General features: G+C 42.7%; 7 non-coding genes and 1 pseudogene across 7 annotated transcripts; 3 read left to right on the forward strand and 5 right to left on the reverse strand.

The window, feature by feature from the left end:
- Positions 1-3,729: 3,729 nt before the first annotated feature.
- On the forward strand, positions 3,730-3,917 carry LOC140285465 (U2 spliceosomal RNA). The gene has a single exon (XR_011910501.1). It is a non-coding gene; the product is annotated as a U2 spliceosomal RNA (small nuclear RNA).
- Positions 3,918-17,440: 13,523 nt separating this feature from the next.
- On the reverse strand, positions 17,441-17,631 carry LOC140285455 (U2 spliceosomal RNA). The gene has a single exon (XR_011910492.1). It is a non-coding gene; the product is annotated as a U2 spliceosomal RNA (small nuclear RNA).
- An 11,269-nt stretch (positions 17,632-28,900) lies between these two features.
- LOC140285451 (U2 spliceosomal RNA) lies at positions 28,901-29,091 on the forward strand. The gene has a single exon (XR_011910488.1). It is a non-coding gene; the product is annotated as a U2 spliceosomal RNA (small nuclear RNA).
- A 5,188-nt stretch (positions 29,092-34,279) lies between these two features.
- LOC140285389 (U2 spliceosomal RNA) lies at positions 34,280-34,470 on the reverse strand. Its single transcript, XR_011910453.1, has one exon. It is a non-coding gene; the product is annotated as a U2 spliceosomal RNA (small nuclear RNA).
- Positions 34,471-44,637: 10,167 nt separating this feature from the next.
- LOC140285411 (U2 spliceosomal RNA) lies at positions 44,638-44,782 on the forward strand (annotated as a pseudogene).
- A 4,653-nt stretch (positions 44,783-49,435) lies between these two features.
- Positions 49,436-49,623, reverse strand: LOC140285460 (U2 spliceosomal RNA). Its single transcript, XR_011910497.1, has one exon. It is a non-coding gene; the product is annotated as a U2 spliceosomal RNA (small nuclear RNA).
- Positions 49,624-49,898: 275 nt separating this feature from the next.
- LOC140285424 (U5 spliceosomal RNA) lies at positions 49,899-50,012 on the reverse strand. The gene has a single exon (XR_011910464.1). It is a non-coding gene; the product is annotated as a U5 spliceosomal RNA (small nuclear RNA).
- A 411-nt stretch (positions 50,013-50,423) lies between these two features.
- Positions 50,424-50,613, reverse strand: LOC140285442 (U2 spliceosomal RNA). The gene has a single exon (XR_011910480.1). It is a non-coding gene; the product is annotated as a U2 spliceosomal RNA (small nuclear RNA).
- Between the last annotated feature and the right edge of the window lie 21,476 nt (positions 50,614-72,089).

Consider the following 72,089-nt stretch of genomic DNA (forward strand, 5'->3'; position numbering starts at 1 on the left):
ATAATTTATCGCAATTTTCTCATCTCTGTTTGAACGTACACCCAGGTAAATATTCCTGTAGTCTTCTCATACCGACTATGGACCCATTCATTGTTTAACTTCACTGTTTTGCAAATCCTAATTGAATATTACACATTGACATTGAACTTTACTGGATAAGCAGGTCTTCATTGCATTCAGCAGCCTATATGTGAGCATTTATTTGTAAGCTGTTCTTCTTTGCATTTATCAGCAGCAAGCAATTCTTCACTGCACATGCATATGTAAATAGTAAAACAATTCCAATGTGTTAGCGAAACCTTCTATATCACAGTGGTTTCTAAGATCTATTTTAAGTTCTTTGCCATCAGTGAGATGACATTGTTTACAAAGTGTGTCAAATTATCACTGAAGATCTTTTCAGGAATTTCAAATCTAGAAATGAGTTATTTTACGCGTGATTTTGCTACTGAGAGTGCATCTGCTTGTGCACATGGAAATATTTCAGACCATTTGGTAAAAACCTCTGTTGTCACTGAGCAGAATCGTTTCCCTTAACATTAATTTAGTTCAATGAAATCTACAAAATAATGAAATAATGAAATCCAAACAAATATGTTGAAAAAGATACACTGGCTTAGGGAATTATCTTCGTTTTGGTCTTAGATTGCCCTGTGGAATGTATTTTGCACATATTTGACCTGCTAGACAAAACTTTATTCATTTATTTATTCTAAAAAAATGTTTTTAATAATTAGTAAAACCATATGCTGTAAAAACCTGGTTCATTATTGCTTCCATCCCTCCTGTTGAGACATGACATGGTCCGTGGCTCAATACTGCAGCATATTTAAACAAATTCTTTGGCAGTATGGTTTTCCTTCCGGTCATTCATACGAGTCTATTGTAGATGGCAATTGAATAACATCTAATAATGCTAAAATATTTGTAGTTTATACATTTAGCTGTGGATGTCAACATACCTGTTTTCCCAATGCTGTGTTAACACATGTACAGTTGAGAAGGCATACTGACTGTCAGTGTAAACGTTAACAACCTTTTTGTTATTTAATTTACAAGCTTCAGTTAAAGCTACCAATTCGACTGCTTGAACAGAGTAATTTTTTGGTAGTGGTTGTTTTAAGAAAACTTCAGTTTCTGTTACTACTGCAAATCCTGTAGCATTTGTGCCATCAGGGTTTTTTTCCTTGATCTGTTGAATAAATATAGTTATTTCTGCATTTTCATAACGTATATCAGTTAAGTCTGGCCTGGGTAAAACACTGATGGTTATTTCTGGCTTTCCATCTGTGGGGTAGGTAGCAGTGTGGATGGATTAAGTGTAGCACATCTCTCGACAACAAGGTGTGGCTGTGAAAGAAGAACTGTTATGTAGGAGAGATGTCTGGTAAAGATATTTTGTTAAGTAACCATATCACAGCCACTGCATGAGGTACCTTAAGTGTTAATGGGTGAAATAACACCATTATTGTTGATGCCTGCACTGCCAATGGCTTCTGGCCATTGATTCAAAAGTACGATCTTGTCCCTGTTTCCCCCTTTCAGTGGACACTTGCCCCTAATTACCGCAATTCAGCAGGGGGTCTTTCATTAGGAGTACTGGACTCCCCCGTGCACGGTTTCAGCTCCGACCCTGGAAAGCGGAAAAAACGTTGAGATCTGGTTTGAGGACCCAATTGTTGAGAAAAGTCTCTCAATGAGACTCAGAGTTGCTGGAGTCAGTTAATGCAAATGTTTAATCTTGCAGCAAGTTCAAGAATGTGTGTGTGTATGGGTGTATGTGTGCGAACGTGTGTGAGTTTGTGTGTGTGAGAGTTTAAAGAACCTGTAATCCACAGGCAGGCCTTAACTAGTATGGCACGGGTCCAGCCTGTCTCATCTTTTTTGGAAGGTCCAGCGCTCGGCCGTAACCCTTCTGTCTGTTTGGACTCTCACATACATTCGGTTAATCATAGAAAAACGAGAACAAAACTTTTTAGCCCCTTAAATTCATAAAACAGACATGGTGCAGTTATTTCCATTCTAGAAAATAAGAGTAATCACCACCATTTCTATAAATTCTGGATATTCTAACAATCTGAATCTTTTTTAAATGTTCGATGAAGCCCTTTGCTGTTCTGTTTAGAGACTCAGCTGATCATAAACCAAGTTTTGCTCTTGAACCAAGCTTCTAAACTCTTCACCTTTTTCATTTCTCAGTTAGTATTCACTTTAAAACTGATTAAAAGAAAAATTAAATGAATGCCTATCAACAAATGTGGGATCTAAACTCTAGTGCTTCCTCTAAAATAATTTCCTTTCTCAATTCAGAAATGTGTGTGTTTAAGTCACAACTCCCGTGACACCAAAACGGCTTTCTTTTCTCTCTTTTCTCTACACTCTGCACTGTGAGCACACACACCAAATCAGAAAGGCTTTTTTCTCTCTTTTCTACATTATGGACTGTGGGGACACAAAACCGCTCTCTCTTTTTTTTTTTTTGATTGTGTGCCAGGGCGTTGTCTCACGTATTAGATTATGCTTAAGATACGAATGGGTTTATCAGTCACATCAGAATCCATACATACTGATCCTCCCGTAATAAAATGGTCGGATCTTATCAAACACACTTTGTTTCTTGTGACAAGTCAGCGAAACAGCGTATACACGTCAAGACACTGAATCAAGTTTGCCACAAGAACTCATAAGTTTGGCAGTATTGCTCTGCCGTCAGCAATCATACACCCATTTTATTTTCATGAGACATGTGCAGGCACCTGTTCATCTACTGTTCTATCACTATGAATTAGTTTATCTATTATCAATAAGGATACTTCTACAACTACTATCAAAGATGTCCGGACTTCTTATGTTGTCAGTTGCTATATATGAATAAGTGGGTTGCTACTGAAAAGCATTAGGCATGTCACACAGCCCAAACATATAACATTTCAGGACACACCACACAGTTAACAACCACAGTGAAGCGTGTCAAAGCCCAAACATGTAACATTCAACAGGACACTTACACAACACATTCAAATCAAACAGTCAGACAACATACAAGAACCTATACCCCAGCCGGCATTGCTCCCTGCCTATTTTCCTACAACTCACTATGTGTGCGCACACCTTTATTCACAAACTCTTCAACTTATACTCTTTTACCGAAGCTGCTACAGCTCGATTGGCCAAATACCCTTAGATCCTATTTCGGTGAATTTGACATCTGCCTTGCATGTAACAGATTAGCGGTTTAGCAGTTTTAATTTAGTTTGAGTGAAGGAATTCATTTTATAGCAAAATCCAAAATCGTAAAGAAGAAAGAAGAAAGTAAGCTTATTCTCGGATTCCTGAAACTTTAGATTTGCTCTTTCTTTTACTGCAAAGTACAACGTTGAGCAGCACTAATGAGTTGTTTCTATTTTTGGCAGGCTTTACCTTTGTGGATGAAGCCCTTTCTGTCTGTGCAAAAGAAATCTTGTTACTGTGCAGAGTGACTTCTCTGAGTAGAGTCGTCTTACTTGTTGCGACTGTGCCGATGTTCAAAGCTGGAGTGCAAAGTTGTTGCTTGAATGGTGCTCGCTGGAGCATGCGGTAGTGTAAAGTTATACCATTTAAAAGGGTTGAAGAGTGCTCAGTGCAGCGGGTGGGTGGAGGTGCAAAGTGACACTATGGCCATAAAAAGAACACCGCTACAAGTGCGCATTGTGCCAGGAAGGGCCCTCGGACGTGAACCAGTGGACAGATATCGCTTCTCGGCCTTTTGGCTAAGATCAAGTGTAGTATCTGTTTTTATCAGTTTAATATGTGATATGTCTATGCAAGGACTACATATTAAATGGATTTTTATAAATAGGATTTGAAAAAGGAACTTGCTCCGTTCACTCCAAGCATCGACCCGGTACTGCAGTGCCGCTGGGAACGGTGCGCTCTCCTCTGCTCTTGTGAAAAAGCAAACAGCGGTGCAGGATGGAAGTTTCTTTTAGTCTGCTGAGAAAAGAGAGTGAATGCGAAGTAGACTTTAACACGGCTCTGGGAGCGAGCCGAGTGCGGGCTAACCAGGAGAATTGCTTGAAAGAAACGCGAACCGAATGAGCGGTCAGAACAAAGCCTCAATACGGTGTTCCTGTGGTGTTTTTATAAAAAAAAAGGTGTGAATGCCCCATAGAAAACTAAAAGGTGGAGCGGAAGTGTTCGGCTGCAAGAAGGTGTGAATGTCCGACTATATTTGGTGAAAAGCAGGTGAAGCAAGGTCTGAATGCCCAACCTTACATCATCAAAAGCGAGATCAGAGGTTTTTGGCTGCAAGAAGGCGATAGTTTGCCAAAAGCGGGTAAGGTGCGAATGACCGACTAAATATCAACAAAAGTGAGGGCGGAGGTCTTCGGATGCAAGTGGGTGTGAATATCCCATCATACAAGTATGGTGGAGAGGAAGCTGTGAATGGCCGACCATAGTTTGCAAAAAGCGGGTGAGAAAAGGTGCGAATGTCCAACCATACATGATCAAAACAGGGAGCGGAGGTGTTTGGCTGCGACAAGGTGTGAATGTCCACCCATAATTAATGAAAAGCGGGCAACAAGTAGGTTCGAATGCCCAACCATACATCATCAAAAGCAGGAGTGGATGTGTTCGGCTACAAGAAGGTTTGTATGTCTGAGCATAGTTTGTAAAAAGCGGGTAAGAAAAGGTTCGAATGCCCGAACAAACACCATCAAAAGAGGGAGCGGAGGTGTTCCGCTGTAAGACTGTGTGAATGTCCGACCATATTTGGTAAAAAGTGGGTATGAAAAGGTTCGAATGCCCAAATTCGGCTGCAAAAAACTGTGTTCGGCTGCAAAAAGGTGTGAATGTTTGACTAAAGTTTGTAAAAAGCGGGTAAGACAAGGTGCGAATGCCTGACAATGTATGATCAAAAGCGGGAGCGGAGGTGTTCAGCTGCAAGAAGGTCTAAATGTCCATCATTAATTGCTAGAAAACATGAAAGAAAATTTTCGAAAATCAATCCGCACATGATCATAAGTGGGAGAGGAGGTGTTCAGCTGCAAGAAGGTGTGAATGTCCTACCATAATTGCTGAAAAATGTGTTAGAAACGGTAAGAATGCCGGACCATACATCATCAAAAGCTAGAGAGGTGGTGTTCGGCTGCAAGTAGGTGTGAATGTCTGACTAAAGTTCAAATATATTAACAAAAGCGGGAGGAGAGGTCTTCGGATGAGTGGTTGAGAATTTCCGACCATAATCTATAAAATGCGGTGAAAAAAAAGGTGTGATAGAAACCTAAAAGGTGGAGCGGAAGTGTTCGGCTGCAAGAAGGTGTGAATGTCCATCTATAGTTGGTGAAAAGCAGGAAAAGCAAGGTCTGAATGCCCAATCTTACATCATCAAAAGTGAGATCAGAGGTATTTGGCGGCAAGAAAACGGGTAAGGTGTGAATGACCGACTAAATATCAACAAAAGTGGGGGCGGAGATCTTCGGATGCAAGTGGGTGTGAATATCCCACCATACAAGTATGGTGTAGAGGAAGCTGTGAATGACCGACCATAGTTTGCAAAAATAGGGTGAGAAAAGGTGCGAATGTCCAACCATACATGATCAAAACAGGGAGCGGAGGTGTTTGGCTGCGACAAGGTGTGAATGTCCACCCATAATTAATGAAAAGCGGGCAACAAGTAGGTTCGAATGCCCAACCATACATCAACAAAAGCAGGAGTGGATGTGTTTGGCTACAAGAAGGTTTGAATGTCCGAGCATAGTTTGTAAAAAGCGGGTAAGAAAAGGTGCGAATGCCCGACAAAGTATGATCAAAAGAGGGAGTGGAGGTTTTCGGCTACAAGGTTTGAATGTCCGACCATAGTTTGTAAAAAGCGGGTAAGAAAAGGTGCGAATGCCCGAATATATACCATCAAAAGAGGAAGCGGAGGTGTTCGGCTGCAAGAAGGTGTGAACATCCGACCAAAGTTTGTAAAAAGCAGTTAAGAAAAGGTTCGAATATCCAACCAAACATAATCAAAAGTGGGAGCAGAGCTGTTCGACTGCAAGTAGGTGTGAATGTCCACCAATAATTCCTGAAAAATGGGTAACAAAAGGTGCGAATGCCCAACCATACATCATCAAAAGAAGAAGTGGATGTGTTCTGCTACAAGAAGGTTTGAATGTCCGACCATAGTTTGTAAAAAGTGGGTAAGAAAAACTTCGAATGCCCGAACATACACCATCAAAAGAGGGAGCGGAGGTGTTCCGCTGTAAGATGCTGCGAATGTCCGACCATAGTTGGTAAAAAGCGGGTAAGAAAAGGTTAAAAAACCCGACTGTACACAATCAATAGCGGGAGCGGAGTTGTTCGGCTACAAGAAGGTGTGAAAGTCCGACCATGGTTTGTAAAACGCGGGTAAGACAAGGTGCGAATACCCGACAATGTATGATCAAAAGAGGGAGCGGAGTTGTTCGGCTGCAAGGTCTGAATTTCCAACCATAATTTGTAAACACCGTTGAAGAAATGCCTCGAAAGCCCGACTATACACCATCAAAAGCGGGAGCGGAGGTGTTCAGCTGCAAGAAGGTCTGAATGTCCACCAATAATTACTGAAAAATGGGTAAGAAAAGGTGTGAATGCCCAACTATACATCATCAAAAGCAGAAGTGGAAGTGTTCGGCCACAACAAGGTTTGAATGTCCGACCATAGTTTGTAAAAGGCGGGTAAGAAAAGGTTCGAATGACCGAACATACACAATCAAAAGAGGGAGCGGAGGTGTTTCGCTGCAAGAAGGTGTGAATGTCCGACCATAGTTGGTAAAAAGCGGGTAAGAAAAGGTTAAAATACCCGACTCTACACAATCAATAGCGGGAGCGGAGTTGTTCGGCTAAAAGAAGGTGTGAAAGTCCGACCATGGTTTGTAAAAAGCGGGTAAGAAAAGGTTCGAATGCCAAAATATACACCATCAAAAGCGGAAGCCGAGGTGTTCAGCTGCAAGTAGGTGTGAATGTCAGATCATAATTTGCAAAAAGCTGATGAGAAAGGTGTGAATGACCGACAATACTTGCTGAAAAATGTGTTAGAAAAGGTAAGAATGCCGGACCAGTCATCATCAAAAGCAGGAGACGAGGTGTTCGGCTGCAAGAAGCTGTGAATGTCCAGCCATAATTACTCAAAAATGGGTAAGAAAAGGTAGTATTGCCAGACCATAAATGATCAAAACAGGGAGCGGAGGTGTTCCGCTGTAAGAAGGTGTGAATGTCCGACCATAATTGGTAAAAAGCGGGTAAGAAAACGTTAAAATACCCGACTGTACACAATCAATAGCGGGAGCGGAGTTGTTTGGCTACTAAAAGGTGTGAAAGTCCGACCATGGTTTGTAAAAAGCGGGTAAGAAAAGGTGCGAATGCCGGACAATGTATGATCAAAAGAGGGAACGGAGGTTTTCGGCTGCAAGAAGGTCTAAATGTCCAACCATAATTTGTAAAAACCGGGGAAGAAAAGGCTCGAAAGCCCAACTATACACCATCAAAAGCGGGAGCAGAGGTGTTCAGCTGCAAGAAGGTCTGAATGTCCATCAATAATTGCTAGAAAACATGAAAGAAAATTTTTTGAATATCAAACCGCACACAATCATATGCGGGAGAGGAGGTGTTCAGCTACAAGAAGGTGTGAATGTCCACCCATAATTCCTGAAAAATGGATAAAAAAAGGTGCGAATGCCCAACCATACAACATCAAAAGCAGGTGTGAATGTCAGATCATAATTTAAAAACCTGATGATAAATGGTGAGAATGCCCGACTATACACCATCAAATGCGGGAGCGGAGGTGTTCAGCTGTGAGTAGATGTGAATGTCCGACCATACTTGCTGAAAAATATGACAAAGCAGTTTTCACTTGGTTTGAGTGAAGGAATTCATTTTATATCAAAATCCGAAATTGTGTAGAACTCGTGGAAATAAGTTTATTCTCGGATTCCTAAAGGTTTAGTGTTGTTCTTTGGTATACTGCAAAGTAATACTTTCTATTTTGTTGAAACCGATTCAGACATGGATAAATATGAAGGACAAAGCAGTTTTAACTTGGTTTGAGTGAAGGAATTCATTTTATATCAAAATCCTAAATTGTGTAGAACTGGTGAAAAGAAGCTTATTCTCGGATTACTAAAGGTTTAGTGTTGTTCTTTGGTATACTGCAAAGTAATACTTTCTTTTTTGTTGAAACCTATTCAGACATGGATAAATATTAAGGACAAAGCAGTTTTAACTTGGTTTGATTGAAGGAATTCATTTTATATCAAAATCCGGAATTGTGTAGAACTCGTGAAAAGAAGCTTATTATCGGATTCATGAAAAAAATTAGTGTTGTTCTTTCCTATCCTGCAAAGTACTACGTTCTTTTTTGTTTAAAGCTATTTAGACATGGGTAAATATGAAGGACAAAGCAGTTTTAACTTGGTTTAAGTGAAGGAATTCATTTTATATCAAAATCCGAAATTGTGTAGAACTGGTGACAAGAAGCTTATTCTCGGATTCCTAAAGGTTTAGTGTTGTTCTTTGGTATACTGCAAAGTAATACTTTCTTTTTTGTTGAAACCTATTCAGACATGGATAAATATGAAGGACAAAGCAGTTTTAACTTGGTTTGAGTGAAGGAATTCATTTTATATCAAAATCCGAAATTGTGTAGAACTCGTCAATCGACGCATATTCTCGGATTCCTGAAAAGGTTTAGAGTTGTTCTTTCCTATCCTGCAAAGCACATCGTTCTTTTTTTGTTTAAAGCTATTTAGACATGGATAAATATGAAGGACAAAGCAGTTTTAACTTGGTTTGAGTGAAGGAATTCATTTTATATCAAAATCCGAAATTGTGTAGAACTCGTGAAAATAAGATTATTCTCGGATTCCTAAAGGTTTAGTGTTGTTATTTCCTATCCTGCAAAGTACAACGTTCTTTTTTTCTTTAAAGCTATTATGACATGGATAAATATGAAGGACAAAGCAGTTTTAACTTGGTTTGAGTGATGGAATTCATTTTATATCAAAATCCAGAGTTGTGCATTATGGCAGCAGAATTGTAGTCTGCATACCTTTTATGCCAAACAGATTTGCCTTGCCAAGGGAAGTTTTATAAATGTTTATTGTTTATGTTTAAAATATATAAACTAGCAGAATAATTAATTCATCCGCCTGGTCCCTCCCACCCCGGAGAGGGCAGCCAGAGACTGGCTGCAATAGGCATCCCCGCAACCTGGGACCCAACACAGGGCAGGAGGGCCTTATGTCCACCAGGCTCAGGGCCTGCAGTCACCATATTCCGGGAGCTACTGTACCCACAGAAGGAACTGCTTTGTCCTTCATATTTATCCATGTCTAAATAGCTTTAAACAAAAAAAAGAACGTTGTACTTTGCAGGATAGGAAAGAACAACTCTAAACCTTTTCAGGAATCCGAGAATAAGCGTCGATTGACGAGTTCTACACAATTTCGGATTTTGATATAAAATGAATTCCTTCACTCAAACCAAGTTAAAACTGCTTTGTCCTTCATATTCATCTATGTCTGAATCGGTTTCAACAAAATAGAAAGTATTACTTTGCAGTATACCAAAGAATAACATTAAACCTTTAGGAATCAAAGAATAAACTTATTTCCACGAGTTCTACACAATTTCGGATTTTGATATAAAATGAATTCCTTCACTCAAACCATTTTTCAGCAATTATTGTCGGTCATTCTCACCATTTCTCATCAGGTTTTTGCAAATTATGATCTGACATTCACACCGGCTTTTGATGATGTATGGTTGGGCATTCGAACCTTTTCTTACCCGCTTTTTACAAACTATGCTCGGACATTCAAACCTTCTTGTAGCCGAACACATCCAGTCCTGCTTTTGATGATGTATGGTTGGGCATTCGCACCATTTTTTTTACCCATTTTTGAGGAATTATTGGTGGACATTCACACCTTCTTGCAGCTGAACACCTCCGTTCCCACTTATGATCATGTGCGGTTTGATATTCGAAAATTTTCTTTCATGTTTTCTAGCAATTATTGATGGACATTCAGACCTTCTTGCAGCTGAACCCCTCTGCACCCGCTTTTGATGGTGTATAGTCGGGCTTTCGAGCCTTTTCTTCCCCGGTTTTTACAAATTATGGTTGGACATTCAGAACTTCTTTTAGCCGAAAACCTCCGCTCCCTCTTTTGATCATACATTGTCGGGCATTCGCACCTTTTCTTACCCGCTATTTACAAAACATGGTCGGACTTTCACACCTTCTTGTAGCCGAACACATTCGCTCCCGCTATTGATTGTGTACAGTCGGGTATTTTAACCTTTTCTTACCCGCTTTTTACCAACTATGGTCGGACATTCACACCTTCTTATGGCGGAACACCTCCGCTCCCTCTTTTGATGGTGTATGTTCGGGCATTCGAACCTTTTCTTACCCGCTTTTTACAAACTATGTTCGGACATTCAAACCTTCTTGTAGCCGAACACATCCAGTCCTGCTTTTGATGATGTATGTTGGGCATTCGCACCTTTTTTTTTTACCCATTTTTGAGGAATTATGGGTGGACATTCACACCTTGTTGCAGCTGAACACCTCCTCTCCCACTTATGATCATGTGCGGTTGGATATTCGAAAAAATTTTTTCATGTTTTCTAGCAATTATTGATGGACATTCAGACCTTCTTGCAGCTGAACCCCTCTGCACCCGCTTTTGATGGTGTATAGTCGGGCTTCCGAGCCTTTTCTTCCCCGGTTTTTACAAATTACGGTTGGACATTTAGACCTTCTTGCAGCCGAAAACCTCTGTTTCCTCTTTTGATCATACATTGTCCGGCATTCACACCTTTTCTTACCCGCTTTTTACAAACCATGGTCGGACTTTCACACCTTTTAGTAGCCAAACAACTCCGCTACCGCTATTGGTTGTGTACAGTCGGGTATTTTAACCTTTTCTTACCCGCTTTTTACCAATTATGGTCGGACATTCACACCTTCTTTCAGCGGAACACCTCCGCTCCCTGTTTTGATCATTTATGGTCTGGCAAAACTACCTTTTCTTACCCGTTTTTCAGTAATTATGGCTGGACATTCACAGCTTCTTGCAGCCGAACACCTCTTCTCCCGCTTTTGATGATGAATGGTCCGGCATTCTTACCTTTTCTAACACATTTTTCAGCAATTATTGTCGGTCATTCACACCTTTCTCATCAGCGTTTTGCAAATTATGATCTGACATTCACACGTACTTGCAGCCGAACACCTCGGCTTCCGCTTTTGATGGTGTATATTTTGGCATTCGAACCTTTTCTTACCCGCTTTTTACAAACCATGGTCGGACTTTCACACCTTCTTTTAGCCGAACAACTCCGCTCTCGCTATTGATTGTGTAGAGTTGGGTATTTTAACCTTTTCTTACCCGCTTTTTACAAACTATGGTCGGACATTCACACCTTCTTACAGCGGAACACCTCCGCTCCCTCTTTTGATGGTGTATGTTCTGGCATTCGAACCTTTTCTTACCCACTTTTTACAAACTATGCTCGGACATTCACACCTTCTTGCAGCGAAACACCTCCACTCCCTCTTTTGATTGTGTATGTTCGGGCATTCGAACCTTTTCTTACCCGCCTTTTACAAACTATGGTCGGACATTCAAACCTTCTTATGGCCGAACACATCCACTTCTGCTTTTGATGATGTATAGTTGGTCATTCACACCTTTTCTTACCCATTTTTCAGTAATTATTGATGGACATTCAGACCTTCTTGCAGCTGAACACCTCCGCTCCCGCTTTTGATGGTGTATAGTCGGGCTTTCGAGGCTTTTCTTCAACAGTGTTTACAAATTATGGTTGGAAATTCAGACCTTGCAGCCGAACACCTCCGCTCCCTCTTTTGATCATACATTGTCGGGCATTCGCACCTTGTCTTACCCGCGTTTTACAAACCATGGTCGGACTTTCACACCTTCTTGTAGCCGAACAACTCCGCTCCCGCTATTGATTGTGTACAGTCGGGTATTTTAACCTTTTCTTACCCGCTTTTTACCAATTATGGTCGGACATTCACACCGTCTTACAGCGGAACACCTCCACTCCCTCTTTTGATGGTGTATGTTCGGGCATTCAAACTTTTTCTTACCCACTTTTTACAAACTATGGTCGGACATTCAAACCTTCTTGTAGCAGAACACCACCACTTCTTCTTTTGATGATGTATGGTTGGGCATTCGCACCTTTTCTTACCCATTTTTCAGGAATTATGGGTGGACATTCAAACCTACTTGCAGTCGAACAGCTCTGCTCCCACTTTTGATTATGTTTGGTTGGATATTCGAACCTTTTCTTAACTGCTTTTTACAAACTTTGGTCGGACGTTCACACCTTCTTGCAGCTGAACACCTCCGCTTCCGCTTTTGATGGTATATATTCGGGCATTCGAACCTTTTCTTACCCGCTTTTTACCAACTATGGTCGGACATTCACACCATCTTACAGCGGAACACCTCTTCTCCCGCTTTTGATGATGAATGGTCCGGCATTCTTACCTTTTCTAACACATTTTTCAGCAATTATTGTCGGTCATTCACACCTTTCTCATCAGCTTTTTGCAAATTATGATCTGACATTCACACCTACTTGCAGCCGAACACCTCGGATTCCGCTTTTGATGGTGTATATTTTGGCATTCGAACCTTTTCTTACCCGCTTTTTACAAACCATGGTCGGACTTTCACACCTTCTTTTAGCCGAACAACTCCGCTCCCGCTATTGATTGTGTAGAGTCGGGTATTTTAACCTTTTCTTACCCGCTTTTTACCAATTATGCTCGGACATTCACACCGTCTTACAGCGGAACACCTCCGCTCCCTCTTTTGATGGTGTATGTTCGGGCATTCGAACTTTTTCTTACCCACTTTTTACAAACTATGTTCGGACATTCAAACCTTCTTGTAGCAGAACACATCCATTTCTTCTTTTGATAATGTATGGTTGGATATTCGCACCTTTTCTTACCCATTTTTCAGGAATTATGGGTGGACATTCACACCTACTTGCAGTCGAACAGCTCTCCTCCCACTTTTGATTATGTTTGGTTGGATATTCGAACCTTTTCTTAACTGCTTTTTACAAACTTTGGTCGGACGTTCACACCTTCTTGCAGCCGAACACCTCCGCTTCCGCTTTTGATGGTATATATTCGGGCATTCGAACCTTTTCTTACCCGCTTTTTACCAACTATGGTCGGACATTCGCACCATCTTACAGCGAAACACCTCCGCTCCCTCTTTTGATGGTGTATGTTCGGGCATTCGCACCTTTTCTTACCCGCTTTTTACAAACTATGCTCGGACATTCAAACCTTCTTGTAGCCAAACACATCCACTCCTGCTTTTGTTGATGTATGTTTGGGCATTCGAACCTACTTGTTGCCCGCTTTTCATTAATTATGGGTGGACATTCACACCTTGTCGCAGCCAAACACCTCCGCTCCCTGTTTTGATCATGTATGGTTGGACATTCGCACCTTTTCTCACCCGCTTTTTGCAAACTATGGTCGGCCATTCACAGCTTCCTCTCCACCATACTTGTATGGTGGGATATTCACACCCACTTGCATCCGAAGACCTCCGCCCCCACTTTTGTTGATATTTAGTCGGTCATTCACACCTTACCCGTTTTCTTGCAGCCAAACACCTCTGATCTCGCTTTTGATGATGTAAGATTGGGCAATAAGACCTTGCTTTTCCTGCTTTTCACCAACTATAGACGGACATTCACACCTTCTTGCAGCCGAACACTTCCGCTCCACCTTTTAGGTTTCTATCACACCTTTTTTTTCACCGCATTTTATAGATTATAGTTGAAAATTCTCAACCACTCATCCGAAGACCTCTCCTCCCGCTTTTGTTAATATATTTCAACTTTAGTCAGACACTCACACCTACTTGCAACCGAACACCACCTCTCTAGCTTTTGATGATGTATGGTCCGGCATTCTTACCGTTTCTAACACATTTTTCAGCAATTATGGTAGGACATTCACACCTTCTTGCAGCTGAACACCTCCTCTCCCACTTATGATCATGTGCGGATTGATTTTCGAAAATTTTCTTTCATGTTTTCTAGCAATTAATGATGGACATTTAGACCTTCTTGCAGCTGAACACCTCTTCTTCCGCTTTTGATCATACATTGTCAGGCATTCGCACCTTGTCTTACCCGCTTTTTACAAACTTTAGTCAAACATTCACACCTTTTTGCAGCCGAACACAGTTTTTTGCAGCCGAATTTGGGCATTCGAACCTTTTCATACCCACTTTTTACCAAATATGGTCGGACATTCACACCGTCTTACAGCGGAACACCTCCGCTCCCTCTTTTGATGGTGTATGTTCGGGCATTCGAACCTTTTCTTACCCGCTTTTTACCAACTATGGTCGGACATTCGCACCATCTTACAGCGAAACACCTCCGCTCCCTCTTTTGATGGTGTATGTTCGGGCATTCGCACCTTTTCTTACCCGCATTTTACAAACTATGCTCGGACATTCAAACCTTCTTGTAGCCAAACACATCCACTCCTGCTTTTGTTGATGTATGTTTGGGCATTCGAACCTACTTGTTGCCCGCTTTTCATTAATTATGGGTGGACATTCACACCTTGTCGCAGCCAAACACCTCCGCTCCCTGTTTTGATCATGTATGGTTGGACATTCGCACCTTTTCTCACCCGCTTTTTGCAAACTATGGTCGGCCATTCACAGCTTCCTCTCCACCATACTTGTATGGTGGGATATTCACACCCACTTGCATCCGAAGACCTCCGCCCCCACTTTTGTTGATATTTAGTCGGTCATTCACACCTTACCCGTTTTCTTGCAGCCAAACACCTCTGATCTCGCTTTTGATGATGTAAGATTGGGCAATAAGACCTTGCTTTTCCTGCTTTTCACCAACTATAGACGGACATTCACACCTTCTTGCAGCCGAACACTTCCGCTCCACCTTTTAGGTTTCTATCACACCTTTTTTTTCACCGCATTTTATAGATTATAGTTGAAAATTCTCAACCACTCATCCGAAGACCTCTCCTCCCGCTTTTGTTAATATATTTCAACTTTAGTCAGACACTCACACCTACTTGCAACCGAACACCACCTCTCTAGCTTTTGATGATGTATGGTCCGGCATTCTTACCGTTTCTAACACATTTTTCAGCAATTATGGTAGGACATTCACACCTTCTTGCAGCTGAACACCTCCTCTCCCACTTATGATCATGTGCGGATTGATTTTCGAAAATTTTCTTTCATGTTTTCTAGCAATTAATGATGGACATTTAGACCTTCTTGCAGCTGAACACCTCTTCTTCCGCTTTTGATCATACATTGTCAGGCATTCGCACCTTGTCTTACCCGCTTTTTACAAACTTTAGTCAAACATTCACACCTTTTTGCAGCCGAACACAGTTTTTTGCAGCCGAATTTGGGCATTCGATCCTTTTCATACCCACTTTTTACCAAATATGGTCGGACATTCACACCGTCTTACAGCGGAACACCTCCGCTCCCTCTTTTGATGGTGTATGTTCGGGTATTCGAACCTTTTCTTACCCGCTTTTTACAAACTATGCTCGGACATTCAAACCTTCTTGTAGCCGAACACATCCACTCCTGCTTTTGATGATGTATGGTTGGGCATTCGAACCTACTTGTTGCCCGCTTTTCATTAATTATGGGTGGACATTCACACCTTGTCGCAGCCAAACACCTCCGCTCCCTGTTTTGATCATGTATGGTTGGACATTCGCACCTTTTCTCACCCGCTTTTTGCAAACTATGGTCGGCCATTCACAGCTTCCTCTCCACCATACTTGTATGGTGGGATACTCACACCCACTTGCATCCGAAGACTTCCGCCCCCACTTTTGTTGATATTTAGTCGGTCATTCACACCTTACCCGTTTTCTTGCAGCCAAACACCTCTGATCTCGCTTTTGATGATGTAAGATTGGGCAATAAGACCTTGCTTTTCCTGCTTTTCACCAACTATAGACGGACATTCACACCTTCTTGCAGCCGAACACTTCCGCTCCACCTTTTAGGTTTCTATCACACCTTTTTTTTCACCGCATTTTATAGATTATAGTTGAAAATTCTCAACCACTCATCCGAAGACCTCTCCTCCCGCTTTTGTTAATATATTTCAACTTTAGTCAGACACTCACACCTACTTGCAACCGAACACCACCTCTCTAGCTTTTGATGATGTATGGTCCGGCATTCTTACCGTTTCTAACACATTTTTCAGCAATTATGGTAGGACATTCACACCTTCTTGCAGCTGAACACCTCCTCTCCCACTTATGATCATGTGCGGATTGATTTTCGAAAATTTTCTTTCATGTTTTCTAGCAATTAATGATGGACATTTAGACCTTCTTGCAGCTGAACACCTCTTCTTCCGCTTTTGATCATACATTGTCAGGCATTCGCACCTTGTCTTAACCGCTTTTTACAAACTTTAGTCAAACATTCCCACCTTTTTGCAGCCGAACACAGTTTTTTGCAGCCGAATTTGGGCATTCGAACCTTTTCATACCCACTTTTTACCAAATATGGTCGGACATTCACACCGTCTTACAGCGGAACACCTCCGCTCCCTCTTTTGATGGTGTATGTTCGGGCATTCGAACCTTTTCTTACCCGCTTATTACAAACTATGCTCGGACATTCAAACCTTCTTGTAGCCGAACACATCCACTCCTGCTTTTGATGATGTATGGTTGGGCATTCGAACCTACTTGTTGCCCGCTTTTCATTAATTATGGGTGGACATTCACACCTTGTCGCAGCCAAACACCTCCGCTCCCTGTTTTGATCATGTATGGTTGGACATTCGCACCTTTTCTCACCCGCTTTTTGCAAACTATGGTCGGCCATTCACAGCTTCCTCTCCACCATACTTGTATGGTGGGATATTCACACCCACTTGCATCCGAAGACCTCCGCCCCCACTTTTGTTGATATTTAGTCGGTCATTCGCACCTTACCCGCTTTTGGCAAACTATGGCCTTCTTGCAGCCAAAAACCTCTGATCTCGCTTTTGATGATGTAAGGTTGGGCATTCAGACCTTGCTTCACCTGCTTTTCACCAAATATAGTCGGACATTCACACCTTCTTGCAGCCGAACACTTCCGCTCCACCTTTTAGTTTTCTATGGGGCATTCACACCTTTTTTTTTATAAAAACACCACAGGAACACCGTATTGAGGCTTTGTTCTGACCGCTCATTCGGTGTCGCATTTCTTTCAAGCAATTCTCCCGGTTAGCCCGCACACGGCTCGCTCCCAGAGCCGTGTTAAAGTCTGCTTCGCATTCACTCTCTTTTCTCAGCAGATTAAAAGAAACTTCCATCCTGCACCGCTGTTTGCTTTTTCACAAGAGCAGAGGAGAGCGCACCGTTCCCAGCGGCACTGCAGTACCGGGTCGATGCTTGGAGTGAACGGAGCAAGCTCCTTTTTCAACTCCTATTGATACAAATCCATTTAATATGTAGTCCTTGCATAGAGGACACATCAGACATTAAACTGATAAGTACAGATACTACACTTGATCTTAGCCAAAAGGCCGAGAAGCGATAACTGTCCACTGGTTTACGTTCGAGGGCCCTTCCTGGCACAATGCGCACTTGTAGCGGTGTTCTTTTTATGGCCATAGTGTCACTTTGCACCTCCGCCCACCCGCTGCACTGAGCACTCTTCAGCCCTTTTAAATGGTATAACTTTACACTACCGCACGCTTCAGCGAGCACCATTCAAGCAACAACTTTGCACTCCAGCTTCGAACATCGGCACAGTCGCAACAAGTAAGGCGACTCTACTCAGAGAAGTCACTCTGCACAGTAACAAGATTTCTTTTGCACAGACAGAAAGGGCTTCATCCGCAAAGGTAAAGCCTGCCAAAAATAGAAACAACTCATTAGTGCTGCTCAACGTTGTACTTTGCAGTAAAAGAAAGAGCAAATCTAAAGTTTCAAGAATCCGAGAATAAGCTTACTTCCATGAGTTCTTCACGATTTTGGATTTTGCTATAAAATGAATTCCTTCACTCAAACTAAATTTAAACTGCTAAACCGCTAATCTGTTACATGCAAGGCAGATGTCAAATTCACCGAAATAGGATCTAAGGGTATTTGGCCAATCGAGCTGTAGCAGCTTCGGTAAAAGAGTATAAGTTGAAGAGTTTGTGAATAAAGGTGTGCGCACACATAGTGAGTTGTAGGAAAATAGGCAGGGAGCAATGCCGGCTGGGGTATAGGTTCTTGTATGTTGTCTGACTGTTTGATTTGAATGTGTTGTGTAAGTGTCCTGTTGAATGTTACATGTTTGGGCTTTGACATGCTTCACTGTGGTTATTAACTGTGTGGTGTGTCCTGAAATGTTATATGTTTGGGCTGTGTGACATGCTTAATGCTTTTCAGTAGCAACCCACTTATTCATATATAGCAACTGACAACATAAGAAGTCCGGACATACTTTGATAGTAGTTGTAGAAGTATCCTTATTGATAATAGATAAACTAATTCATAGTGATAGAACAGTAGATGAACAGGTGCCTGCACATGTCTCATGAAAATAAAATGGGTGTATGATTGCTGACGGCAGAGCAATACTGCCAAACTTATGAGTTCTTGTGGCAAACTTGATTCAGTGTCTTGACGTGTATACGCTGTTTGGCTGACTTGTCACAAGAAACAAAGTGTGTTTGATAAGATCCGACCATTTTATTACGGGAGGATCAGTATGTATGGATTCTGATGTGACTGATAAACCCATTCGTATCTTAAGCATAATCTAATACGTGAGACAACGCCCTGGCACACAATCAAAAAAAAAAAAGAGAGAGCGGTTTTGTGTCCCCACAGTCCATAATGTAGAAAAGGGAGAAAAAAGCCTTTCTGATTTGTTGTGTGTGCTCACAGTGCAGAGTGTAGAGAAAAGAGAGAAAAGAAAGCCGTTTTGGTGTCACGGGTGTTGTGACTTACACACACACATTTCTGAATTGAGAAAGGAAATTATTTTAGAGGAAGCACTAGAGTTTAGATCCCACATTTGTTGATAGGCATTCATTTAATTTTTCTTTTAATCAGTTTTAAAGTGAATACTAACTGAGAAATGAAAAAGGTGAAGAGTTTAGAAGCTTGGTTCAAGAGCAAAACTTGGTTTATGATCAGCTGAGTCTCTAAACAGAACAGCAAAGGGCTTCATCGAACATTTAAAAAAGATTCAGATTGTTAGAATATCCAGAATTTATAGGAATGGTGGTGATTACTCTTATTTTCTAGAATGGAAATAACTGCACCATGTCTGTTTTATGAATTTAAGGGGCTAAAAAGTTTTGTTCTCGTTTTTCTATGATTAACCGAATGTATGTGAGAGTCCAAACAGACAGAAGGGTTACGGCCGAGCGCTGAACCTTCCAAAAAAGATGAGACAGGCTGGACCCGTGCCATACTAGTTAAGACCTGCCTGTGGATAACAGGTTCTTTAAACTCTCACACACACAAACTCACACACGTTCGCACACATACACCCATACACACACACATTCTTGAACTTGCTGCACTAGAATTGTAGTCTGAATACCTTTATGCCAAACAGATTTGCTTTGCCAAGGGAAGTTTTATAAATGTTTATTGTTTATGTTTACAATATATATACTAGCAGAATAATTAATTCATCCTCCTTGTCCCTCCCACCTCAGAGAGGGCAGCCAGAGACTGGCTGCAATAGGCATCCCCGCTACCTGGGACCCAACACAGGGCAGGAGGGCCTGATGTCCACCAGGCTCGGGGCCTGCAGTCACCATATTCCGGGAGCTACTGTACCCCCAGAAGGAACCCATCCCGCCCCACCCCACTCAACCCAACCCCACCCCGGAGGACCTCTACAAAAACAAACAAACAACAACAAAAATCAAACAAACAAACAAACAAATCACCCGGTTACACCAGTCGCAGCAGCCCGGGCCTGAGACCCACCATCACCCAGGCCCCCCCCAACTGGGGAAAAGCACACCCCCATACAGACCCCCTCCTCCTCACCGCACGCCCCAACACCCTAAAAAAAACAACCACCTGCGGACACCTTGGAGTTCCCAGAGCAACAAGGCCGGCACCAGGACCTGCACCAACCCACGCATACTGTGGCATGTCCAGGGCAACCCAGACCCCCCAGGCACAGGCAGGGCCCCGCCCCGGGCGCAAGGCAGCGGCAAGCCACCAGGTCCAGGCCCAGCTCCACCACCCACGCCAGAGCGGCCCGGTCACCCGGTACAGAGCCAGCAGCCACCACCCCAAGGCCCCTAAGGGACCCCGCCCCACACCGCAAGACAGCCCCAACCGCAAGCCCCTAAAACTGCCCTCCAAGCCCGACACACAGTCCCCCCCAGCAATGACCAACCCGGTCCCCACGACCCGAGAGACCACCAGACGCCCGAAGCCACACAGCCCCCCCCAGCACACACCCAACCGCCCAGAGCGATTTCTAAACTGGTTAATACACAGATTGTTCTTCGCTTTCCAGTTCATGAGAATAGTTTTCTTTGCTATACATAACACTGTGAGGATCATGTGTGCTAAGCTAAATTCCACGTTGATGTTGTCTAAGTCACCCAGTATGCACAGTGTGGGGCATGCAGGAATGCTACACTTTAGCCATGTTGACAGGTCCGCACAGACTTCAAGCCAGAACTTCTGGACAGGCGCACAAAACCACAAAGCATGTGCATAATCATCAGGTGTGTTATCTGTGCAATGTGAGCAGATGTTTGAGTGTGTTAGACCCATCCTGAACATCCTTTGTCCTGTATAGTGTGTTCTATGAAGAATTTTGTATTGTATGAGCTGTAAATTAGGATTTTGAGTCATTCTGAAGGTGTTCAAACATATTTGTGGCCAGAAGCTATGACTAGAACTGATGGATAAATCTGCCTCCCATTTTGAGGACGGTAGAGACATTGTGTCATCTATCTTAGACAATAATTTATATATTTTTGATAGTAGTTTTGGGGTGCAGATGCTTAGAAATTCTGCTACCCTAATCGGGAGTTGTAAGTCTGGTTGGTGGAGGATATATTTCTTTGTTATTATAGACTTAAGTTGTTGATATTCTAGGAATTTATTGCTGCCTATCTCATGTTGTGATATGAGCTCATCAAATGAAATAAAATGTCCATTTTGGATTATATGTTCCAGATGTTTGATTCCTTTGATCTTCCATAGAGTAAAGTTTAGCATTTTTTTGTTTTGCAGGATGTCAGGATTGTTCCAGATGGGTGTAAGCTTACACGGGACAAGTGAAGACTTTGTTATTTTAAGAAATTCCCACCAGGCTGTCAGAGAGGTGCTGATGTTAATGCTTTTGAAACATTTGTGATTTTTTACGTTTTGACTAATAAGTGGCAGGTCAGAGATTTCCAGATTATCACACAATGCTTGTTCTATATTTATCCATGTTCATCTATTGGGCTAGGTTTAAACCATTTTGATATATACCGTAACCTATTGGCTAAGGAATAGTGCTGAAAATTAGGTAAATCTAATCCACCACTGTCCTTGGTCTTCTGTAGGGTTTTTAAACTAATACGTGGTGGTTTGTTTTTCCACAGAAATTTGGAGATGCATGAATCTAGTGACTTAAACCAAGTAGAAGGTTGGTTTTATGGGGATCATTGAGAACAAACAGTTAACTTTTGGTAGTATCATCATTTTAATGGTTGTAACACTCCCCATAAGTGATATAGGTAAGGACTTCCAACGAGAGAGATTGTCCTCTACTGTCTTTAATAATTGCACATAAATTAGCTTTGTTAGCTCTGAGAGCCTGGAGGAAATGTTTATGCCTAAATATCTAATATTTCCTGACTGTAAAGTGATCGCAGGTATATTCTGGACCCTACAGTTAATGGGCAGAACTGTGGTCTTAGACCAATTGATAGAGTAGTCAAAAAGTGCTGAGAATTTATTTATGAGTGTGATCGTGTGAGTGAGAGACGTTTGTGAGTTCTGAAGGAAAAGTAATACATCATCAGCATAAAGACTTATTTTATGCTCAATATTTTGGGGTTGGATGTCTTTAATATTTCTATCTTGTCTGATAGCAGCTGCTAAAGGTTTGATGAAAATAGCAAAAAGTGAGGGAGAAAGTGAGCAACCCTGTCTTGTACTTCTCTGCAGACTGAAGCTTGGAGAAGTTTGATCATTTGTCCTGACACTTGCATTTGGGGAGTCAGTTATTTTCTTGTGAGGAGATAAGAGGCTTTAATAATAATATCTTGCAAGAGAGAACAACACAGTACAGAATACAGAGTTGCTCTGACCACTGAAGCAAAAACACACAGTTATATTGCCCGCTCATCACGTCATCTGTTTTTGGGTATAATTGATTGTTCTTCTAACTTTCCTCCCCAACCATCAGTTGAGGTTACCCAGACACACTCGTAAATACCAGCCTAACCCTGTCCCCCCTAAAGTGCACCTATCTCATTATAACAAGCCCACCATTGTAAAGAGGAATTTAAGAAAACAGGGCAGGGTGGTACCTTGCAGCTCGGTCATTTGCAGGTTATACACAGTAACACTCAATACAAAGCATATAAGAATTATTTTCCATTACATTCCTCCCTTTTGATTATAATAATACCATTATATTAATCAACCCAAAAGAAACAAGGAAAATAATAACTTTATCTGTAAAACATCAGCCTGCATTTGCACACAACGTGAGTTTAAAATGCAGGCATCATAGTAATAAAGGGTCCAATGATAAACAATCAAAACATGAACAATTAAACATGATTATCTTCATCCCTCTCTAAGTCAGCGTCACTAGAGGAAAAATATTGAAAGCAAGAAAGTTATTTGAGTAATTTGGTCTTTTTCACACTGTTGTTTAGATGGACTACATAAAAGGATGTCATCCACATACTGCAAAAGAGCAGAGCCTGTGGTTGATTGAAGTTAATCCAGACTAGCTTTGAGGGCAGCATTGTAAATAGTGGGACTTTCACAGTACCCCTGGCATAACCGGGTAAAAGTCCAAGATCTCCCTTCAAACTAAAAAGCAAACCAAAATGGGCTATCAGGGTGCACTGGCGACAAGTCAACCACTGAGAAAAACTGTGCATCTGATGTAATTTGAGACAAAATAGTGTGTGGGTTGGGCACAGTAGGAGCATGTGGCTGAACTGCAGCATTCACCGCTTGGAGGTCCTGTACAAAACGCCATTCATCTGGCTGGCCAGCATCTTTAATCTTTTTAACAGGAAACAATGGAGTAAGCACAGGTGAATTTTCAAAAGGAACAATAACGCTTGTTTTCTGAAAAGATTGAAAAACAGGTTTAATCCCTTTAATTGCTTCAGGCTTAAAAGGGTATTGTTTTTTACATCGACAAAAGTCTGATTTAGGGGTGACAATTACTGGTTCACAGCCTTTTATCAACCCCACATCATATTTGCTCTTAGCCCAAAGATCATTGGGCACTTCAGCCAACATGGGTATCGAAGACAAATCTGTTTCAGATAAAAAACATGCTTCAAAATGTGATTCTGTGGTAGGAATTAAGTCCACAGTTCTTTGACAATGCATTGTACTCAAAAATATTTTTTTGTATGCTGACAATCGTTCAGAAAACATCAAATTTGGATCAGCAGGTGAAACAGTCCACTCCATTTCTTTCTGACATGTAGCAACAAACTCTCCCACACCTTGTCACTGCCAGTGTGCACGTTTGGCCAAGGAAATGTGAGGGCGAGTACCACAAACATTAAAAAAATCGAAGTGCTCTGGAGTGAGCGACACAGCCAATAAAGTAGGCGCACATATTTTTTCACTTCTTCTCATAGTCATTGTCAGGCCCCAAAGAAATGTGTGATGTGCAGTGCAAATCAGCAGGTTGCATGAAATCAGAAAGGGGTGAAACTAACGCTTTTGCTTCTTCCACTAGTTGTTGTGAAAAAGGAGAGCTGGGAAGTTTCCACTCATAAGCATATGTAAGTGCCGATGAATCAAACTGCACTGCTGTGAAAACTTTGTCAGGCTGTAACATAACCTTAACACCCTCTGGTGTAGAAGTTAAAATAATGCCTAATTTACACATGAGATCACAGCCCATCAGGTTAATGGGACACAACTCTGATAACAAAAATGAGTGTTTGAAGGAGAGCTCATCGGGAGTGACAACACGCAATGGGCATTGTCATTTTCTCCTTCACAACCTGGCCTGATGCAGACATACAGTAAACGTGGTTTCCACTTAACTTTGGAGGACAATCAAACTCCCCTGACGTCACTACTGATGAACATAAGTTCCTATATTCTGAGAGAAATATCTTTGCTCTAGGACGGAAATAGCATGCAAAACTTTACTACGTGAATCACAGTCGGCAAGCGTTGCTTCACTACACAGAGCAGGAAAAATGTGTGAGTGTGTTTGTGTTATCACCCATTAGTGGAGGCTCCGCTGCCGCGTGACGTCCAGAACCTGCCTCCCACCCTCAGTCAGCCTTTTGCCCAATTTCATCACTTTTTAGCTGTGGACAGTCCTTCTTCCAGTGTCCAGTCTGGCCACAGTAAAAACAAATATTCGGATCATAGCTCTGGCGTGGCCCATTTCGACCTCCTCTCCCACACGTCCACGTCTTCGGCCTCGTCCTCTGTTTACACCAACTGCGTAATACATGGTCATGGTTGCCAAATGCAGCTCCTTTTCACACTTGTCCCTTTTGGTTGTCTTACGCGTCTCAACTTGGTTCTGAGCATGGCGAGCATATCGGCGAACGTCAGCCAAACGAGGACCCTCACACCATCCCACGTAAATGTTCTTTACTTCAGTGGCGACATCTATATAATATTGTCTGGGTCCCGTTAAAACATGTATTTTTCCCATCTAATTCCTTGTTTGCTTTAAAACAAGTATTCCCCATTTTCTATCCCTTCAGTAGCCAACCAGTTTGTATGGAGTACACTGGAGCAACTTGACTGATCAGTAAAACACTGCTTTTGTTGTCACCGCAAGGCTTCCCCCGTCGGTTGTTTCACTGAGACACTACTGAGTAACTACAACTCAACACAGTTTATACACATAACATTCATATACATACTAACAAACAAACAAACAATAATTTATCGCAATTTTCTCATCTCTGTTTGAACGTACACCCAGGTAAATATTCCTGTAGTCTTCTCATACCGACTATGGACCCATTCATTGTTTAACTTCACTGTTTTGCAAATCCTAATTGAATATTACACATTGACATTGAACTTTACTGGATAAGCAGGTCTTCATTGCATTCAGCAGCCTATATGTGAGCATCTATGTGTAAGCTGTTCTTCTTTGCATTTATCAGCAGCAAGCAATTCTTCACTGCACATGCATATGTAAATAGTAAAACAATTCCAATGTGTTAGCGAAACCTTCTATATCACAGTGGTTTCTAAGGTCTATTTTAAGTTATTTGCCATCAGTGAGATGACATTGTTTACAAAGTGTGTCAAATTATCACTGAAGATCTTTTCAGGAATTTCAAATCTAGAAATTAGTTATTTTACGCGTGATTTTGCTACAGAGAGTGCATCTGCTTGTGCACATGGAAATATTTCAGACCATTTGGTAAAAACCTCTGTTGTCACTGAGCAGAATCGTTTCCCTTAACATTTATTTAGTTCAATGAAATCTACACAATAATGAAATAATGAAATCCAAACAAATATGTTGAAAAAGATACACTGGCTTAGGGAATTATCTTCGTTTTGGTCTTAGATTGCCCTGTGGAATGTATTTTGCACATATTTGACCTGCTAGACAAAACTTTATTCATTTATTTATTCTAAAAAAAAAAATTCAATAATTAGTAAAACCATATGCTGTAAAAACCTTGTTCATTATTGCTTCAATCCCTCCTGTTGAGACATGACATGGTCCGTGGCTCAATACTGCAGCATATTTAAACAAATTCTTTGGCAGTATGGTTTTCCTTCCGGTCATTCATACGAGTCTATTGTAGATGGCAATTGAATAACATCTAATAATGCTAAAATATTTGTAGTTTATACATTTAGCTGTGGATGTCTACATACCTGTTTTTCCAATGCTGTGTTAACACATGTACAGTTGAGAAGGCATACTGACTGTCAGTGTAAACGTTAACAACCTTTTTGTTATTTAATTTACAAGCTTCAGTTAAAGCTACCAATTCGAGTAATTTTTTGGTAGTGGTTGTTTTAAGAAAACTTCAGTTTCTGTTACTACTGCAAATCCTGTAGCATTTGTGCCATCAGGGTTTTTTGCTTGACCTGTTGAATAAATATAGTTATTTCTGCATTTTCATAACGTATATCAGTTAAGTCTGGCCTGGGTAAAACACTGATGGTTATTTCTGACATGCAATCATGAGGCTTTCCATCTGTGGGGTAGGTAGCAGTGTGGATGGATTAAGTGTAGCACATCTCTCGACAACAAGGTGTGGCTGTGAAAGAAGAACTGTTATGTAGGAGAGATGTCTGGTAAAGATATTTTGTTAAGTAACCATATCACAGCCACTGCATGAGGTACCTTAAGTGTTAATGGGTGAAATAACACCATTATTGTTGATGCCTGCACTGCCAATGGCTTCTGGCCATTGATTCAAAAGTACGATCTCGTCCCTTTTTCCCCTTTCAGTGGACACTGGCCCCTAATTACCGCAATTCAGCAGGGGGTCTTTCATTAGGAGTACTGGACTCCCCCGTGCACGGTTTCAGCTCCGACCCTGGACAGCGGAAAAAACGTTGAGATCTGGTTTGAGGACCCAATTGTTGAGAAAAGTCTCTCAATGAGACTCAGAGTTGCTGGAGTCAGTTAATGCAAATGTTTAATCTTGCAGCAAGTTCAAGAATGTGTGTGTGTATGGGTGTATGTGTGCGAACGTGTGTGAGTTTGTGTGTGTGAGAGTTTAAATAACCTGTAATCCACAGGCAGGCCTTAACTAGTATGGCACGGGTCCAGCCTGTCTCATCTTTTTTGGAAGGTCCAGCGCTCGGCCGTAACCCTTCTGTCTGTTTGGACTCTCACATACATTCGGTTAATCATAGAAAAACGAGAACAAAACTTTTTAGCCCCTTAAATTCATAAAACAGACATGGTGCAGTTATTTCCATTCTAGAAAATAAGAGTAATCACCACCATTCCTATAAATTCTGGATATTCTAACAATCTGAATCTTTTTTAAATGTTCGATAAAGCCCTTTGCTGTTCTGTTTAGAGACTCAGCTGATCATAAACCAAGTTTTGCTCTTGAACCAAGCTTCTAAACTCTTCACCTTTTTCATTTCTCAGTTAGTATTCACTTTAAAACTGATTAAAAGAAAAATTAAATGAATGCCTATCAACAAATGTGGGATCTAAACTCTAGTGCTTCCTCTAAAATAATTTCCTTTCTCAATTCAGAAATGTGTGTGTGTAAGTCACAACACCCGTGACACCAAAACGGCTTTCTTTTCTCTCTTTTCTCTACACTCTGCACTGTGAGCACACACAACAAATCAGAAAGGCTTTTTTCTCTCTTTTCTACATTATGGACTGTGGGGACACAAAACCGCTCTCTCTTTTTTTTTTTTTGATTGTGTGCCAGGGCGTTGTCTCACGTATTAGATTATGCTTAAGATACGAATGAGTTTATCAGTCACATCAGAATCCATACATACTGATCCTCCCGTAATAAAATGGTCGGATCTTATCAAACACACTTTGTTTCTTGTGACAAGTCAGCGAAACAGCGTATACACGTCAAGACACTGAATCAAGTTTGCCACAAGAACTCATAAGTTTGGCAGTATTGCTCTGCCGTCAGCAATCATACACCCATTTTATTTTCATGAGACATGTGCAGGCACCTGTTCATCTACTGTTCTATCACTATGAATTAGTTTATCTATTATCAATAAGGATACTTCTACAACTACTATCAAAGTATGTCCGGACTTCTTATGTTGTCAGTTGCTATATATGAATAAGTGGGTTGCTACTGAAAAGCATTAAGCATGTCACACAGCCCAAACATATAACATTTCAGGACACACCACACAGTTAACAACCACAGTGAAGCGTGTCAAAGCCCAAACATGTAACATTCAACAGGACACTTACACAACACATTCAAATCAAACAGTCAGACAACATACAAGAACCTATACCCCAGCCGGCATTGCTCCCTGCCTATTTTCCTACAACTCACTATGTGTGCGCACACCTTTATTCACAAACTCTTCAACTTATACTCTTTTACCGAAGCTGCTACAGCTCGATTGGCCAAATACCCTTAGATCCTATTTCGGTGAATTTGACATCTGCCTTACATATAACAGATTAGCGGTTTAGCAGTTTTGATTTAGTTTGAGTGAAGGAATTCATTTTATAGCAAAATCCGAAATCGTGAAGAACTCATGGAAGTAAGCTTATTCTCGGATTCCTGAATCTTTAGATTTGCTCTTTGTTTTACTGCAAAGTACAACGTTGAGCAGCACTAATGAGTTGTTTCTATTTTTGGCAGGCTTTACCTTTGCGGATGAAGCCCTTTCTGTCTGTGCAAAAGAAATCTTGTTACTGTGCAGAGTGACTTCTCTGAGTAGAGTCGCCTTACTTGTTGCGACTGTGCCAATGTTCGAAGCTGGAGTGCAAAGTTGTTGCTTGAATGGTGCTCGCTGGAGCGTGCGGTAGTGTAAAGTTATACCATTTAAAAGGGCTGAAGAGTGCTCAGTGCAGCGGGTGGGCCGAGGTGCAAAGTGACACTATGGCCATAAAAAGAACACCGCTACAAGTGCGCATTGTGCCAGGAAGGGCCCTCGGACGTGAACCAGTGGACAGTTATCGCTTCTCGGCCTTTTGGCTAAGATCAAGTGTAGTATCTGTTCTTATTAGTTTAATGTCTGATGTGTCCTCTATGCGAGGACTACATATTAAATGGATTTGTATCAATAGGAGTTGAAAAAGGAGCTTGCTCCGTTCACTCCAAGCATCGACCCGGTACTGTAGTGCCCCTGGGAACGGTGCGCTCTCCTCTGCTCTTGTGAAAAAGCAAACAGCGGTGCAGGATGGAAGTTTCAGGGAGCCCAAGATGAAACTTTCTTTTAGTCTGCTGAGAAAAGAGAGTGAATGCGAAGTAGACTTTAACACGGTTCTGGGAGCGAGCCGAGTGCGGGCTAACCAGGAGAATTGCTTGAAAGAAACGCGACACCGAATGAGCGGTCAGAACAAAGCCTCAATACGGTGTTCCTGTGGTGTTTTTATAAAATGCGGTGAAAAAAAAGGTGTGAATGCCCCATAGAAAACTAAAAGGTGGAGCGGAAGTGTTCGGCTGCAAGAAGGTGTGAATGTCCGACTATATTTGGTGAAAAGCAGGTGAAGCAAGGTCTGAATGCCCAACCTTACATCATCAAAAGCGAGATCAGAGGTTTTTGGCTGCAAGAAGGCCATAGTTTGCCAAAAGTGGGTAAGGTGCGAATGACCGACTAAATATCAACAAAAGTGGGGGCGGAGGTCTTCGGATGCAAGTGGGTGTGAATATCCCACCATAGAAGTATGGTGGAGAGGAAGCTGTGAATGGCCGACCATAGTTTGCAAAAAGCGGGTGAGAAAAGGTGCGAATGTCCAACCATACATGATCAAAACAGGGAGCGGAGGTGTTTGGCTGCGACAAGGTGTGAATGTCCACCCATAATTAATGAAAAGCGGGCAACAAGTAGGTTCGAATGCCCAACCATACATCATCAAAAGCAGGAGTGGATGTGTTTGGCTACAAGAAGATTTGAATGTCCGAGCATAGTTTGTAAAAAGCGGGTAAGAAAAGGTTCGAATGCCTGAACATACATCATCAAAAGCAGGACTGGATGTGTTCGGCTACAAGAAGGTTTGAATGTCCGACCATAGTTGGTAAAAAGTGGGTATGAAAAGTTTCGAATGCCCAAAATCGGCTGAAAAAAACTGTTGGGCTGCAAAAAGGTGTGAATGTTTGACTAAAGTTTGTAAGACAAGGTTCGAATGCCTGACCATGTATGATCAAAAGCGGGAGCGGAGGTATTCAGCTGCAAGAAGGTCTAAATGTCCATCATTAATTGCTAGAAAACATGAAACAAAATTTTTGAAAATCAATCTGCATATGATCATAAGTGGGAGAGGAGGTGTTCAGCTGCAAGAAGGTGTGAATGTCCTACCATAATTGCTGAAAAATGTGTTAGAAACGGTAGGAATGCCGGACCATACATCATCAAAAGCTAGAGAGGTGGTGTTCGGCTGCAAGTAGGTGTGAATGTCTGACTAAAGTTCAAATATATTAACAAAAGCGGGAGGAGAGGTCTTCGGATTAGTGGTTGAGAATTTCCAACCATAATCTATAAAATGCGGTGAAAAAAAAGGTGTGATAGAAACCTAAAAGGTGGAGCGGAAGTGTTCGGCTGCAAGAAGGTGTGAATGTCCGTCTATAGTTGGTGAAAAGCAGGAAAAGCATGGTCTGAATGCCCAATCTTACATCATCAAAAGCGAGATCAGAGGTGTTTGGCTGCAAGAAAACGGGTAAGGTGTGAATGACCGACTAAATATCAACAAAAGTGGGGGCGGAGGTCTTCGGATGCAAGTGGGTGTGAATATCCCACCATACAAGTATGGTGGAGAGGAAGCTGTGAATGTCCGACCATGGTTTGTAAAACGCGGGTAAGACAAGGTGCGAATGTCCGACAATGTATGATCAAAAGAGGGAGCGGAGGTGTTCGGCTGCAAGGTCTGAATTTCCAACCATAATTTGTAAACACCGTTGAAGAAAAGCCTCGAAAGCCCGACTATACACCATCAAAAGCGGGAGCAGAGGTGTTCAGCTGCAAGAAGGTCTGAATGTCCACCAATAATTACTGAAAAATGGGTAAGAAAAGGTGTGAATGCCCAACTATACATCATCAAAAGCAGAAGTGGATGTGTTCGGCCACAAGAAGGTTTGAATGTCCGACCATAGTTTGTAAAAGGCGGGTAAGAAAAGGTTTGAATGCCCGAACATACACAATCAAAAGAGGGAGCGGAGGTGTTTCGCTGCAAGAAGGTGTGAATGTCCGAGCATAGTTTGTAAAAAGTGGGTAAGAAAAGGTTCGAATGCCCGAACATACACCATCAAAAGAGGGAGCGGAGGTGTTCCCCTGTAAGAAGGTGTGAATGTCCAACCATTGTTGGTAAAAAGCGGGTAAGAAAAGGTTAAAATACCCGACTCTACACAATCAATAGCGGTAGCGGAGTTGTTCGGCTAAAAGAAGGTGTGAAAGTCCGACCATGGTTTGTAAAAAGCGGGTAAGAAAAGGTTCGAATGCAAAAATATACACCATCAAAAGCGGAAGCCGAGGTGTTCGGCTGCAAGTAGGTCTGAATGTCCACCCATAATTAATGAAAAGCGGGCAACAAGTAGGTTCGAATGCCCAACCATACATCAACAAAAGCAGGAGTGGATGTGTTTGGCTACAAGAAGGTTTGAATGTCCGAGCATAGTTTGTAGAAAGCGGGTAAGAAAAGGTGCGAATGCCCGACAATGTATGATCAAAAGAGGGAGTGGAGGTTTTCGGCTACAAGAAGGTTTGAATGTCCAACCATAGTTTGTAAAAAGCGGGTAAGAAAAGGTGCCAATGCCCGAAAATACACCATCAAAAGAGGGAGCGGAGGTGTTCCGCTGTAAGATGGTGCAAATGTCCGACCATAGTTGGTAAAAAGCGGGTAAGAAAAGGTTCGAATGCCCGAATATATACCATCAAAAGCGGAAACGGAGGTGTTCGGCTGCAAGAAGGTGTGAACGTCCGACAAAAGTTTGTAAAAAGCAGTTAAGAAAAGGTTTGAATATCCAACCAAACATAATCAAAAGTGGGAGCAGAGCTGTTCGACTGCAAATAGGTGTGAATGTCCACCCATAATTCCTGAAAAATGGGTAAGAAAAGGTGCGAATGCCCAACCATACATCATCAAAAGAAGAAGTGGATGTGTTCTGCTACAAGAAGGTTTGAATGTCCGACCATAGTTTGTAAAAAGTGGGTAAGAAAAAGTTCGAATGCCCGAACATACACCATCAAAAGAGGGAGCGGAGGTGTTCCGCTGTAAGACGGTGTGAAAGTCCGACCATAATTGGTAAAACGCGGGTAAGACAAGGTGCGAATGCCCGACAATGTATGATCAAAAGAGGGAGCGGAGGTGTTCGGCTGCAAGGTCTGAATTTCCAACCATAATTTGTAAACACCGTTGAAGAAAAGCCTCGAAAGCCCGACTATACACCATCAAAAGCGGGAGCAGAGGGGTTCAGCAGCAAGAAGGTCTGAATGTCCACCAATAATTACTGAAAAATGGGTAAGAAAATATGTGAATGCCCAACTATACATCATCAAAAGCAGAAGTGGATGTGTTCGGCCACAAGAAGGTTTGAATGTCCGACCATAGTTTGTAAAAAGCGGGTAAGAAAAGGTTCGAATGCCCAAACATACACAATCAAAAGAGGGAGCGGAGGGGTTTCGCTGCAAGAAGGTGTGAATGTCCGAGCATAGTTTGTAAAAAGTGGGTAAGAAAAGGTTCGAATGCCAAAATATACACCATCAAAAACGGAAGCCGAGGTGTTCGGCTGCAAGTAGGTGTGAATGTCAGATCATAATTTGCAAAAAGCTGATGAGAAAGGTGTGAATGACCGACAATAATTACTGAAAAATGTGTTAGAAAAGGTAAGAATGCCGGACTATTCATCATCAAAAGCAGAGAAAAGGTGTTCGGATGCAAGAAGCTGTGAATGTCCAGCCACAATTACTCAAAAACGGGTAAGAAAAGGTAGTATTGCCAGACCATAAATGATCAAAACAGCGAGCGGAGGTGTTCCGCTGTAAGAAGGTGTGAATGTCCGACCATAATTGGTAAAAAGCGGGTAAGAAAAGGTTAAAATACCCGACTGTACACAATCAATAGCGGGAGCGGAGTTGTTTGGCTACTAAAAGGTGTGAAAGTCCAACCATACATCCTCAAAAGCAGAACTGGATGTGTTCGGCTACAAGAAGGTTTGAATGTCCGACCATAGTTTGTAAAAAGCGGGTAAGAAAAGGTTCGAATGCCCAAACATACACCATCAAAAGAGGGAGCGGAGGTGTTCCGCCATAAGAAGGTGTGAATGTCCGACCGTAGTTGGTAAAAAGTGGGTAAGAAAAGGTTAAAATACCCAACTGCACACAATCAATAGCGGGAGCGAATGTGTTCGGCTACAAGAAGGTGTGAAAGTCCGACCATGTTTTGTAAAAAGCGGGTAAGAAAAGGTGCGAATGCCCGACAATGTATGATCAAAAGAGGGAGCGGAGGTTTTCGGCTAAAAGAAGGTCTGAATGTCCAACCATAATTTGTAAAAACCGGGGAAGAAAAGGCTTGAAACCGATTCAGACATGGATAAATATGAAGGACAAAGCAGTTTTAACTTGGTTTGAGTGAAGGAATTCATTTTATATCAAAATCCGAAATTGTGTAGAACTGGTGATAAGAAGCTTATTCTCGGATTCCTGAAAAGGTTTAGTGTTGTTCTTTGGTATACTGCAAAGTAATACTTTCTATTTTGTTGAAACCGATTAAGTTAAAACTGCTTTGTCCTTCATATTTATCCATGTCATAATAGCTTTAAACAAAAAAGAACGTTGTACTTTGCAGGATAGGAAAGAACAACACTAAACCTTTAGGAATCCGAGAATAATCTTCTTTTCACGAGTTCTACACAATTTCGGATTTTGATATAAAATGAATGCCTTCACTCAAACCAAGTTAAAACTGCTTTGTCCTTCATATTTATTCATGTCTAAATAGCTTTAAACAAAAATCATCAGGCTAGTTGGCATAGCCACCTTCCCCATGGTGAGCTTTGCTTGGTTGAGACGCTTGCCCCCCCCCCCCTTGCTCCTCGGCTGACCAAGTAGGAACAATCGGGCCCTATTCGATGGCTGCCTTGTCTTTTACTCTGTGCAAAAGACAAGGCAGCCACAAACAACATGGGAACACCGTATTGAGGCTTTGTTCTGACCGCTCATTCGGTGTCGCGTTTCTTTCAAGCAATTCTCCCGGTTAGCCCGCACTCGGCTCGCTCCCAGAGCCGTGTTAAAGTCTGCTTCGCATTCACTCTCTTTTCTCAGCAGATTAAAAGAAAGTTTCATCTTGGGCTCCCTGAAACTTCCATCCTGCACCACTGTTTGCTTTTACACAAGAGCAGAGGAGAGCGCACCGTTCCCAGCGGTACTGGAGTACCGGGTCGATGCTTGGAGTGAACGGAGCAAGCTCCTTTTTCAACTCCTATTGATAAAAATCCATTTAATATGTAGTCCTCGCATAGAGGACACATCAGACATTAAACTGATAAGAACAGATACTACACTTGATCTTAGCCAAAAGGCCGAGAAGCGATAACTGTCCACTGGTTCACGTCCGAGGGCCCTTCCTGGCACAATGGGCACTTGTAGCAGTGTTCTTTTTATGGCCATAGTGTCACTTTGCACCTCCGCCCACCCGCTGCACTGAGCTCTCTTCAGCCCTTTTAAATGGTATAACTTTACACTACCGCATGCTCCAGCGAGCACCATTCAAGCAACAACTTTGCACTCCAGCTTCGAACATCGGCACAGTCGCAACAAGTAAGGCGACTCTACTCAGAGAAGTCACTCTGCACAGTAACAAGATTTCTTTTGCACAGACAGAAAGGGCTTCATCCACAAAGGTAAAGCCTGCCAAAAATAGAAACAACTCATTAGTGCTGCTCAACGTTGTACTTTGCAGTAAAAGAAAGAGCAAATCTAAAGTTTCAGGAATCCGAGAATAAGCTTACTTTCTTCTTTCTTCTTCACGATTTTGGATTTTGCTATAAAATGAATTCCTTCACTCAAACTAAATTAAAACTGCTAAACCGCTAATCTGTTAAATGCAAGGCAGATGTCAAATTCACCGAAATAGGATCTAAGGGTATTTGGCCAATCGAGCTGTAGCAGCTTCGGTAAAAGAGTATAAGTTGAAGAGTTTGTGAATAAAGGTGTGCGCACACATAGTGAGTTGTAGGAAAATAGGCAGGGAGCAATGCCGGCTGGGGTATATGTTCTTGTATGTTGTCTGACTGTTTGATTTGAATATGTTGTGTAAGTGTCCTGTTGAATGTTACATGTTTGGGCTTTGACACGCTTCACTGTGGTTGTTAACTGTGTGGTGTGTCCTGAAATGTTATATGTTTGGGCTGTGTGACATGCTTAATGCTTTTCAGTAGCAACCCACTTATTCATATATAGCAACTGACAACATAAGAAGTCCGGACATCTTTGATAGTAGTTGTAGAAGTATCCTTATTGATAATAGATAAACTAATTCATAGTGATAGAACAGTAGATGAACAGGTGCCTGCACATGTCTCATGAAAATAAAATGGGTGTATGATTGCTGACGGCAGAGCAATACTGCCAAACTTATGAGTTCTTGTGGCAAACTTGATTCAGTGTCTTGACGTGTATACGCTGTTTCGCTGACTTGTCACAAGAAACAAAGTGTGTTTGATAAGATCCGACCATTTTATTACGGGAGGATCAGTATGTATGGATTCTGATGTGACTGATAAACCCATTCGTATCTTAAGCATAATCTAATACGTGAGACAACGCCCTGGCACACAATCAAAAAAAAAAAGAGAGAGAGCGGTTTTGTGTCCCCACAGTCCATAATGTAGAAAAGAGAGAAAAAAGCCTTTCTGATTTGGTGTGTGTGCTCACAGTGCAGAGTGTAGAGAAAAGAGAGAAAAGAAAGCCGTTTTGGTGTCACGGGAGTTGTGACTTAAACACACACATTTCTGAATTGAGAAAGGAAATTATTTTAGAGGAAGCACTAGAGTTTAGATCCCACATTTGTTGATAGGCATTCATTTAATTTTTCTTTTAATCAGTTTTAAAGTGAATACTAACTGAGAAATGAAAAAGGTGAAGAGTTTAGAAGCTTGGTTCAAGAGCAAAACTTGGTTTATGATCAGCTGAGTCTCTAAACAGAACAGCAAAGGGCTTCATCGAACATTTAAAAAAGATTCAGATTGTTAGAATATCCAGAATTTATAGAAATGGTGGTGATTACTCTTATTTTCTAGAATGGAAATAACTGCACCATGTCTGTTTTATGAATTTAAGGGGCTAAAAAGTTTTGTTCTCGTTTTTCTATGATTAACCGAATGTATGTGAGAGTCCAAACAGACAGAAGGGTTACGGCCGAGCGCTGGACCTTCCAAAAAAGATGAGACAGGCTGGACCCGTGCCATACTAGTTAAGACCTGCCTGTGGATAACAGGTTCTTTAAACTCTCACAAACTCACACACGTTCGCACACATACACCCATACACACACACATTCTTGAACTTGCTGCAAGATTAAACCTTTGCATTAACTGACTCCAGCAACTCTGAGTCTCATTGAGAGACTTTTCTCAACAATTGGGTCCTCAAACCAGATCTCAACGTTTTTTCCGCTGTCCAGGGTCGGAGCTGAAACCGTGCACGGGGGAGTCCAGTACTCCTAATGAAAGACCCCCTGCTGAATTGCGGTAATTAGGGGCCAGTGTCCACTGAAAGGGGGAAAAAGGGACGAGATCGTACTTTTGAATCAATGGCCAGAAGCCATTGGCAGTGCAGGCATCAACAATAATGGTGTTATTTCACCCATTAACACTTAAGGTACCTCATGCAGTGGCTGTGATATGGTTACTTAACAAAATATCTTTACCAGACATCTCTCCTACATAACAGTTCTTCTTTCACAGCCACACCTTGTTGTCGAGAGATGTGCTACACTTAATCCATCCACACTGCTACCTACCCCACAGATGGAAAGCCTCATGATTGCATGTCAGAAATAACCATCAGTGTTTTACCCAGGCCAGACTTAACTGATATACGTTATGAAAATGCAGAAATAACTATATTTATTCAACAGGTCAAGCAAAAAACCCTGATGGCACAAATGCTACAGGATTTACAGTAGTAACAAAAACTGAAGTTTTCTTAAAACAACCACTACCAAAAAATTACTCTGTTCAAGCGGTCGAATTGGTAGCTTTAACTGAAGCTTGTAAATTAAATAACAAAAAGGTTGTTAACGTTTACACTGACAGTCAGTATGCTAAGTGTGACCAAATTTAATCTGCAGAGGCAAAAGTTTGCAAAGCATGGAGATCTGTGAGGGAGTCTTCTGCCTGCAAAGAGAGGGAAGCGAAAACAGGAAAAGATTTAGCTGCTTGCTTAGCTGCAGCATCAGCTCTGGCATTGCCACAAGCAACAGGATCGTCTGAGTTAGTGTGAGCCGCACACTTACAGACCGAGATTGCTGTAGGCAAAAGGATCGCATCAAGAAGATCAGAAACCTGCTTGGAGTTCAGAATAGTTTTACCATCTGATTTAAGGAAATGCCTGTGTTTCCACAGCGCACCAAAGTCATGAACAACACCAAAAGCATATCTGGAATCTGTGTAAATAGTGACTTACCAGCTGCCAACTTACAAGCTTCAGTAAGTGCAATAAGCTCAGTAGTTTGAGCAGAGAAATGTTTAGGAAGAGAACCAGACAACAAAGTGTCATGTGAAGAACATACTGCAAACCAAATACAGTTAGTACCTGTGGCTGGATCACGCAAAGCTGATCCATCTACAAAAAGAATCATGTCAGAGTTTGGAAGAGGAGTCTCTAAAAGATCAGGTCGGGGTGTACAAACTTGTTCCAAAACAGCTTCACAGTCATGAGGCTCCCCATCCTCAGGAGTCGGAAGCAAAGTAGCAGGATTCAGAACAGTACAACGTTTAACAGTGACATTTGGCATATCACAGAGGTGTATCTGAGCCAACGAGCAGTTGAAAGATGTGAAGTTTTCTGCTCGAGAAGAATAATGGCAACAGCATGAGGAACCAAAACAGTCAAATTAGCGTAGCCCACAATATCTTGGGAGGCCAGGACAGCTTTCTCTGCAGCTGCAACAGCACGAAGACAACCAGGCAGGCCTGCAGCCACAGAGTCCAGTTTTGCTGAGAAATGAGCCACTGGCCTTTGCCTGCCCCATGTTCCTGCATAAGAACAGATGTCATACAACCATGCTTCTCATCAACTGCCTGTATGAAAGGTTTATGAGGATCTGGAATGCCAAGTGTTGGTGCTGTTTGAAGAGCCAGCTTAAGCTGACTAAAGGCTGATTCAGCCTCAGGAGTCCATGGAACACGATCAGCTGACTGGAGGCCTTTACCATGGATAAGAGCACCTAAGAGAGCTTCGAGAAAAGAGTAGTTAGGAATAAAGTTCCTGCAGTAAGATGTTATACCTAAGAATGACATAAGCTGTTTTTTAGTAACCGGTTTAGGAATGATCTGAACTGCAGCAACACGTTTAGGAGAAAGTGAGCGCCCATCCTTAGAAATCACATGACCCAAAAAGGTGACTTCGTCCTGTACAAACTGTAAATTAGAAAGGCTGGCTTTATGGCCATAAGAAGGAAGATGTTTCAACAGATTCACTGTCTTTTTCACACTGTTGTTTAGATGGACTACATAAAAGGATGTCATCCACATACTGCAAAAGAGCAGAGCCTGTGGTTGATTGAAGTTAATCCAGACTAGCTTTGAGGGCAGCATTGTAAATAGTGGGACTTTCACAGTACCCCTGGCATAACCGGGTAAAAGTCCAAGATCTCCCTTCAAACTAAAAAGCAAACCAAAATGGGCTATCAGGGTGCACTGGCGACAAGTCAACCACTGAGAAAAACTGTGCATCTGATGTAATTTGAGACAAAATAGTGTGTGGGTTGGGCACAGTAGGAGCATGTGGCTGAACTGCAGCATTCACCGCTTGGAGGTCCTGTACAAAACGCCATTCATCTGGCTGGCCAGCATCTTTAATCTTTTTAACAGGAAACAATGGAGTAAGCACAGGTGAATTTTCAAAAGGAACAATAACGCCTGTTTTCTGAAAAGATTGAAAAACAGGTTTAATCCCTTTAATTGCTTCAGGCTTAAAAGGGTATTGTTTTTTACATGGACAAAAGTCTGATTTAGGGGTGACAATTACTGGTTCACAGCCTTTTATCAACCCCACATCATATTTGCTCTTAGCCCAAAGATCATTGGGCACTTCAGCCAACATGGGTATCGAAGACAAATCTGTTTCAGATAAAAAACATGCTTCAAAATGTGATTCTGTGGTAGGAATTAAGTCCACAGTTCTTTGACAATGCATTGTACTCAAAAATGTTTTTTTGTACGCTGACAATCGTTCAGAAAACATTAAATTTGGATCAGCAGGTGAAACGGTCCACTCCATTTCTCTCTGACATGTAGCAACAAACTCTCCCACACCTTGTCACTGCCAGTGTGTACGTTTGGCCAAGGAAATGTGAGGGCGAGTACCACAAACATTAAAAAAATCGAAGTGCTCTGGAGTGAGCGACACAGCCAATAAAGTAGGCGCACATATTTTTTCACTTCTTCTCATAGTCATTGTCAGGCCCCAAAGAAATGTGTGATGTGCAGTGCAAATCAGTAGGTTGCATGAAATCAGAAAGGGGTGAAACTAACGCTTTTGCTTCTTCCACTAGTTGTTGTGAAAAAGGAGAGCTGGGAAGTTTCCACTCATAAGCATATGTAAGTGCCGATGAATCAAACTGCACTGCTGTGAAAACTTTGTCAGACTGTAACATAACCTTAACACCCTCTGGTGTAGAAGTTAAAATAATGCCTAATTTACACATGAGATCAAAGCCCATCAGGTTAATGGGACACAACTCTGATAACAAAAATGAGTGTTTGAAGGAGAGCTCATCGGGAGTGACAACACGCAATGGGCATTGTCATTTTCTCCTTCACAACCTGGCCTGATGCAGACATAGAGTAAACGTGGTTTCCACTTAACTTTGGAGGACAATCAAACTCCCCTGACGTCACTACTGATGAAGATAATTTCCTATATTCTGAGAGAAATATCTTTGCTCTAGGACGGAAATAGCATGCAAAACTTTACTACGTGAATCACAGTCGGCAAGCGTTTCTTCACTACACAGAGCAGGAAAAATGTGTGAGTGTGTTTATGCTATCACCCATTAGTGGAGGCTCCGCTGCCGCGTGACGTCCAGAACCTGCCTCCCACCCTCAGTCAGCCTTTTGCCCAATTTCATCACTTTTCAGCTGTGGACAGTCCTTCTTCCAGTGTCCAGTCTGGCCACAGTAAAAACAAATATTCGGATCATAGCTCTGGCGTGGCCCATTTCGACCTCCTCTCCCACACGTCCACGTCTTCGACTTCGGCCTCGTCCTCTGTTTACACACACTGCGTAATACATGGTCATGGCTGCCAAATGCAGCTCCTTTTCACACTTGTCCCTTTTGGTTGTCTTACGCGTCTCAACTTGGTTATGAGCATGGCGAGCATATCGGCGAACGTCAGCCAAACGAGGACCCTCACACCATCCCACGTAAATGTTCTTTACTTCAGTGGCGACATCTGGCATGAGGCCTTTAATTATTGCATCGCAAACTGTGGCCTTCTCTCAGCCAAACACCTCTGATCTCGCTTTTCATGATGTAAGTTCCTGCGTATGCTGCCGCTTACCTGGATGACGTCATCATCCATAGCAACAGCTGGGCGGAGCATGTTCAGCAGATGGCGGCAGTGCTGGAGTCACGGGGCTCACGGCCAAACCAAAGAAGTGTGCAGTTGGATGGAGGGAGGTACGGTATCTGGGGTACCACTTGGGCGGCGGACTGGTGCGTCCACAGGTAGACAAGACAGCAGCGATTGCAGCCTGCCCAAAACCTAAGACCAAGAAAGAGGTGAGGCGGTTTTTGGGGCTGGCCGGATATTACCGGCGATTTATTCCCAACTTCGCGGAGCTGACCAGCCCTTTGACCAACCTTACCCGAAAAGGTGCCTCTGATCCGGTCCGGTGGACGAAGCAGTGCCAGGTGTCACTTGAGAGGGTAAAGCAGACCCTCTGTGGGGAGCCTCTTCTCCACACACCTAACTCCTCTCTCCCATTTGTCCTGCAGACTGATGCATCGGGAAGGGGGTTGGGGGCTGTTCTGTCCCAGCAGGTGCGGGGCGTTGACCACCCAGTGCTTTACATCAGCCAGAAACTATCCGAGAGGGAGACCAGATACAACACGGTGGAGAGGGAGTGCCTGGCCATCCGGTGGGTGGTCGGCGCTCTGCGGTATTACTTGCTGGGGCGCCCATTCACCCTTTGCTCGGACCTTGCTCCCCTCCAGTGGCTCCACCGAATGAAAAATGTCAATGCACGGATCACCCGCTGGTATCTGGCACTACAGCCTTTTAAATTCAAAGTGGTCCATAGGCCGGGGGCACAGATGGCTGTGGCCGACTTCCTTTACAGCTCGCATGGCGAGGTGTGTGTGTGTGTGTGTGTGTGTGTGTGTGGGGGGGGGGGGGGGGGGGGGGGGGGGGTTAGGCCGGACCGCTCCCCGGCCAAGGTCAGGCGGTGGAGGTATGTGGAGGGGGCGTGGTGCATCAGCTGCAGGAGAGAGCTGTGGAGAGAGCTCTGGGGAGCAGGACTAGGTGAGTGATTAGTACACCGGCAGTCACTTGTCTAATCACTCTCCTCTTTAAAAAACTCAGAGCTGTAAGGAGGATTGAAGTGGAGTCGGCAGCACGAACCGGGAGGGAAGGCCTGCGAACGACTCCACATTCATGAAAAAGGGTTAAATAAACTATACGTTGAACCGTCCTCTGTCTCTGAGTCTCTCTGAAAGAACCCGCAGTGGCAACAGGCCGCCTCAATGTGGAATTATTAAAGACAGTAAAGGACGATCTCTCTCGTTGGAAGTCCTTACCTATATCACTTATGGGGAGAGTTACAACCATTAAAATGATGATACTACCAAAAGTTAACTATCTGTTCTCAATGATCCCCATAAAACCACCTGCTACTTGGTTTAAGTCACTAGATTCATGCATCTCTAAATTTCTGTGGAAAAACAAACCACCACGTATTAGTTTAAAAACCCTACAGAAGACCAAGGACAGGGTGGATTAGATTTACCTAATTTTCAGCACTATTCCTTAGCCAATAGGTTACAGTATATATCAAAATGGTTTAAACCTAGCCCAATAGATGAACATGGATAAGTATAGAACAAGCATTGTGTGATAATCTGGAAATCTCTGACCTGCCACTTATTAGTCAAATAGTGAAAAATCACAAATGTTTCAAAAGCATTAACATCAGCACCTCTCTGACAGCCTGGTGGGAATTTCTTAAAATAACAAAGTCTTCACTTGTCCCGTGTAAGCTTACACCCATCTGGAACAATCCTGACATCCTGCAAAACAAAAAAATGCTAAACTTTACTCTGTGGAAGATCAAAGGAATCAAACATCTGGAACATATAATCCAAAATGGACATTTTATTTCATTTGATGAGCTCATATCACAACATGAGATAGGCAGCAATAAATTCCTAGAATATCAACAACTTAAGTCTATAATAACAAAGAAATATATCCTCCACCAACCAGACTTACAACTCCCGATTAGGGTAGCAGAATTTCTAAGCATCTGCACCCCTAAACTACTATCAAAAATATATAAATTATTGTCTAAGATAGATGACACAATGTCTCTACCGTCCTCAAAATGGGAGGCAGATTTATCCATCAGTTCTAGTCATAGCTTCTGGCCACAAATATGTTTGAACACCTTCACAATGACTCGAAATCCTAATTTACAGCTCATACAATACAAAATTCTTCATAGAACACACTATACAGGACAAAGGATGTTCAGGATGGGTCTAACACACTCAAACATCTGCTCACATTGCACAGATAACACACCTGATGATTATGCACACGCTTTGTGGTTTTGTGCGCCTGTCCAGAAGTTCTGGCTTGAAGTCTGTGCGGACCTATCAACATGGCTAAAGTGTAGCATTCCTGCATGCCCCACACTGTGCATACTGGGTGACTTAGACAACATCAACGTGGAATTTAGCTTAGCACACATGATCCTCACAGTGTTATGTATAGCAAAGAAAACTATTCTCATGAACTGGAAAGCGAAGAACAATCTGTGTATTAACCAGTTTAGAAATTTTCTTTTAGATTATATTAGCATGGAAACAATGTCTGCTTCCTCAAAACATCAATTGGCTGAATTTAATTCTCTCTGGTCCCCTCTGATTAGCTTGATCACATAGTGTTGGTGGTGGGTTGATGTCCCGTCGCTCTGGGCGGTTGGGTGTGTGCTGGGGGGGGGCTGTGTGGCTTCGGGCGTCTGGTGGTCTCTCGGGTCGTGGGGACCGGGTTGGTCATTGCTGGGGGGGACTGTGTGTCGGGCTTGGAGGGCAGTTTTGGGGGCTTGCGGGTGGGGCTGTCTTGCGGTGTGGGGCGGGGTCCCTTAGGGGCCTTGGGGTGGTGGCTGCTGGCTCTGTACCGGGTGACGGGGCCGCTCTGGCGTGGGTGGTGGAGCTGGGCCTGGACCTGGTGGCTTGCCGCTGCCTTGCGCCCGGGGCGGGGCCCTGCCTGTGCCTGGGGGGTCTGGGTTGCCCTGGACATGCCACAGTATGCGTGGGTTGGTGCAGGTCCTGGTGCCGGCCTTGTTGCTCTGGGAACTCCAAGGTGTCCGCAGGTGGTTGTTTTTTTTAGGGTGTTGGGGCGTGCGGTGAGGAGGAGGGGGTCTGTATGGGGGTGTGCTTTTCCCCTGTTGGGGGGGGCCTGGGGGGGCCTGGGTGATGGTGGGTCTCAGGCCCGGGCTGCTGCGACTGGTGTAACCGGGTGATTTGTTTGTTTGTTTGTTTGATTTTTGTTGTTGTTTGTTTGTTTTTGTAGAGGTCCTCTGGGGTGGGGTTGGGTTGAGTGGGGTGGGGCGGGATGGGTTCCTTCTGGGGGTACAGTAGCTCCCGGAATATGGTGACTGCAGGCCCCGAGCCTGGTGGACATCAGGCCCTCCTGCCCTGTGTTGGGTCCCAGGTAGCGGGGATGCCTATTGCAGCCAGTCTCTGGCTGCCCCCTCCGGGGTGGGAGGGACCAGGAGGATGAATTATTTATTCTGCTAGTTTATATATTGTAAACATAAACAATAAACAATTATAAAACTTCCCTTGGCAAAGCAAATCTGTTTGGCATAAAGGTATTCAGACTACAATTCTGCTGCCATAATGCACAATTCCGGATTTTGATATAAAATGAATTCCTTCACTCAAACCAAGTTAAAACTGCATTTTCCTTCATATTTATCCATGTCTAAATAGCTTTGAACAAAAAAGAACGTTGTACTTTGCAGGATAGGAAACAACAACACTAAACCTTTAGGAATCCGAGAATAAGCTTATTTTTACGAGTTCTACACAATTTCGGATTTTGATATAAAATGAATTCCTTCACTCAAACTAAGTTAAAACTTCTTTGTCCTTCATATTTATCCATGTCCAAATAGCTTTAAACAAAAAAGAACGTTGTACTTTGCAGGATAGGAGAGAACAACACTAAACCTTTTCAGGAATCCGAGAATAAGCGTCGTTTCACGAGTTCTACACAATTCCGGATTTTGATATAAAATTAATTCCATCACTCAAACCAAGTTGTGATATGTCTATGCAAGGACCACATATTAAATGGATTTGTATCAATAGGAGTTGAAAAAGGAGCTTGCTCCGTTCACTCCAAGCATCGACCCGGTACTGCAGTGCCGCTGGGAACGGTGCGCTCTCCTCTGCTCTTGTGAAAAAGCAAACAGCGGTGCAGGATGGAAGTTTCAGGGACCCCAAGATGAAACTTTCTTTTAGTCTGCTGAGAAAAGAGAGTGAATGCGAAGTAGACTTTAACACGGCTCTGGGAGCGAGCCGAGTGCGGGCTAACCAGGAGAATTGCTTGAAAGAAATGCGACACCGAATGAGCGGTCAGAACAAAGCCTCAATATGGTGTTCCTGTGGTGTTTTTATAAAATGCGGTGAAAATAAAGGTGTGAATGCCCCATAGAAAACTAAAAGGTGGAGCGGAAGTGTTCGGCTGCAAGAAGGTGTGAATGTCCGACTATATTTGGTGAAAAGCAGGTGAAGCAAGGTCTGAATGCCCAACCTTACATCATCAAAAGCGAGATCAGAGGTGTTTGGCTGCAAGAAGGCCATAGTTTGCCAAAAGCGGGTAAGGTGCGAATGACCGACTAAATATCAAGTAAAAGTGAAGTAAAATATAAATAAAAGTGGGGGCGGAGGTCTTCGGATGCAAGTGGGTGTGAATATCCCACCATACAAGTATGGTGGAGAGGAAGCTGTGAATGGCCGACCATAGTTTGCAAAAAGCGGGTGAGAAAAGGTGCGAATGTCCAACCATACATGATCAAAACAGGGAGCGGAGGTGTTTGGGTGCGACAAGGTGTGAATGTCCACCCATAATTAATGAAAAGCGGGCAACAAGTAGGTTCGAATGCCATACCATACATCATCAAAAGCAGGAGTGGATGTGTTTGGCTACAAGAAGCTGTGAATGTCCAGCCATAATTACTCAAAAACGGGTAAGAAAAGGTAGTATTGCCAGACCATAAATGATCAAAACAGGGAGCGGAGGTGTTCCGCTGTAAGAAGGTGTGAATGTCCGACCATAATTGGTAAAAAGCGGGTAAGAAAAGGTTAAAATACCCGACTGTACACAATATATAGCGGGAGCGGAGTTGTTTGGCTACTAAAAGGTGTGAAAGTCCGACCATGGTTTGTAAAAAGCGGGTAAGAAAAGGTGCGAATGCCGGACAATGTATGATCAAAAGAGGGAACGGAGGTTTTCGGCTGCAAGAAGGTCTAAATGTCCAACCATAATTTGTAAAAACCGGGGAAGAAAAGGCTCGGAAGCCCGACTATACACCATCAAAAGCGGGAGCGGAGGTGTTCAGCTGCAATAAGGTCTGAATGTCCATCAATAATTGCTAGAAAACATGAAAAAAAATGTTCGAATATCCAACCGCACATGATCATAAGTGGGAGAGGAGGTGTTCAGCTTCAAGAAGGTGTGAATGTCCACCCATAATTCCTCAAAAATGGGTAAAAAAAAAGGTGCGAATGCCCAACCATACATCATCAAAAGCAGGACTGGATGTGTTCGGTTACAAGAAGGTTTGAATGTCCGAGCATAGTTTGTAAAAAAATTTCCAGTTCACTCCATTAAATGCTTTTTCTGCATCTAGAGAGTCGATTGTGGTTTCCAAGTTGTTGATGGTAGAATAGTCTATGAGATTAATGATCCGGTTTCTGAACGAACTGTTGTGCCTACTGCTCTTCAGCCTGTCAAATGAAACGTAGAATTTAAAACGTGACAAATGAACGAAGACCCAAGGAGTTGAGTCGTAAACTAATCAATACTGTTTCCTGTGCGAGGACCTGTCAGTCGAGGAGTTGAGTCATGAACGAATCAATACTGTTTCCTGTCCTGCTGACTGAGCTTATGAAGCTGCCGCCTGCCATGTGGTGAGGAAGGGTACTGCATGAAAATGAACGAATCACTCACTGAGACAACTCGTTACTCCCGAGTCATATAAAAAATTTGTTCATGTCGAACGAATTGCTCACGAACGACACATCACTATCTATTTGACGAGTTATGCATGAATTCGGATTTTGCAATAAAATTAATTCCTTCTCTCAAACCAAGTTCAAACTGCTTTGTCCTTCATATTTATCTACTTCTAATCTAGTTTCAACAATAAACAACCCCACATCATATTTGCTCTTCGCCCAAAGATCATTGGGCACTTCAGCCAACATGGGTATCGAAGACAAATCTTTTTCAGATTAAAAACATGCTTCAAAATGTGATTCTGTGGTAGGAATTAATTCCACAGTTCTTTGACAATGCATTGTACTCAAAAATATTTTTTTGTATGCTGACAATCGTTCAGAAAACATAAAATTTGGATCAGCAGGTGAAACGGTCCAATCCGTTTCTTTCTGACATGTAGCAACAAACTCTCCCACACCTTGTCAATGCCAGTGTGTAGGTTTGGCCAAGGAAATGTGAGGGCGAGTACCACAAACATTAAAAAAATCGAATTGCTCTGGAGTGAGCGACACAGCCAATAAAGTAGGCGCACATATTTTTTCACTTCTTCTCATAGTCATTGTCAGGCCCCAAAGAAATGTGTGATCTTCAGTGCAAATCAGCAGGTTGCATGAAATCAGAAAGGGGTGAAACTAACGCTTTTGCTTCTTCCACTAGTTGTTGTGAAAAAGGAGAGCTGGGAAGTTTCCACTCATAAGCATATGTAAGTGCAGATGAATCAAACTGCACTGCTGTGAAAACTTTGTCAGACTGTAACATTACGTTAATACCCTCTGGTGTAGAAGTTAAAATAATGCCTAATTTACACATGAGATCACAGCCCATTAGGTTAATGGGACACAACTCTGATAACAAAAATGAGTGTTTGAAGGAGAGCCCATCGGGAGTGACACACGCAATGGGCGATATCATTTTCTCCTTCACAACCTGGCCTGATGCAGACATAGAGTAAACGTGGTTTCCACTTAACTTTGGAGGACAATCAAACTCCCCTGACGTCACTACTGATGAACATGTTCCTATATTCTGAGAGAAATATCTTTGCTCTAGGACGGAACTAGCATGCAAAACTTTACTACGTGAATCACAGTCGGCAAGCGTTTCTTCACTACACAGAGCAGGAAAAATGTGTGAGTGTGTTTGTGCTATCACCCATTAGTGGAGGCTCCGCTGCCGCGTGACGTCCAGAACCTGCCTCCCACCCTCAGTCAGCCTTTGGCCAAATTTCATCACTTTTCAGCTGTGGACAGTCCTTCTTCCAGTGTCCAGTCTGGCCACAGTAAAAACAAATATTCGGATCATAGCTCTGGCGTGGCCCATTTCGACCTCCTCTCTCACACGTCCACGTCTTCGACTTCGGCCTCGTGCTCTGTTTACACCAACTGCGTAATACATGGTCATGGCTGCCAAATGCAGCTCCTTTTCACACTTGTCCCTTTTGGTTGTCTTACGCGTCTCAACTTGGTTCTGAGCATGGCGAGCATATCGGCGAACGTCAGCCAGACGACGACCCTCATACCATCCCACGTAAATGTTCTTTACTTCAGTGGCGACATCTGGCATGAGGCCTTTAATTATTGCATCGCAAACTGTGGCCTTCTCTCAGCCAAACACCTCTGATCTCGCTTTTCATGATGTAAGGTTGGGCATGCAGACCTTGCTTCACCTGCTTTTCACTAAATATAGTCGGACATTCACACCTTCTTGCAGCCGAACACTTCCGCTCCACCTTTTAGTGTTCTATCACACCTTTTTTTTCACCGCATTTTATAGATTATGGTTGGAAATTCTAAACCACTCTCATCCGAAGACCTCTCCTCCCGCTTTTGATCATAGATTGTCAGGCATTCGCACCTTGTCTTACCCGCTTTTTACAAAATTTAGTCGAACATTCACACCTTTTTGCAGCCGAACACAGTTTTTTGCAGCCGAATTTGGGCATTCGAACCTTTTCATACCCACTTTTTACCAACTATGGTCGGACATTCACACCGTCTTACAGCGGAACACCTCCGCTCCCTCTTTTGATGGTGTATGTTCGGGCATTCGAACCTTTTCTTACCCGCTTTTTACAAACTATGCTTGGACATTCAAACCTTCTTGTAGCCGAACACATCCACTCCTGCTTTTGATGATGTATGGTTGGGCATTCGAACCTACTTGTTGCCCGCTTTTCATTAATTATGGGTGGACATTCACACCTTGTCGCAGCCAAACACCTCCGCTCCCTGTTTTGATCATGTATGGTTGGACATTCGCACCTTTTCTCACCCGCTTTTTGCAAACTATGGTCGACCATTCACAGCTTCCTCTCCACCATACTTGTATGGTGGGATATTCACACCCACTTGCATCCGAAGACCTCTGCCCCCACTTTTGTTGATATTTAGCCGATCATTCGCACCTTACCCGCTTTTGGCAAACTATGGCCTTCTTGCAGCCAAAAACCTCTGATCTCGCTTTTGATGATGTAAGGTTGGGCATTCAGACCTTGCTTCACCTGCTTTTCACCAAATATAGTCGGACATTCACACCTTCTTGCAGCCGAACACTTCCGCTCCACCTTTTAGTTTTCTATGGGGCATTCACACCTTTTTTTACACCGCATTTTATAAAAACACCACAGGAACACCGTATTGAGGCTTTGTTCTGACCGCTCATTCGGTGTCGCGTTTCTTTCAAGCAATTCTCCTGGTTAGCCCGCACTCGGCTCGCTCCCAGAGCCGTGTTAAAGTCTGCTTCGCATTCACTCTCTTTTCTCAGCAGATTAAAGAAACTTCCATCCTGCACCGCTGTTTGCTTTTTCACAAGAGCAGAGGAGAGCGCACCGTTCCCAGCGGCACTGCAGTACCGGGTCGATGCTTGGAGTGAACGGAGCAAGCTCCTTTTTCAACTCCTATTGATAAAAATCCATTTAATATGTAGTCCTTGCATAGACATATCACATATTAAACTGATAAGTACAGATACTACACTTGATCTTAGCCAAAAGGCCGAGAAGCGATAACTGTCCACTGGTTCACGTCCGAGGGCCCTTCCTGGCACAATGCGCACTTGTAGCGGTGTTCGTTTTATGGCCATAGTGTCACTTTGCACCTCCGCCCACCCGCTGCACTGAGCACTCTTCAACCCTTTTAAATGGTATAACTTTACACTACCGCACGCTCCAGCGAGCACCATTCAAGCAACATCGGCACAGTCGCAACAAGTAAGGCGACTCTACTCAGAGAAGTCACTCTGCACAGTAACAAGATTTCTTTTGCACAGACAGAAAGGGCTTCACCCGCAAAGGTAAAGCCTGCCAAAAATAGAAACAATTCATTAGTGCTGCTCTCCACGGAAGTCTTTAGTAAAAGGCGAAAGACTTGTACATTATGAAGAGAAACCAGTGTATGATTATCCATCACTGCGGGAGCAGGGCATCAGGCTAGTTGGCATAGCCACCTTCCCCATGGTGAGCTTTGCTTGGTTGAGACGCTTGCTCCCCCCCCTTGCTCCTCGGCTGACCAAGTAGGAACAATCGGGCCCTATTCGATGGCTGCCTTGTCTTTTACTCTGTGCAAAAGACAAGGCAGCCACAAACAACACGGGAACACCGTATTGAGGCTTTGATCTGACTGCTCATTCGGTGTCGCGTTTCTTTCAAGCAATTCTCCCGGTTAGCCCGCACTCGGCTCGCTCCCAGAGCCGTGTTAAAGTCTGCTTCGCATTCACTCTCTTTTATCAGCAGATTAAAAGAAAGTTTCATCTTAGGCTCCCTGAAACTTCCATCCTGCACCGCTGTTTGCTTTTTCACAAGAGCAGAGGAGAGCGCACCGTTCCCAGCGGCACTGCAGTACCGGGTCGATGCTTGGAGTGAACGGAGCAAGCTCCTTTTTCAACTCCTATTGATAAAAATCCATTTAATATGTAGTCTCGCATAGAGGACATATCAGACATTAAACTGATAAGAACAGATACTACACTTGATCTTAGCCAAAAGGCCGAGAAGCGATAACTGTCCACTGGTTCACGTCCGAGGGCCCTTCCTGGCACAATGCGCACTTGTAGCGGTGTTCTTTTTATGGCCATAGTGTCACTTTGCACCTCCGCCCACCCGCTGCACTGAGCACTCTTCAGCCCTTTTAAATGGTATAACTTTACACTACCACACGCTCCAGCGAGCACCATTCAAGCAACAACTTTGCACTCCAGCTTCGAACATCGGCACAGTCGCAACAAGTAAGGCGACTCTACTCAGAGAAGTCACTCTGCACAGTAACAAGATTTCTTTTGCACAGACAGAAAGGGCTTCATCCGCAAAGGTAAAGCCTGCCAAAAATAGAAACAACTCATTAGTGCTGCTCAACAACAACAAGGCAGATGTCAAATTCACCGAAATAGGATCTAAGGGTATTTGGCCAATCGAGCTGTAGCAGCTTCGGTAAAAGAGTATAAGTTGAAGAGTTTGTGAATAAAGGTGTGCGCACACATAGTGAGTTGTAGGAAAATAGGCAGGGAGCAATGCCGGCTGGGGTATATGTTCTTGTATGTTGTCTGACTGTTTGATTTGAATGTGTTGTGTAAGTGTCCTGAAATGTTATATGTTTGGGCTGTGTGACATGCTTAATGCTTTTCAGTAGCAACCCACTTATTCATATATAGCAACTGACAACATAAGAAGTCCGGACATACTTTGATAGTAGTTGTAGAAGTATCCTTATTGATAATAGATAAACTAATTCATAGTGATAGAACAGTAGATGAACAGGTGCCTGCACATGTCTCATGAAAATAAAATGGGTGTATGATTGCTGACGGCAGAGCAATACTGCCAAACTTATGAGTTCTTTTGGCAAACTTGATTCAGTGTCTTGACGTGTATACGCTGTTTCGCTGACTTGTCACAAGAAACAAAGTGTGTTTGATAAGATCCGACCATTTTATTACGGGAGGATCAGTATGTATGGATTCTGATGTGACTGATAAACCCATTCGTATCTTAAGCATAATCTAATACGTGAGACAACGCCCTGGCACACAATCAAAAAAAAAAAGAGAGAGAGCGGTTTTGTGTCCCCACAGTCCATAATGTAGAAAAGAGAGAAAAAAGCCTTTCTGATTTGGTGTGTGTGCTCACAGTGCAGAGTGTAGAGAAAAGAGAGAAAAGAAAGCCGTTTTGGTGTCACGGGTGTTGTGACTTACACACACACATTTCTGAATTGAAGGAAATTATTTTAGAGAAAGCACTAGAGTTTAGATCCCACATTTGTTGATAGGCATTCATTTAATTTTTCTTTTAATCAGTTTTAAAGTGAATACTAACTGAGAAATGAAAAAGGTGAAGAGTTTAGAAGCTTGGTTCAAGAGCAAAACTTGGTTTATGATCAGCTGAGTCTCTAAACAGAACAGCAAAGGGCTTCATCGAACATTTAAAAAAGATTCAGATTGTTAGAATATCCAGAATTTATAGGAATGGTGGTGATTACTCTTATTTTCTAGAATGGAAATAACTGCACCATGTCTGTTTTATGAATTTAAGGGGCTAAAAAGTTTTGTTCTCGTTTTTCTATGATTAACCGAATGTATGTGAGAGTCCAAACAGACAGAAGGGTTACGGCCGAGCGCTGGACCTTCCAAAAAAGATGAGACAGGCTGGACCTGTGCCATACTAGTTAAGACCTGCCTGTGGATAACAGGTTCATTAAACTCTCACATACACAAACTCACACACGTTCGCACACATACACCCATTCACACACACATTCTTGAACTTGCTGCAAGATTAAACATTTGCATTAACTGACTCCAGCAACTCTGAGTCTCATTGAGAGACTTTTCTCAACAATTGGGTCCTCAAACCAGATCTCAACGTTTTTTCCGCTTTCCAGGGTCGGAGCTGAAACCGTGCACGGGGGAGTCCAGTACTCCTAATGAAAGACCCCCTGCTGAATTGCGGTAATTAGGGGCAAGTGTCCACTGAAAGGGGGAAACAGGGACGAGATCGTACTTTTGAATCAATGGCCAGAAGCCATTGGCAGTGCAGGCATCAACAATAATTGTGTTATTTCACCCATTAACACTTAAGGTACCTCATGCAGTGGCTGTGATATGGTTACTTAACAAAATATCTTTACCAGACATCTCTCCTACATAACAGTTCTTCTTTCACAGCCACACCTTGTTGTCGAGAGATGTGCTACACTTAATCCATCCACACTGCTACCTACCCCACAGATGGAAAGCCTCATGATTGCATGTCAGAAATAACCATCAGTGTTTTACCCAGGCCAGACTTAACTGATATACGTTATGAAAATGCAGAAATAACTATATTTATTCAACAGGTCAAGCAAAAAACCCTGATGGCACAAATGCTACAGGATTTGCAGTAGTAACAGAAACTGAAGTTTTCTTAAAACACCAACTACCAAAAAATTACTCTGTTCAAGCAGTCGAATTGGTAGCTTTAACTGAAGCTTGTAAATTAAATAACAAAAAGGTTGTTAACGTTTACACTGACAGTCAGTATGCCTTCTCAACTGTACATGTGTTAACACAGCATTGGAAAAACAGGTATGTTGACATCCACAGCTAAATGTATAAACTACAAATATTTTAGCATTATTAGATGTTATTCAATTGCCATCTACAATAGACTCGTATGAATGACCGGAAGGAAAACCATACTGCCAAAGAATTTGTTTGAATATGCTGCAGTATTGAGCCACGGACCATGTCATGTCTCAACAGGAGGGATGGAAGCAATAATGAACAAGGTTTTTACAGCATATGGTTTTACTAATTATTGAATTTGTTTGTATTTCATTATTTCATTATTGTGTAGATTTCATTGAACTAAATTAATGTTAAGGGAAACGATTCTGCTCAGTGACAACAGAGGTTTTTACCAAATGGTCTGAAATATTTCCATGTGCACAAGCAGATGCACTCTCAGTAGCAAAATCACGCGTAAAATAACTCATTTCTAGATTTGAAATTCCTGAAAAGATCTTCAGTGATAATTTGACACACTTTGTAAACTATGTCATCTCACTGATGGCAAAGAACTTAAAATAGATCTTAGAAACCACTGTGATATAGAAGGTTTCGCTAACACATTGGAATTGTTTTACTATTTACATATGCATGTGCAGTGAAGAATTGCTTGCTGCTGATAAATGCAAAGAAGAACAGCTTACACATAGATGCTCACATATAGGCTGCTGAATGCAATGAAGACCTGCTTATCCAGTAAAGTTCAATGTCAATGTGTAATATTCAATTAGGATTTGCAAAACAGTGAAGTTAAACAATGAATGGGTCCATAGTCGGTATGAGAAGACTACAGGAATATTTACCTGGGTGTACGTTCAAACAGAGATGAGAAAATTGCGATAAATTATTGTTTGTTTGTTTGTTAGTATGTATATGAATGTTATGTGTATAAACTGTGTTGAGTTGTAGTTACTCAGTAGTGTCTCAGTGAAACAACCGACGGGGGAAGCCTTGCGGTGACAACAAAAGCAGTGTTTTACTGATCAGTCAAGTTGCTCCAGTGTACTCCATACAAACTGGTTGGCTACTGAAGGGATAGAAAATGGGGAATACTTGTTTTAAAGCAAACAAGGAATTAGATGGGAAAAATACATGTTTTAACGGGACCCAGACAATATTATATAGATGTCGCCACTGAAGTAAAGAACATTTACGTGGGATGGTGTGAGGGTCCTCGTTTGGCTGACGTTCGCCGATTAGCTCGCCATGCTCAGAACCAAGTTGAGACGCGTAAGACAACCAAAAGGGACAAGTGTGAAAAGGAGCTGCATGTGGCAACCATGACCATGTATTACGCAGTTGGTGTAAACAGAGGACGAGGCCGAAGTCGAAGACGTGGACGTGTGGGAGAGGAGCCACGCCAGAGCTATGATCCGAATATTTGTTTTTACTGTGGCCAGACTGGACACTGGAAGAAGGACTGTCCACAGCTAAAAAGTGATGAAATTGGGCAAAAGGCTGACTGAGGGTGGGAGGCAGGTTCTGGACGTCACGCAGCAGCGGAGCCTCCACTAATGGGTGATAGCACAAACACACTCACACATTTTTCCTGCTCTGTGTAGTGAAGCAACGCTTGCCGACTGTGATTCACGTAGTAAAGTTTTGCATGCTATTTCCGTCCTAGAGCAAAGATATTTCTCTCAGAATATAGGAACTTTTGTTCATCAGTAGTGACGTCAGGGGAGTTTGATTGTCCTCCAAAGTTAAGTGGAAACCACGTTTACTGTATGTCTGCATCAGGCCAGGTTGTGAAGGAGAAAATGACAATGCCCATTGCGTGTTTTCACTCCCGATGAGCTCTCCTTCAAACACTCATTTTTGTTATCAGAGTTGTGTCCCATTAACCCGATGGGCTGTGATCTCATGTGTAAATTAGGCATTATTTTAACTTCTACACCAGAGGGTGTTAAGGTTATGTTACAGTCTGACAAAGTTTTCACAGCAGTGCAGTTTGATTCATCGGCACTTACATATGCTTATGAGTGGAAACTTCCCAGCTCTCCTTTTTCACAACAACTAGTGGAAGAAGCAAAAGCGTTAGTTTCACCCCTTTCTGATTTCATGCAACCTACTGATTTGCACTGCACATCACACATTTCTTTGGGGCCTGACAATGACTATGAGAAGAAGTGAAAAAATATGTGCGCCTACTTTATTGGCTGTGTCGCTCACTCCAGAGCATTTCGATTTTTTTAATGTTTGTGGTACTCGCCCTCACATTTCCTTGGCCAAACGTACACACTGGCAGTGACAAGGTGTGGGAGAGTTTGTTGCTACATGTCAGAAAGAAATGGAGTGGACTGTTTCACCTGCTGATCCAAATTTGATGTTTTCTGAACGATTGTCAGCATACAAAAAACATTTTTGAGTACAATGCATTGTCAAAGAACTGTGGACTTAATTCCTACCACAGAATCACATTTCGAAGCATGTTTTTTATCTGAAACAGATTTGTCTTCGATACCCATGTTGGCTGAAGTGCCCAATGATCTTTGGGCTAAGAGCAAATATGATGTGGGGTTGATAAAAGGCTGTGAACCAGTAATTGTCACCCCTAAATCAGACTTTTGTCCATGTAAAAAACAATACCCTTTTAAGCCTGAAGCAATTAAAGGGATTAAACCTGTTTTTCAATCTTTTCAGAAAACAGGCGTTATTGTTCCTTTTGAAAATTCACCTGTGCTTACTCCATTGTTTCCTGTTAAAAAGATTAAAGATGCTGGCCAGCCAGATGAATGGCGTTTTGTACAGGACCTCCAAGCGGTGAATGCTGCAGTTCAGCCACATGCTCCTACTGTGCCCAACCCACACACTATTTTGTCTCAAATTACATCAGATGCACAGTTTTTCTCAGTGGTTGACTTGTCGCCAGTGCACCCTGATAGCCCATTTTGGTTTGCTTTTTAGTTTGAAGGGAGATCTTGGACTTTTACCCGGTTATGCCAGGGGTACTGTGAAAGTCCCACTATTTACAATGCTGCCCTCAAAGCTAGTCTGGATTAACTTCAATCAACCACAGGCTCTGCTCTTTTGCAGTATGTGGATGACATCATTTTATGTAGTCCATCTAAACAACAGTGTGAAAAAGACCAAATGACTCAAATAACTTTCTTGCTTTCAAAATTTTTCCTCTAGTGACGCTGACTTAGAGAGGGATGAAGATAATCATGTTTAATTGTTCATGTTTTGATTGTTTATCATTGGACCCTTTATTACTATGATGCCTGCATTTTAAACTCACGTTGTGTGCAAATGCAGGCTGATGTTTTACAGATAAAGTTATTATTTTCCTTGTTTCTTTTGGGTTGATTAATATAATGGTATTATTATAATCAAAAGGGAGGAATGTAATGGAAAATAATTCTTATATGCATTGTATTGAGTGTTACTGTGTATAACCTGCAAATGACCGAGCTGCAAGGTACCACCCTGCCCTGTTTTCTTAAATTCCTCTTTACAATGGTGGGCTTGTTATAATGAGATAGCTGCACTTTAGGGGGGACAGGGTTAGGCTGGTATTTACGAGTGTGTCTGGGTAACCTCAACTGATGGTTGGGGAGGAAAGTTAGAAGAACAATCAATTATACCCAAAAACAGATGACGTGATGAGCGGGCAATATAACTGTGTGTTTTTGCTTCAGTGGTCAGAGCAACTCTGTATTCTGTACTGTGTTGTTCTCTCTTGCAAGATATTATTATTAAAGTCTCTTATCTCCTCACAAGAAAATAACTGACTCCCCAAATGCAAGTGTCAGGACAAATGATCAAACTTCTCCAAGCTTCAGTCTGCAGAGAAGTACAAGACAGGGTTGCTCACTTTCTCCCTCACTTTTTGCTATTTTCATCAAACCTTTAGCAGCTGCTATCAGACAAGATAGAAATATTAAAGACATCCAACCCCAAAATATTGAGCATAAAATAAGTCTTTATGCTGATGATGTATTACTTTTCCTTCAGAACTCACAGACGTCTCTCACTCACGATCACACTCATAAATAAATTCTCAGCACTTTCTGACTACTCTATCAATTGGTCTAAGACCACAGTTCTGCCCATTAACTGTAGGGTCCAGAATATACCTGCGATCACTTTACAGTCAGGAAATATTAGATATTTAGGCATAAACATTTCCTCCAGGCTCTCAGAGCTAACAAAGCTAATTTATGTGCACTTATTAAAGACAGTAGAGGACAATCTCTCTCGTTGGAAGTCCTTACCTATATCACTTATGGGGAGAGTTACAACCATTAAAATGATGATACTACCAAAAGTTAACTATTTGTTCTCAATGATCCCCATAAAACCAACCTGCTACTTGGTTTAAGTCACTAGATTCATGCATCTCCAAATTTCCGTGGAAAAACAAACCACCACGTATTAGTTTAAAAACCCTACAGAAGACCAAGGACAGTGGTGGATTAGATTTACCTAATTTTCAGCACTATTCCTTAGCCAATAGGTTACGGTATATATCAAAATGGTTTAAACCTAGCCCAATAGATGAACTTGGATAAATATAGAACAAGCATTGTGTGATAATCTGGAAATCTCTGACCTGCCACTTATTAGTCAAAACGTAAAAAATCACAAATGTTTCAAAAGCATTAACATCAGCACCTCTCTGACAGCCTGGTGGGAATTTCTTAAAATAACAAAGTCTTCACTTGTCCCGTGTAAGCTTACACCCATCTGGAACAATCCTGACATCCTGCAAAACAAAAAAATGCTAAACTTTACTCTGTGGAAGATCAAAGGAATCAAACATCTGGAACATATAATCCAAAATGGACATTTTATTTCATTTGATGAGCTCATATCACAACATGAGATAGGCAGCAATAAATTCCTAGAATATCAACAACTTAAGTCTATAATAACAAAGAAATATATCCTCCACCAACCAGACTTACAACTCCCGATTAGGGTAGCAGAATTTCTAAGCATCTGCACCCCAAAACTACTATCAAAAATATATAAATTATTGTCTAAGATAGATGACACAATGTCTCTACCGTCCTCAAAATGGGAGGCAGATTTATCCATCAGTTCTAGTCATAGCTTCTGGCCACAAATATGTTTGAACACCTTCAGAATGACTCAAAATCCTAATTTACAGCTCATACAATACAAAATTCTTCATAGAACACACTATACAGGACAAAGGATGTTCAGGATGGGTCTAACACACTCAAACATCTGCTCACATTGCACAGATAACACACCTGATGATTATGCACACGCTTTGTGGTTTTGTGCGCCTGTCCAGAAGTTCTGGCTTGAAGTCTGTGCGGACCTATCAACATGGCTAAAGTGTAGCATTCCTGCATGCCCCACACTGTGCATACTGGGTGACTTAGACAACATCAACGTGGAATTTAGCTTAGCACACATGATCCTCACAGTGTTATGTATAGCAAAGAAAACTATTCTCATGAACTGGAAAGCGAAGAACAATCTGTGTATTAACCAGTTTAGAAATTTTCTTTTAGATTATATTAGCATGGAAACAATGTCTGCCTCCTCAAAACATCAATTGGCTGAATTTAATTCTCTCTGGTCCCCTCTGATTAGCTTGATCACATAGTGTTGGTGGTGGGTTGCTGTCCCGTCGCTCTGGGCGGTTGGGTGTGTGCTGGGGGGGGCTGTGTGGCTTCGGGCGTCTGGTGGTCTCTCGGGTCGTGGGGACCGGGTTGGTCATTGCTGGGGGGGACTGTGTGTCGGGCTTGGAGGGCAGTTTTGGGGGCTTGCGGGTGGGGCTGTCTTGCGGTGTGGGGCGGGGTCCCTTAGGGGCCTTGGGGTGGTGGCTGCTGGCTCTGTACCGGGTGACCGGGCCGCTCTGGCGTGGGTGGTGGAGCTGGGCCTGGACCTGGTGGCTTGCCGCTGCCTTGCGCCCGGGGCGGGGCCCTGCCTGTGCCTGGGGGGTCTGGGTTGCCCTGGACATGCCACAATATGCGTGGGTTGGTGCAGATCCTGGTGCCGGCCTTGTTGCTCTGGGAACTCCAAGGTGTCCGCAGGTGGTTATTTTTTTTAGGGTGTTGGGGCGTGCGGTGAGGGGGAGGGGGTCTGTGTGGGGGTGTGCTTTTCCCCTGTTGGGGGGGGCCTGGGTGATGGTGGGTCTCGCTGCTGCGACTGGTGTGACCGGGTGATTTGTTTCTTTGTTTGTTTGATTTTTGTTGTTGTTTGTTTGTTTTTGTAGAGGTCCTCCGGGGTGGGGTTGGGTTGAGTGGGGTGGGGCGGGATGGGTTCCTTCTGGGGGTACAGTAGCTCCCGGAATATGGTGACTGCAGGCCCCGAGCCTGGTGGACATCAGGCCCTCCTGCCCTGTGTTGGGTCCCAGGTAGCGGGGATGCCTATTGCAGCCAGTCTCTGGCTGCCCTCTCCGGGGTGGGAGGGACCAGGAGGATGAATTAATTATTCTGCTAGTTTATATATTGTAAACATAAACAATAAACATTTATAAAACTTCCCTTGGCAAAGCAAATCTGTTTGGCATAAAGGTATTCAGACTACAATTCTGCTGCCATAATGCACAATTCCGGATTTTGATATAAAATGAATTCCTTCACTCAAACCAAGTTAAAACTGCTTTGTCCTTCATATTTTTGCATGTCTAAATAGGTTTGAGGCATAAAATTCTTCATATTACCCTGTATGTGAAAGAAGCATACTTGTGATGGAGCAATACACTCCTTTTGGGTAACCTAAACTGATGGTTGGGGAGGAAAGTTAGAAGAACAATCAACTATCAACCAAAGACAGATGACGTGATGAGCGGGCAATATAACTGTGTGTTTTTGCTTCAGTGGTCAGAGCAACTCTGTATTCTGTACTGTGTTGTTCTCTCTTTCAAGATATTATTATTAAAGCCTCTTATCTCCTCAGAAGAAAATAACTGACTCTGTGCGTTACTAAATTTCCACCACAATTTTGGCGTCACGAACAGGATCCCTCGACTGGTGTCTCTGGACCGGATCGCAGTGCATGGCCAGCCTGGACTGAAGTAGCTGTTCCAGCCTCATACCTCCAAGGCCTTTTCTGAGAGAGAGGACTGGCAGGTCCTTTTCTTGAATACCAGCGCTGGGATCATTTTTGAAATATGATAGTCTGAGACGATAGGACTGCTTTTTAGTTTTTATTTGAATAAAAGAGTGTTTCCCGGTTGTGTCATCAGTGAGACAGAGATTTCATGAGTAAGTGAAACTTTTGAAGCAGTCCGAAGAAGTGTGAAGTACTCCGAAGAAGTGTGAGTACAGATTAAGGTCCTCATTGGAGACGTCCTTTGAGTGAAGGAATATATTTCCCCATTCCAAGTCTGAGAATGGGAAACAGTAGGTCTCAGACTTTTGACCCTACCGGGGGACCTAAGCATGATGAAATGAAAAAGACATATGGTCCAGAGGTTTTCCACCTGAAGGTTCTTTTAGTATGTTAGAAATAAGAAAATTAGAAGAAAAGTTTTGCAAATATGAGAAAGAGATGAAGCAAAAAAAAGAAAATTAAGTTTAAATAAGAAGTAAGAAAGGTATAGAATTTTGGAAAAAATAAAGTGTATTAAGAGAAAGAAAGGAAAATGTTAAACAAATGCCATGACGGAATGATGATAATAATTTAGTATTAGCTGTGCCGGATCCAGACCTGGACTCCTGCCCTGCAACAACAACAGCCAGCCCTGCCACAAGCCTCTGGCTCTCGGGAAGAAGGGACTTCTTCCATCCTCCCTCTGGAAGAAATTCCATCATTCTCACAACATCAGTTACATAGGTCTGATGATGAGGAAAAAGAAGACGTTTGGTTCTCCAGCGTACCTGCCCAAGAACTTTTAACGCAAGTGACAAAAATCCTTTACCCACAATCTGGACTTCAGAGATCTAAACGTGAGAAAAAACAAAACCAGATTCAAACCATGCCTATGGTTAAAGTTGCAGTTCCCACTGGACCATTACTGGTTTATCGACCCTGGACTGAGACTGACATCATGGAAGCATAACAATGCTTACCAGATCCAGAGATTTCTGGACCCCATTTTGCTGACGAGTTGCGAGATTTCTGCGCACAATCTGCCCGACTGGGGTTGAATTGCGTCGCACATTGGCAAAAAAGTTCAAACCGACCGACCTCTGCAAAATAGAGGCCAGTATGCTACAACTGGATTTGCGACCTACCAACAGTGAACGAGGACATAATGATAACGCTCAATATGAAGCAGCCATCCAAAGACTGTGTCAAGCCATCACCACTCAATTTCCAACCAAAATCAATATGTCCCACATTTACACCTGCAAACAGAAACCCGGTGAAGGGACTGATGATTTTGTACACCGCATCCTTGAGGAAGTCAGCAAGCACAGCGGTCATCAGAGACCAAGGGATTTGGGTAATGAATCAGGACCATGGGAGAGTATTGCATGCAATGCAATAATTAAAGGCCTCATGCCAGATGTCGCCACTGAAGTAAAGAACATTTACGTGGGATGGTGTGAGGGTCCTCGTTTGGCTGACGTTCGCCGATATGTTTGCCATGCTCATAACCAAGTTGAGACGCGTAAGACAACCAAAAGGGACAAGTGTGAAAAGGAGCTGCATTTGGCAGCCATGACCATGTATTACGCAGTTGGTGTAAACAGAGGACGAGGCCGAAGTTGAAGACGTGGACGTGTGGGAGAGGAGGTCGAAATGGGCCACGCCAGAGCTATGATCCGAATATTTGTTTTTACTGTGGCCAGACTGGACACTGGAAGAAGGACTGTCCACAGCTGAAAAGTGATGAAATTGGGCAAAAGGCTGACTGAGGGTGGGAGGCAGGTTCTGGACGTCACGCGGCAGCGGAGCCTCCACTGATGGGTGATAGCACAAACACACTCACACATTTTTCCTGCTCTGTGTAGTGAAGAAACGCTTGCCGACTGTGATTCACGTAGTAAAGTTTTGCATGCTATTTCCGTCCTAGAGCAAAGATATTTCTTTCAGAATATAGGAACTTATGTTCATCAGTAGTGACGTCAGGGGAGTTTGATTGTCCTCAAAAGTTAAGTGGAAACCACGTTTACTGTATGTCTGCCTCAGGCCAGGTTGTGAAGGAGAAAATGACAATGCCCATTGCGTGTTGTCACTCCCGATGAGCTCTCCTTCAAACACTCATTTTTGTTATCAGAGTTGTGTCCCATTAACCTGATGGGCTGTGATCTCATGTGTAAATTAGGCATTATTTTAACTTCTACACCAGAGGGTGTTAAGGTTATGTTACAGCCTGACAAAGTTTTCACAGCAGTGCAGTTTGATTCATCGGCACTTACATATGCTTATGAGTGGAAACTTCCCAGCTCTCCTTTTTCACAACAACTAGTGGAAGAAGCAAAAGCGTTAGTTTCACCCCTTTCTGATTTCATGCAACCTACTGATTTGCACTGCACATCACACATTTCTTCGGGGCCTGACAATGACTATGAGAAGAAGTGAAAAAATATGTGCGCCTACTTTATTGGCTGTGTCGCTCACTCCAGAGCATTTCGATTTTTTTAATGTTTGTGGTACTCGCCCTCACATTTCCTTGGCCAAACGTACACACTGGCAGTGACAAGGTGTGGGAGAGTTTGTTGCTACATGTCAGAAAGAAATGGAGTGGACTGTTTCACCTGCTGATCCAAATTTGATGTTTTCTGAACGATTGTCAGCATACAAAAAACATTTTTGAGTACAATGCATTGTCAAAGAACTGTGGACTTAATTCCTACCACAGAATCACATTTCGAAGCATGTTTTTTATCTGAAACAGATTTGTCTTCGATACCCATGTTGGCTGAAGTGCCCAATGATCTTTGGGCTAAGAGCAAATATGATGTGGGGTTGATAAAAGGCTGTGAACCAGTAATTGTCACCCCTAAATCAGACTTTTGTCCATGTAAAAAACAATACCCTTTTAAGCCTGAAGCAATTAAAGGGATTAAACCTGTTTTTCAATCTTTTCAGAAAACAGGCGTTATTGTTCCTTTTGAAAATTCACCTGTGCTTACTCCATTGTTTCCTGTTAAAAAGATTAAAGATGCTGGCCAGCCAGATGAATGGCGTTTTGTACAGGACCTCCAAGCGGTGAATGCTGCAGTTCAGCCACATGCTCCTACTGTGCCCAACCCACACACTATTTTGTCTCAAATTACATCAGATGCACAGTTTTTCTCAGTGGTTGACTTGTCGCCAGTGCACCCTGATAGCCCATTTTGGTTTGCTTTTTAGTTTGAAGGGAGATCTTGGACTTTTACCCGGTTATGCCAGGGGTACTGTGAAAGTCCCACTATTTACAATGCTGCCCTCAAAGCTAGTCTGGATTAACTTCAATCAACCACAGGCTCTGCTCTTTTGCAGTATGTGGATGACATCATTTTATGTAGTCCATCTAAACAACAGTGTGAAAAAGACCAAATGACTCAAATAACTTTCTTGCTTTCAAAATTTTTCCTCTAGTGACGCTGACTTAGAGAGGGATGAAGATAATCATGTTTAATTGTTCATGTTTTGATTGTTTATCATTGGACCCTTTATTACTATGATGCCTGCATTTTAAACTCACGTTGTGTGCAAATGCAGGCTGATGTTTTACAGATAAAGTTATTATTTTCCTTGTTTCTTTTGGGTTGATTAATATAATGGTATTATTATAATCAAAAGGGAGGAATGTAATGGAAAATAATTCTTATATGCATTGTATTGAGTGTTACTGTGTATAACCTGCAAATGACCGAGCTGCAAGGTACCACCCTGCCCTGTTTTCTTAAATTCCTCTTTACAATGGTGGGCTTGTTATAATGAGATAGCTGCACTTTAGGGGGGACAGGGTTAGGCTGGTATTTACGAGTGTGTCTGGGTAACCTCAACTGATGGTTGGGGAGGAAAGTTAGAAGAACAATCAATTATACCCAAAAACAGATGACGTGATGAGCGGGCAATATAACTGTGTGTTTTTGCTTCAGTGGTCAGAGCAACTCTGTATTCTGTACTGTGTTGTTCTCTCTTGCAAGATATTATTATTAAAGTCTCTTATCTCCTCACAAGAAAATAACTGACTCCCCAAATGCAAGTGTCAGGACAAATGATCAAACTTCTCCAAGCTTCAGTCTGCAGAGAAGTACAAGACAGGGTTGCTCACTTTCTCCCTCACTTTTTGCTATTTTCATCAAACCTTTAGCAGCTGCTATCAGACAAGATAGAAATATTAAAGACATCCAACCCCAAAATATTGAGCATAAAATAAGTCTTTATGCTGATGATGTATTACTTTTCCTTCAGAACTCACAGACGTCTCTCACTCACGATCACACTCATAAATAAATTCTCAGCACTTTCTGACTACTCTATCAATTGGTCTAAGACCACAGTTCTGCCCATTAACTGTAGGGTCCAGAATATACCTGCGATCACTTTACAGTCAGGAAATATTAGATATTTAGGCATAAACATTTCCTCCAGGCTCTCAGAGCTAACAAAGCTAATTTATGTGCACTTATTAAAGACAGTAGAGGACAATCTCTCTCGTTGGAAGTCCTTACCTATATCACTTATGGGGAGAGTTACAACCATTAAAATGATGATACTACCAAAAGTTAACTATTTGTTCTCAATGATCCCCATAAAACCAACCTGCTACTTGGTTTAAGTCACTAGATTCATGCATCTCCAAATTTCCGTGGAAAAACAAACCACCACGTATTAGTTTAAAAACCCTACAGAAGACCAAGGACAGTGGTGGATTAGATTTACCTAATTTTCAGCACTATTCCTTAGCCAATAGGTTACGGTATATATCAAAATGGTTTAAACCTAGCCCAATAGATGAACTTGGATAAATATAGAACAAGCATTGTGTGATAATCTGGAAATCTCTGACCTGCCACTTATTAGTCAAAACGTAAAAAATCACAAATGTTTCAAAAGCATTAACATCAGCACCTCTCTGACAGCCTGGTGGGAATTTCTTAAAATAACAAAGTCTTCACTTGTCCCGTGTAAGCTTACACCCATCTGGAACAATCCTGACATCCTGCAAAACAAAAAAATGCTAAACTTTACTCTGTGGAAGATCAAAGGAATCAAACATCTGGAACATATAATCCAAAATGGACATTTTATTTCATTTGATGAGCTCATATCACAACATGAGATAGGCAGCAATAAATTCCTAGAATATCAACAACTTAAGTCTATAATAACAAAGAAATATATCCTCCACCAACCAGACTTACAACTCCCGATTAGGGTAGCAGAATTTCTAAGCATCTGCACCCCAAAACTACTATCAAAAATATATAAATTATTGTCTAAGATAGATGACACAATGTCTCTACCGTCCTCAAAATGGGAGGCAGATTTATCCATCAGTTCTAGTCATAGCTTCTGGCCACAAATATGTTTGAACACCTTCAGAATGACTCAAAATCCTAATTTACAGCTCATACAATACAAAATTCTTCATAGAACACACTATACAGGACAAAGGATGTTCAGGATGGGTCTAACACACTCAAACATCTGCTCACATTGCACAGATAACACACCTGATGATTATGCACACGCTTTGTGGTTTTGTGCGCCTGTCCAGAAGTTCTGGCTTGAAGTCTGTGCGGACCTATCAACATGGCTAAAGTGTAGCATTCCTGCATGCCCCACACTGTGCATACTGGGTGACTTAGACAACATCAACGTGGAATTTAGCTTAGCACACATGATCCTCACAGTGTTATGTATAGCAAAGAAAACTATTCTCATGAACTGGAAAGCGAAGAACAATCTGTGTATTAACCAGTTTAGAAATTTTCTTTTAGATTATATTAGCATGGAAACAATGTCTGCCTCCTCAAAACATCAATTGGCTGAATTTAATTCTCTCTGGTCCCCTCTGATTAGCTTGATCACATAGTGTTGGTGGTGGGTTGCTGTCCCGTCGCTCTGGGCGGTTGGGTGTGTGCTGGGGGGGGCTGTGTGGCTTCGGGCGTCTGGTGGTCTCTCGGGTCGTGGGGACCGGGTTGGTCATTGCTGGGGGGGACTGTGTGTCGGGCTTGGAGGGCAGTTTTGGGGGCTTGCGGGTGGGGCTGTCTTGCGGTGTGGGGCGGGGTCCCTTAGGGGCCTTGGGGTGGTGGCTGCTGGCTCTGTACCGGGTGACCGGGCCGCTCTGGCGTGGGTGGTGGAGCTGGGCCTGGACCTGGTGGCTTGCCGCTGCCTTGCGCCCGGGGCGGGGCCCTGCCTGTGCCTGGGGGGTCTGGGTTGCCCTGGACATGCCACAATATGCGTGGGTTGGTGCAGATCCTGGTGCCGGCCTTGTTGCTCTGGGAACTCCAAGGTGTCCGCAGGTGGTTATTTTTTTTAGGGTGTTGGGGCGTGCGGTGAGGGGGAGGGGGTCTGTGTGGGGGTGTGCTTTTCCCCTGTTGGGGGGGGCCTGGGTGATGGTGGGTCTCGCTGCTGCGACTGGTGTGACCGGGTGATTTGTTTCTTTGTTTGTTTGATTTTTGTTGTTGTTTGTTTGTTTTTGTAGAGGTCCTCCGGGGTGGGGTTGGGTTGAGTGGGGTGGGGCGGGATGGGTTCCTTCTGGGGGTACAGTAGCTCCCGGAATATGGTGACTGCAGGCCCCGAGCCTGGTGGACATCAGGCCCTCCTGCCCTGTGTTGGGTCCCAGGTAGCGGGGATGCCTATTGCAGCCAGTCTCTGGCTGCCCTCTCCGGGGTGGGAGGGACCAGGAGGATGAATTAATTATTCTGCTAGTTTATATATTGTAAACATAAACAATAAACATTTATAAAACTTCCCTTGGCAAAGCAAATCTGTTTGGCATAAAGGTATTCAGACTACAATTCTGCTGCCATAATGCACAATTCCGGATTTTGATATAAAATGAATTCCTTCACTCAAACCAAGTTAAAACTGCTTTGTCCTTCATATTTTTGCATGTCTAAATAGGTTTGAGGCATAAAATTCTTCATATTACCCTGTATGTGAAAGAAGCATACTTGTGATGGAGCAATACACTCCTTTTGGGTAACCTAAACTGATGGTTGGGGAGGAAAGTTAGAAGAACAATCAACTATCAACCAAAGACAGATGACGTGATGAGCGGGCAATATAACTGTGTGTTTTTGCTTCAGTGGTCAGAGCAACTCTGTATTCTGTACTGTGTTGTTCTCTCTTTCAAGATATTATTATTAAAGCCTCTTATCTCCTCAGAAGAAAATAACTGACTCTGTGCGTTACTAAATTTCCACCACAATTTTGGCGTCACGAACAGGATCCCTCGACTGGTGTCTCTGGACCGGATCGCAGTGCATGGCCAGCCTGGACTGAAGTAGCTGTTCCAGCCTCATACCTCCAAGGCCTTTTCTGAGAGAGAGGACTGGCAGGTCCTTTTCTTGAATACCAGCGCTGGGATCATTTTTGAAATATGATAGTCTGAGACGATAGGACTGCTTTTTAGTTTTTATTTGAATAAAAGAGTGTTTCCCGGTTGTGTCATCAGTGAGACAGAGATTTCATGAGTAAGTGAAACTTTTGAAGCAGTCCGAAGAAGTGTGAAGTACTCCGAAGAAGTGTGAGTACAGATTAAGGTCCTCATTGGAGACGTCCTTTGAGTGAAGGAATATATTTCCCCATTCCAAGTCTGAGAATGGGAAACAGTAGGTCTCAGACTTTTGACCCTACCGGGGGACCTAAGCATGATGAAATGAAAAAGACATATGGTCCAGAGGTTTTCCACCTGAAGGTTCTTTTAGTATGTTAGAAATAAGAAAATTAGAAGAAAAGTTTTGCAAATATGAGAAAGAGATGAAGCAAAAAAAAGAAAATTAAGTTTAAATAAGAAGTAAGAAAGGTATAGAATTTTGGAAAAAATAAAGTGTATTAAGAGAAAGAAAGGAAAATGTTAAACAAATGCCATGACGGAATGATGATAATAATTTAGTATTAGCTGTGCCGGATCCAGACCTGGACTCCTGCCCTGCAACAACAACAGCCAGCCCTGCCACAAGCCTCTGGCTCTCGGGAAGAAGGGACTTCTTCCATCCTCCCTCTGGAAGAAATTCCATCATTCTCACAACATCAGTTACATAGGTCTGATGATGAGGAAAAAGAAGACGTTTGGTTCTCCAGCGTACCTGCCCAAGAACTTTTAACGCAAGTGACAAAAATCCTTTACCCACAATCTGGACTTCAGAGATCTAAACGTGAGAAAAAACAAAACCAGATTCAAACCATGCCTATGGTTAAAGTTGCAGTTCCCACTGGACCATTACTGGTTTATCGACCCTGGACTGAGACTGACATCATGGAAGCATAACAATGCTTACCAGATCCAGAGATTTCTGGACCCCATTTTGCTGACGAGTTGCGAGATTTCTGCGCACAATCTGCCCGACTGGGGTTGAATTGCGTCGCACATTGGCAAAAAAGTTCAAACCGACCGACCTCTGCAAAATAGAGGCCAGTATGCTACAACTGGATTTGCGACCTACCAACAGTGAACGAGGACATAATGATAACGCTCAATATGAAGCAGCCATCCAAAGACTGTGTCAAGCCATCACCACTCAATTTCCAACCAAAATCAATATGTCCCACATTTACACCTGCAAACAGAAACCCGGTGAAGGGACTGATGATTTTGTACACCGCATCCTTGAGGAAGTCAGCAAGCACAGCGGTCATCAGAGACCAAGGGATTTGGGTAATGAATCAGGACCATGGGAGAGTATTGCATGCAATGCAATAATTAAAGGCCTCATGCCAGATGTCGCCACTGAAGTAAAGAACATTTACGTGGGATGGTGTGAGGGTCCTCGTTTGGCTGACGTTCGCCGATATGTTTGCCATGCTCATAACCAAGTTGAGACGCGTAAGACAACCAAAAGGGACAAGTGTGAAAAGGAGCTGCATTTGGCAGCCATGACCATGTATTACGCAGTTGGTGTAAACAGAGGACGAGGCCGAAGTTGAAGACGTGGACGTGTGGGAGAGGAGGTCGAAATGGGCCACGCCAGAGCTATGATCCGAATATTTGTTTTTACTGTGGCCAGACTGGACACTGGAAGAAGGACTGTCCACAGCTGAAAAGTGATGAAATTGGGCAAAAGGCTGACTGAGGGTGGGAGGCAGGTTCTGGACGTCACGCGGCAGCGGAGCCTCCACTGATGGGTGATAGCACAAACACACTCACACATTTTTCCTGCTCTGTGTAGTGAAGAAACGCTTGCCGACTGTGATTCACGTAGTAAAGTTTTGCATGCTATTTCCGTCCTAGAGCAAAGATATTTCTTTCAGAATATAGGAACTTATGTTCATCAGTAGTGACGTCAGGGGAGTTTGATTGTCCTCAAAAGTTAAGTGGAAACCACGTTTACTGTATGTCTGCCTCAGGCCAGGTTGTGAAGGAGAAAATGACAATGCCCATTGCGTGTTGTCACTCCCGATGAGCTCTCCTTCAAACACTCATTTTTGTTATCAGAGTTGTGTCCCATTAACCTGATGGGCTGTGATCTCATGTGTAAATTAGGCATTATTTTAACTTCTACACCAGAGGGTGTTAAGGTTATGTTACAGCCTGACAAAGTTTTCACAGCAGTGCAGTTTGATTCATCGGCACTTACATATGCTTATGAGTGGAAACTTCCCAGCTCTCCTTTTTCACAACAACTAGTGGAAGAAGCAAAAGCGTTAGTTTCACCCCTTTCTGATTTCATGCAACCTACTGATTTGCACTGCACATCACACATTTCTTCGGGGCCTGACAATGACTATGAGAAGAAGTGAAAAAATATGTGCGCCTACTTTATTGGCTGTGTCGCTCACTCCAGAGCACTTCGATTTTTTTAATGTTTGTGGTACTCGCCCTCACATTTCCTTGGCCAAATGTACACACTGGCAGTGACAAGGTGTGGGAGAGTTTGTTGCTACATGTCAGAAAGAAATGGAGTGGACCGTTTCACCTGCTGATCCAAATTTGATGTTTTCTGAACGATTGTCAGCATACAAAAAAACATTTTTGAGTACAATGCATTGTCAAAGAACTGTGGACTTAATTCCTACCACAGAATCACATTTTGAAGCATGTTTTTTATCTGAAACAGATTTGTCTTCGATACCCATGTTGGCTGAAGTGCCCAATGATCTTTGGGCTAAGAGCAAATATGATGTGGGGTTGATAAAAGGCTGTGAACCAGTAATTGTCACCCCTAAATCAGACTTTTGTCCATGTAAAAAACAGTACCCTTTTAAGCCTGAAGCAATTAAAGGGATTAAACCTGTTTTTCAATCTTTTCAGAAAACAGGCGTTATTGTTCCTTTTGAAAATTCACCTGTGCTTACTCCATTGTTTCCTGTTAAAAAGATTAAAGATGCTGGCCAGCCAGATGAATGGCGTTTTGTACAGGACCTCCAAGCGGTGAATGCTGCAGTTCAGCCACATGCTCCTACTGTGCCCAACCCACACACTATTTTGTCTCAAATTACATCAGATGCACAGTTTTTCTCAGTGGTTGACTTGTCGCCAGTGCACCCTGATAGCCCATTTTGGTTTGCTTTTTAGTTTGAAGGGAGATCTTGGACTTTTACCCGGTTATGCCAGGGGTACTGTGAAAGTCCCACTATTTACAATGCTGCCCTCAAAGCTAGTCTGGATTAACTTCAATCAACCACAGGCTCTGCTCTTTTGCAGTATGTGGATGACATCCTTTTATGTGGTCCATCTAAACAACAGTGTGAAAAAGACAGTGAATCTGTTGAAACATCTTCCTTCTTATGGCCATAAAGCCAGCCTTTCTAAGTTACAGTTTGTACAGGACGAAGTCACCTTTTTGGGTCATGTGATTTCTAAGGATGGGCGCTCACTTTCTCCTAAACGTGTTGCTGCAGTTCAGATCATTCCTAAACCGGTTACTAAAAAACAGCTTATGTCATTCTTAGGTATAACATCTTACTGCAGGAACTTTATTCCTAACTACTCTTTTCTCGAAGCTCTCTTAGGTGCTCTTATCCATGGTAAAGGCAGCTGCAGTTCTGACATGCAGCTCCAGCCTTTAGTCAGCTTAAGCTGGCTCTTCAAACAGCACCAACACTTGGCATTCCAGATCCTCATAAACCTTTCATACAGGCAGTTGATGAGAAGCATGGTTGTATGACATCTGTTCTTATGCAGGAACATGGGGCAGGCAAAGGCCAGTGGCTCATTTCTCAGCAAAACTGGACTCTGTGGCTGCAGGCCTGCCTGGTTGTCTTCGTGCTGTTGCAGCTGCAGAGAAAGCTGTCCTGGCCTCCCAAGATATTGTGGGCTACGCTAATTTGACTGTTTTGGTTCCTCATGCTGTTGCCTTTATTCTTCTCGAGCAGAAAACTTCACATCTTTCAACTGCTCGTTGGCTCAGATACACCTCTGTGATATGCCAAATGTCACTGTTAAACGTTGTACTGTTCTGAATCCTGCTACTTTGCTTCCGACTCCTGAGGATGGGGAGCCTCATGACTGTGAAGCTGTTTTGGAACAAGTTTGTACACCCCGACCTGATCTTTTAGAGACTCCTCTTCCAAACTCTGACATGATTCTTTTTGTAGATGGATCAGCTTTGCGTGATCCAGCCACAGGTACTAACTTTGTTTGGTTTGCAGTATGTTCTTCACATGACACTTTGTTGTCTGGTTCTCTTCCTAAACATTTCTCTGCTCAAACTACTGAGCTTATTGCACTTACTGAAGCTTGTAAGTTGGCAGCTGGTAAGTCTGTCACTATTTACACAGATTCCAGATATGCTTTTGGTGTTGTTCATGACTTTGGTGCGCTGTGGAAACACAGGCATTTCCTTAAATCAGATGGTAAAACTATTCTGAACTCCAAGCAGGTTTCTGATCTTCTTGATGCGATCCTTTTGCCTACAGCAATCTCGGTCTGTAAGTGTGCGGCTCACACTAACTC

The sequence above is a fragment of the Leuresthes tenuis genome, unplaced genomic scaffold (genome assembly GCF_036924035.1).
Source record: "Leuresthes tenuis unplaced genomic scaffold, fLeuTen1.0.hap1 SCAF_40, whole genome shotgun sequence".
NCBI classification, from domain to species: domain Eukaryota; kingdom Metazoa; phylum Chordata; class Actinopteri; order Atheriniformes; family Atherinopsidae; genus Leuresthes; species Leuresthes tenuis.